A 71,755-nucleotide genomic window follows, 5' to 3' on the forward strand; every position below is an offset into this window, starting at 1 on the left:
TACACTCCAAAGTCTTTGCCAGAGTGGGACACTCCATCCAGCTGTGGCCCACTGGTGTTTTGTAACCTGAGAGAGAGAAGACGGTGGGAGGGTGAGCTGTGAGGAGGATACAGAGATGCTTGGGTGTGATTTGGACAGGCTGAGTGAGTGGGCAAATACCTGGCAGATGCTGTGTGATGTGAGCTTATCCACTTTGGCAGCAAAAAGAGGAAGACATTATTATCTGAACGGCGATAAACTGAGAGGGGGGAATGTGCAATGAGACCCGAGTGTCCTTGTACACTGGTCGCTGAAGGTAAGCCTGCAGGCACAGCAGGCAGTAAAGAAGGCAGATGTTGGCCTTCATAGCGAGAGGATTTGAGTACAGGAGCAGCGATGTCTTGATGCAGGAAATTTGACATGTCAGCTCCGACTCTCACCAACCTTTACAGATGCACCATAGAAAGCATCCTTTCTGGTTGTATCACAGCTTGGTCTGGGCTCCTGCTCTGCCCAAGACCGCAAGGAACTACAAAAGGTTGTGAATGTAGCCCAATCCATCACGCAAACCAGCTTCCCATCCATTGACTTTGTCTACACTTCCTGCTGCCTCGGCAAAGCAGCCAGCATAATCATGGACCCCACGCACCCCAAACATTGTCTCTTCCACCTTCTTCCGTCGGGAAAAAGATTTTAAAAGTCTGAGGTCACGTACCAACTGAGTCAAGAACAGCTTCTTCCCTGCTGCTGTCAGACTTTTGAATGGACCTACCTCGCATTAAGTTGATCTTTCTCTACACCCTAGCTATGACTGTAACACTACATTCTGCACTCTCTCCTTTCCTTCTCTATGAACGGTATGCTTTGTCTGTATAGCGCGCAAGAAACAATACTTTTCACTGTATACTAATACATGTGACAATAATAAATCAAATCAAATCAATTATACAGGGCCTTGGTGAGGCAACACCTGGTATATTGTGCGCAGTTCGCTCTCCTTATCTGAGGAAGGATGTTCTTGCTATAGAAGGAGTGCAGAGAAGGTTTACCAGACTGATTCCTGGTATGTGGGTCTGATGTATGAGGAGAGATTGAGTCAGTTTGGATTGCATTCGCTGGAGTTTAGAAGAATGAGGGGGGGAATCTCATAGAAACTTATAAAATTCTAACAGGACTAGACAAGGAAGATGCAGGAAAAATGTTCCCAATGGTGGGGGTGTCCAGAACCAGGGGTCATTGTCTAAAGATATGGGGTAAACCCTTTAGGACTGATCTGAGAAGATATTTCTTCACCCAGAGAGTGGTCAGCCTGTATAGTTCACCAGCACAGAAAGCTGGTGAGGCCAAAACATTGTACGTTTTCAAGAATGGTATCGCAAGGGGCTTTGAGTACAGGAGCTGCAATTGTACAGAGCTTTGGTGAGGTCTCACCTGGAGCATTGCGGACAGCTTTGGTCCCCTTATCTAAGGAAGGAGTTTTCAAGGAGTTTGATACAGTTCTTATGGGAAAGGGGATCAAAAGCTACAGGGGGAAGGCGAGATCAGTGCACTGAGTTGGATGATCAGCCAATATCACACAGAATGGTGAAACAGGCTCCAAGGGCCGAATGGCCTCCTCCTGCTCCTGTTTTCTCTGTTTCTTTATGTTGCCCACACAAGCTCTGTGCAAATTCCTATTTCTGTTCGCAAAGACTCCCAATTCTTTTCCTCCTGTTGTTCAGTTAGTAGCAGTCTCGCCTTTAGCATCACAAGAGTGGACGTCAAGCCCCTCTCCACCAGCAACCTCCCCAACCCCCCAACCCCCCAATGCCAAAGACTAGATGATTTGGAGTTGGGGATCAAGTGTAGTGTGTCAAAATTCAGCAGATGACACTGAGATGAGTGGAAGAGCAAAGTGTGCAGAGGACACTGAAAGTCTGCAAAGGGATTTGGATAGACTAAGTGAGTGGGCGAGGGTCTGGCAGATGGAGTACAATGTTGGTAAATGTGAGGTCATCCATTTTGGTAAAAATGACAGCAGAATGGACTATTATTTAAATGGTAAAAGATTGCAGCATGCTGCTGTGCAGAGGGACCTGGGTGTCCTTGTGCAAGAAACTCAAGGAGTTGGTTTGCAGGTGCAGCAGGTAATTAAGAAGGCAAATGGAATTTTATCCTTCATTGCTGGAGGATGGAGTTTAAAAACAGCGAGGTTATGTTACAGCTGTATAAGGTGCTGGTGAGGCCACACCTGGAGTACGGTTTTGGTCTCCTTACTTGAGAAAGGATGTACTGGCACTGGAGGGGGTGCAGAGGAGATTCACTAGGTTGATTCCGGAGTTGAGAGGGTTGGCTTATGAGGAGAGACTGAGTAGACTGGGGCTACACTCATTGGAATTCAGAAGAATGAGGGGGTCTTATAGAAACATATAAAATTATGAAGGGAATAGATAAGATAGAAGCAAGGAAGTTGTTTCCACTGGCGGGTGAAACTGGAACTAGGGGGCATGGCCTCAAAATAAGGGGAAGCAGATTTAGGACTGAGTTGAGGAGGAACTTCTTCACACAAAGGGTTGTGAATCTGTGGAATTCCCTGCCCAGTTGAGGCTCCCTCATTGAATGTTTTTAAGGCGAGGATGGATAGATTTTTGAACAGTGAAGGAATTAAGGGTTATGGTGAGCGGGCGGGTAAGTGGAGCTGAGTCCATGAAAAGATCAGCCATGATCTTATTGAATGGCGGAGCAGGCTCGAGGGGCCAGATGGCCGACAGCTGCTCCTAGTTCTTATGTTCTTATGTAACACAGAATCCAGACTCAGCACCTCCATTGCCGAGGGACTGCCGTCTTCCTCAGTCACTCCCTCTGTGAGTCTCGCTGTTGATAATTCCGTCCACTTTCTCCTCTGAGGTTCTCCCTCGTTCTTTATCCTTTTTCTCCTCTCCCCGCTCTCCGTCACTCCGTGGTTGTAAGATGCCCTGTCCTCAATCCCCGATCCCTTTCGCTCCTCACCACCCGAAGCCCTCCAGCGTCCTCCTCCTCATCGATTTCCTCTCGCCGGTCGCCCACCCTCCGCCATCCCGACACTGTCCTTCCCTCCACCACAGCCTCACCCTCACCAATCTCCATCCGTCCCCTCAATCTTCCATCAGTCTCTTCATGGTGAGACCAGACACTGTCTTCACCACAGCATCATGTGGAACTCTGTGAAATCTGCTAACAAACAGCAAACACGACGGCGCAGAGTCGCTGAGCAGAAACTGATAGCCACGTTCCGCACACATGAGGACGGCCTCAACCGGGATCTTGGGTTCATGTCACACTCTCTGTAACCCCCACGACTTGCCTGGACTTAGAAAATCTCACTAACTGTCCTGTCTGGAGACAATACACATCTCTTTAACCTGTGCTTAACCCTCTCTCCTCTCACATTGTCTGTACCTTTAAGACTTGATTAGCTGTAAAGACTCTCATTCCAATCATTATTCATTATTCTGTAAATTGAGTTTGTGTCTTTATATGCCCTGTTTGCTGTTTATGAGCAGATCTCCCACTCACCTGACGAAGGAGCAGCGCTCCAAAAGCGAGTGGCGTTTGCTACCAAATAAACCTGTTGGACTTTAACCTGGTGTTGTTAAAACTCTTACTGTGTTTACCCCAGTCCAACGCCGGCATCTCCACATCATAACTCTGTGAAAATCATTGCCGGCCACCACGTGAAGCAGAGGCAGCTGCAGTTCTTTGCCTTGTAAGAGTTTTAACAACACCAGGTTAAAGTCTAACAGGTTTATTTGGCAGCAAATGCCATTAGCTTTCGGAGCGCTGCTCCTTCGTCAGATGGAGTGGAAATCTGCTCTCAAACAGGGGACAGAGACACAAAATCAAGTTCTTTGCCTTGGCCAGTAGAGGGGAGTGTTGTCCAACATGAGCCAAGTTCTCCTGAATGTCGCTCTCTGCAGCTCCTATCAGCTGTGCCGACAACAATGATGTGGAGATGCCGGCGTTGGACTGGGGTAAACACAGTAAGACGTCTCACAACACCATGGGAACAACACTGTCCAGGGGAAGGCGGGTGGCGCAGTCATATTGTCACTGGACTAGAAATCCAGGATAATTCCATGGGGATCCGGGTTCGATGGAGATGGTAAAATTTAAATTCAAATTAAAAAACTCAGAAATGAGATAAGCGTGAAATGTTGGTGCAGGGATAGGTTCATGGGATCAGGATATGAGGACATCCTGGTTATACTTCAACAAGATTCCGGACATCATTCACAAACTAGAAAGGGCCTCACAGACACCCAAACAGTTAGTAATTCCAACAATGTGGCAAAACCCCATCCTTCAGCACTCCCTCAGTACTGACCCTCTGACAGTGCGGCACTCCCTCAGTACTGACCCTCTGACAGTGCGGCACTCCCTCAGTACTGACCCTCTGACAGTGCGGCACTCCCTCAGCACTGACCCTCTGACAGTGCGGCACTCCCTCAGCACTGACCCTCTGACAGTGCGGCACTCCCTCAGCACTACCCTCTGACAGTGCGGCACTCCCTCAGCACTGACCCTCTGACAGTGCGGCACTCCCTCAGCACTGACCCTCTGACAGTGCGGCACTCCCTCAGCACTGACCCTCTGACAGTGCGGCACTCCCTCAGCACTGACCCTCTGACAGTGCAGCACTCCCTCAGTACTGACACTCTGACAGTGCAGCACTCCCTCAGCACTGACCCTCTGACAGTGCGGCACTCCCTCAGTACTGAACCTCTGACAGCGCAGCACTCCCTCAGTACTGACCCTCTGACAGTGCAGCACTTCCTCAGTACTGACCCTCTGACAGCGCAGCACTCCCTCAGTACTGACCCTCTGACAGCGCGGCACTCCCTCAGTACTGACCCTCTGACAGTGTGGCACTCCCTCAGTACTGACCCTCTGACAGTGCGGCACTCCCTCAGCACTGACCCTCTGACAGTGCAGCACTCCCTCAGTACTGACCCTCTGACAGTGCGGCACTCCCTCAGTACTGACCCTCTGACAGTGCAGCACTCCCTCAGCACTGACTCTCTGACAGTGCGGCACTCCCTCAGTACTGACCCTCTGACAGTGCAGCACTCCCTCAGTACTGACCCTCTGACAGTGCAGCACTCCCTCAGCACTGACCCTCTGACAGTGCAGCACTCCCTCAGCACTGACCCTCTGACAGTGCAGCACTCCCTCAGTACTGACCCTCTGACAGTGCAGCACTCCCTCAGTACTGACCCTCTGACAGTGCAGCACTCCCTCAGTACTGACCCTCTGACAGTGCAGCACTCCCTCAGTACTGACCCTCTGACAGTGCAGCACTCCCTCAGTACTGACCCTCTGACAGTGCAGCACTCCCTCAGTACTGACCCTCTGACAGTGCAGCACTCCCTCAGTACTGACCCTCTGACAGTGCAGCACTCCCTCAGTACTGACCCTCTGACAGTGCGGCACTCCCTCAGTACTGACCCTCTGACAGTGCGGCACTCCCTCAGTACTGACCCTCTGACAGAGCGGCACTCCCTCAGTACTGACCCTCTGACAGAGCGGCACTCCCTCAGTACTGACCCTCTGACAGTGCAGCACTCCCTCAGTACTGACCCTCTGACAGTGCAGCACTCCCTCAGTACTGACCCTCTGACAGTGCAGCACTCCCTCAGTACTGACCCTCTGACAGTGCGGCACTCCCTCAGTACTGACCCTCTGACAGTGCAGCACTCCCTCAGCACTGACCCTCTGACAGTGCAGCACTCCCTCAGTACTGACCCTCTGACAGTGAAGCACTCCCTCAGTACTGACCCTCTGACAGTGCAGCACTCCCTCAGTACTGACCCTCTGACAGTGCGGCACTCCCTCAGTACTGACCCTCTGACAGTGCAGCACTCCCTCAGCACTGACCCTCTGACAGTGCAACACTCCCTCAGTACTGACCCTCTGACAGTGCAGCACTCCCTCAGTACTGACCCTCTGACAGTGCAGCACTCCCTCAGTACTGACCCTCTGACAGTGCGGCACTCCCTCAGTACTGACCCTCTGACAGTGCGGCACTCCCTCAGTACTGACCCTCTGACAGAGCGGCACTCCCTCAGTACTGACCCTCTGACAGAGCGGCACTCCCTCAGTACTGACCCTCTGACAGTGCAGCACTCCCTCAGTACTGACCCTCTGACAGTGCAGCACTCCCTCAGTACTGACCCTCTGACAGTGCGGCACTCCCTCAGTACTGACCCTCTGACAGTGCAGCACTCCCTCAGCACTGACCCTCTGACAGTGCAGCACTCCCTCAGTACTGACCCTCTGACAGTGCAGCACTCCCTCAGTACTGACCCTCTGACAGTGCAGCACTCCCTCAGTACTGACCCTCTGACAGTGCAGCACTCCCTCAGTACTGACCCTCTGACAGTGCAGCACTCCCTCAGTACTGACCCTCTGACAGTGCAGCACTCCCTCAGTACTGACCCTCTGACAGTGCGGCACTCCCTCAGTACTGACCCTCTGACAGTGCAGCACTCCCTCAGCACTGACCCTCTGACAGTGCAGCACTCCCTCAGTACTGACCCTCTGACAGTGCAGCACTCCCTCAGTACTGACCCTCTGACAGTGCAGCACTCCCTCAGTACTGACCCTCTGACAGTGCAGCACTCCCTCAGTACTGACCCTCTGACAGTGCAGTGTCACACATTTGATTTCCATCGGATGTCTTGCTTCTCATCTCGCCGACTTTAATTCTGATATCTACAGCTGTCTCTTTAACTCAGAGCACTTTCTTTACTTGTTCAAGTTCTTGTTCCTTGTCTATATAACTTACCTGTCCCCCTGAGACATTCATTATGTCCCCAGTCCCTGGTTGCTGGATTCCTTTTCTTCTTTTGGGGAATCCGCTTTCTGCTGTTCCCTGCTCCTGTCCACTTTCTCCTGGGTCTGGCTGAAAACTAACTGCCAAGTTCTTTCTGTCCACGGGTGGCCCCTGGTTACTAAGCAACAATCTACTTTTCCTCTGGGACTATTTTGCTATCGCATCGTTAACCCTCATCACCAATGCATGCATCGAAACCAAATTGAAGTAATTCAGCCTTTCAAGTACAGACATGTAAAATTGAAATAACTTTAAGCTATTCCTTGTTCCTAATATCCACTAAATATGATTAACTTTTTTAAAACTCACTTTTTCCTGACACCTGTAGTCTGGTGAAATGTACAGACTCGTGGCAGAATAACTTCAAGATGTGGAGATGCCGGTGTTGGACTGGGGTAAAAACAGTAAGAAGTTTAACAACACCAGGTTAAAGTTCAACAGGTTTATTTGGCAGCAAAAGCCACAAGCTTTCGGAGCCTTAAGCCCCTTCTTCAGGTGAAGGAGAATAGCTTCAACACAGCAATATGATAAACTGATCCATTTTGGATGTTAGACTGGGGACAGGCAATAGAAATTAAATGATCAAACTTTAAACTGGGTGCATGGTGCAGAGGAAGCTGTGATTAAATTTCTGTGCTGCTTCCTAACTCTTAAAGAAGCGGAGGGGTGTTTGTTATCCATCTTTAGAAGACAATCCACACTGACACCAGTGCGTGTGTGTGTGTCTCTCTGTGTATGTGTACGTGTGTGTGTGTGTCTGGATGCCTGGGCTTGTATGTTTTTGCATGCATGTTTGTGTGTCTGAGTGTGGTCATGCGTGTCTGTATGTGCGTGTTTCTGCTTGTTTCCTCTCTTGGAACCTCCACATACATTAGTTCCCCAGTTTCATTTGGTTCATGGTGGTCATTTTCTCACCAAATCCCTGGATAATCACAGCAAGACTTCCTTACTTTAGCACACCAATCCCCTTGTAATAAATGACAACACATCATTTGTCCGCACCAGCATGTTAACGTCCTGTGATTTCTGTAAAAGGACACCGAAATCTCACTGGATAACAATGTTTAATAACTCCCACTATTCCGGAACAGTTGTATAAATCCATGAACATCAGTCAACCATTTAGGTTAGTTTAAGATAACCATGCATGTGAGCACAGTCCTGGCAATCTTATTACAGAGACTGACTGCTCAATAATGTAATCTTAGTGTTCAGAAAGACACAGGTATGGAGACAATGAGACAGACAGGTGTGAAGCATACACTTGAGAATGTATTTGGAGGCATTTGAAAAGTTACAAGGATGCTCTCAGATGAGGGTCTTCAGTTACGGAGATAGATGGAGAAACCTGTGATTTTGTGAGAGCGTGTGTGTTAGAATATGTGTGTGTGCGTGTATCTGTGAGTGTTTATATGTGTGTGTGTGTGTGGGAGAGAGAAAGGTGTGTGTGTGTATGTTCAATGAGAGTGTGTCTAAGAGTGTCTGAGTGTGTATAAGAGTGAGTGAGTGTGTGTGTGAGACTGATGGTGCATGTGACTGTGCTTGCAACAGTGTGAGATTGTGAAGATGAGTGTGTGTTTGTGCAAGTGTGATTCTGAGAGTGATTGTGTGAGTGAGTGTGAGTGTGAAAGAGGGTGCGTGAGTGTGTGTGTGTGAAAGAGGGTGTGTGAGTGTGTGTGTGTGTGAAAGAGGCTGTGTGAGTGTGAAAGAGGGTGTGTGAGTGTGAAAGAGTGTGTGTGAGTGTGAAAGAGGGTGTGTGAGTGTGTGTGAGTGTGAAAGGTGTGTGAGTGTGTGTGTGAAAGAGGGTGTGTGAGTGTGTGTGTGTGAAAGAGGGTGTGTGAGTGTGTGTGTGTGAAAGAGGTTGTGTGAGTGTGAAAGAGGGTGTGTGAGTGTGAAAGAGTGTGTGTGAGTGTGAAAGAGGGTGTGTGAGTGTGTGTGAGTGTGAAAGAGGGTGTGTGAGTGTGTGAAAGAGGGTGTGTGAGAGTGTGTGAGTGTGAAAGAGGGTGTGTGAGTGTGTGTGAGTGTGAAAGAGGGTGTGTGAGTGTGTGAAAGAGGGTGTGTGAGTGAGTGTGAGTGTGAAAGAGGGTGTGTGAGTGTGTGTGAGTGTGAAAGAGGGTGTGTGAGTGTGTGTGAAAGAGGGTGCGTGAGTGTGAAAGAGGGTGTGTGTGTGTGTGAGTGTGAAAGAGGGTGTGTGAGTGTCTGTGAGTGTGAAAGAGGGTGTGTGTGTGTGTGAGTGTGAAAGAGGGTGTGTGAGTGTGTGTGAGTGTGAAAGAGGGTGTGTGAGTGAGTGTGAGTATGAAAGAGGGTGTGTGAGTGTGAAAGAGTGTGAAAGAGGGTGCGTGTGTGTGAAAGAGGGTGTGTGAGTGAGTGTGAAAGAGGGTGTGTGTGAGTGTGTGTGTGTGTGTGTGTGTGAAAGAGGGAGTGTGAGTTTGAAAAAGGGTGTGTGAGTGTGTGTGAGTGTGAAAGAGGGAGTGTGAGTGTGAAAGAGGGCGTGTGAGTGTGAAAGAGGGCGTGTGAGTGTGAAAGAGGGTGTGTGAGTGAGTGTGAGTGTGGAAAGAGGGTGAGTGAGTGTGAAAGAGTGTGAAAGAGGGTGAGTGTGAAAGTAGAGAACTCGACGTGTCTCAATAAGGTCGGCTCCCATTCCTGAAACCTCCATTGAGGAAAGGTACTGATTGATGGAAGTTGGTGCAGGAGTTGGGGGCTGCTCTGCGCTGCCCTCGAGCCACAGCTCCAGTCTTTACACACGAACAACATGCCTTCCAGATGATTCTGCTGAGAGAGGACTCCACCCTCCGGGGTGATCACTCACTCTCATTTCCCATTGGGCCCTCATGTCAGTTCTACTGTACTGTCTTAAAGAGACAGGTACCACAAACACAACATCCCTCCCCCTCAGCTTTCTGACAATGGACTTACCCAGCCCACACTGTAAACATTATACACACAAGTTAGGCATCAGTGGAGTGATCTTGAGGCTTGCTTTTAACATAACACCTCCCCTGGAAAGCTTCCGCTCTGCACAGTTCCAAATATAGCTGTGGAAGGGATTCTTCCTTCCCGGCTTGCTGCTTTCCGAGTTCTGGCCTGGACTGGGCGCTGACCGTGAACGTTACTCTGGGGACAGTATCACTCTCCAATCCGCCGTTAACCCTTTACTCTGTCAAGCTCCTTACTCTACAATGCCGACAGGGATCGTCATCGCAGTACTACACAGTCTGAAGTCTTCACACTTCCTGCACAATCTTGGTTTGTCACTTGTGAAGGAAATGGTATTCTTCTGGTACTTGGACCATAGAATCCTTACAATGCAGAAGGAGGCCATTCAGCCCATCAAGTCTGCACCAACCACCCAGGCCCTATCCCCATAACTTCATATATTTACCCTAGCTAGTGCCCCTGACACTAAGGGGCAATTTAGCATGGCCAATCCACCTAACCTCCACGTCTTTGGACACGAAGGGGCAATTTAGCATGGCCAATCCACCTAACCTGCACATCTTTGGACACGAAGGGGCAATTTAGCATGGCCAATCCACCTAACCTGCACATCTTTGGACACGAAGGGGCAATTTAGCATGGCCAATCCACCTAACCTGCACATCTTTGGACACTAAGGGGCAATTTCGCATGGCCAATCCACCTAACCTGCACATCTTTGGACACTAAGGGGCAATTTACCGCGGCCAATCCACCTAACCTGCACATCTTTGGACACGAAGGGGCAATTTAGCATGGCCAATCCACCTAACCTGCACGTCTTTAGACTGTGGGAGGAAACCGGAGCACCCGGAGGAAACCCACGCAGACACGGGGAGAACGTGCAGACTCCGCACAGACGGTGACCCAAGCCGGGAATCAAACCTGGGTCCCTGGCGCTGTGAGGCAGCAGTGCTAACCACTGTGCTACCGTGCTGCCCCTGTGATAAAATTTATTCTCTTCCTCGTGTTTCAATCCGGCATTATTTTCATCATTTTATCACATTGATTCTTCTGCCTTTCTATTAGTGTGACCGTTTCAGCAGCCTTGTCCTACATGCAAGGACAGAGGGCCGGGGGGGGGGGCTGTGGAAGTAGCACATTCCCCTCAGGTACTAGGAGCAATCGTCTGTACCCACGTCAGCAAAAGGGCATCAAACCTCCTTCCACCCACTGAATGAGCAAGTGGTGCGTGGGCACCACTGAGGTGTTCCTGCATGGATGCACACAGTATCCCGGGAGTTAGCAGTTGCCTCAGTGACTTGACACACACAGGTCATGGTTGGCCACCTGGGAGGTATTGAAGGTGGGGTGGGCGGGGAGGGGGGGGGAAATACCCCTTCACTTGATGACCTGCCTTTAGGGATGGTGCCACAGCCATTATTGTGACTCGCAAGGTCTTGGCGTCTTGAAGATGTGCTTCCAGTGTCTTCACCATTGTGGGTGCGCTCTACAGTATCCCACAGTAAGGGTGTCCGGAATTGTCATGGTGTGTGTGTTGCTTGCGCCCACAATATGATGCCACAGAGGGCTCTACACCCAGACGGGATGAGTAGGGGCAGGAGCCAGTGCTATATTGTTATAATTCTGATATCTGAGGAAGGCGAGGAAGAGGATGCTCCTCCTGTCCAGTGTCATGGAGGTGATTAAATGGTGAGGGGAGGCAGTGGTGCAGCGGCATTGTCACTGGACTAGCAATCCAGAGACCCAGGGCAAGATCTGGGGACCCGGGTTCAAATCCCGCCATGGTGAATTTTGAATTCCATAAAAAACCTGGAATTTAAAACAAAAGTCGAAAGATGACCATTGTCGGAAAAACCCATCTGGTTCACTAAAGTTCTTGAGGGAAGGAAATCTGCTGTCCTTAGCCTGGTCTGGCCTACATGTGACTCCAGACAATGTGGTTGACTCTCAGCTGCCCTCTGAATTGGAGGGCAGTTAGAGATGGACATTCCCGAATTGAATTGAAAGAAACATCAGGAAGATGGTGGTGATGGGAGACCAGCTGAGGGGCAGGTCCATGTTTGCTATGACAGGAAAGGGTTATTACCATTCACTCGGAATAGGTTCTCCAAGGCTCCTGTTGCCTGTCAGGTCAGTCAGACCCGGTGAGCAACTTCCACAAAAGTTGCCGTTAGTACGGAAGCGACATCTCCTCAGGGAAGAGCCCAGTCCCGACAAGAGAGGGAAAACCGACAGCACAACCTCTGTGTCAGCAACCTGGCTGAAACCATCACTGTCAGAAGCCTTGGTCTCGAGGTAGCTCGGCACAACATCGTGGGCCGAAGGGCCTGTTCTGTGCTGTACTGTTCTATGTTCTATGTAGTGCACAGATAAACCTTGCGAAGACCTTGGCAATCTCGATAAGCTGGTGAAGGAGAGCTCAGAATGAAGAGGGAAAGAGAGACCCGCTGCCTTGGGAAAGCAGCCAGCAGAATCATGGACCCCACGCACCCCGGACATTCTCTCTTCCACCTTCTTCCGTCGGGAAAAAGATACAAAAGCCTGAGGTCACGTACCAACCGACTCAAGAACAGCTTCTTCCCTGCTGCTGTCAGACTTTTGAATGGACCTATCTTGCATTAAGTTGATTTTTCTCTACACCCTAGCTATGACTGTAACACTACATTCTGCACTCTCTCCTTTCCTTCTCTATGAACGGTATGCTTTGTCTGTATAACTGCAACAAACAATTCTTTTCACTGTATCCCAATACATGTGACAATAATAAATCCAAATAGATAGTGGTGCTGGAAGAAAGGCAATGGATGAAGAGAAGGAAGGAAGAAAGAGAGAGAGACAAAAGGAGATGCAGACAGATTGGAGGGAATGAGGAAAAGCAGGGAGGAAGAAGGGGAGAGAGGGAGACAGTGACAGGGAAAAGCAGAAAGAGAGGAGGGAGAAAGAGAGAGAAGGAGGAAGACAGGGAAGGGAGTGAGGGAGAGGAAAGAGGGAACAAAGAGAAAGGAAGAGTTGAAGAGGAGAGAGGATGGGATAGAGTGGTGGAACTATAAAGAGAGGAAGTTAAAAGAGGGATAGAGAGAACGGGAGAGGGAAGGGGAGAACGAGAGAGAAGGTGGAAAAAGACTTTGTCTGTTGGTGATGTTCAAAAGTAATTAACACTATTCTCCACTGGCCTCATCCAGAGTGGAACACTGTCCTTAGTAACCTGGGAAACAGCACGGTTTACAATCTTTAATAAAAAATAATTTGCTTGGGTCTCTCTGAACTCACCTTCAAACCACCCAAGGTCACACCCACCACCCAGGTACACCTCTGTACCCCACTCCCATCAGTCCACACCCCACCGAGAAGCATCCGTGTCAGACAGTCGTGTGGCTTGCTGGCCGATCCTCCTCCTCTGCCAAGGATAGCACTTCAACAAAGGGGGGCCTCATCGCCCCTCTCTGCCGGCTTTCCCGTTTATAATGGACATAAACATTGATGGGATGGATGTAGGTCAGGGCTATCAGGACGATGAATCCAATGTTCAGCTGTGGACAGAGAAAGACGAATAGAGAGAGTTAGCATTCAGGGGGATGATGTGGTCGTGGTATTGTCATTGTCAATCCAGGGACCAAGCAGAATGCCCTGGGGACCCAGGTTCGAATCCCACCACGGCAGGTGGTAGAATTTGAATTCAATAAAAAATTGCTGGAATTAAGAATCTACTGATGACCATGAAACCATTGTCGGAAAAACCCATCTGGTTCCTTTAGGGAAGGAAATCTGCCGTCCTTACCAGGTCTGGCCTACATGTGACTCCAGACTGCCCTCTGAAATGGGCAAGTCAGCCACTCAGTTCAAGGGCAATTAGGGATGGGCAATAAATGCGGGGCCCAGCCAGTGACACCCATATCCTGTGAATGAATGTAAAAACCCATCTTCTGTGATGGACCTAGGAGCGTTCCTCAGCTTTCAACCCCAATCCCAAACAGGGACATCCCCAATCCTCCCTGGTGTCGCTTTCTCCATTCTCTCCATCTCTCTCTCTCTCTCTCCCCATCTATTGCTTCTCTGTGACTCTGTGACACACAGGGATCCCTGAACCTCCCAATATGCACTAATACTCACGTACAGGGGGTCACCTTGCAGGGGTCCATGGACCAGGGCGAAGCAAGGATACTGGAGTAGAGCAAACACGGCTGACAGAGTTAGTCCCAGACCACAGACCTTCCCAAAGTGGCAGGCTGGGAACCTACAGGGACCAAGAAGATACAGAAAGAGTGAGGCTCAGAGAATTACATTGAGTCTGCAACACAGGAAGAGGCCAATTTTCCATTCTGGTGTTTACACTCCACACAAAATTCACCCCCCCCGCCCCCCCCCCGACCCCCACATGCTGACTCATCATCCCCCATTCACCTCATCCCATTAATATATCTATCCCATGTATCTTTATAGCTTCCTTATAAATCTATTCCATCTACCTGATTCATTCCTTGTTCTCAATAGCTGAACAGATGGCTGACCCCTATGATTGACAGCCCAGCCATCCGTCCAGGCCACTTAAAAAGCTTTAATGTATTCGGCTCTGGAGACTTTGTTGGCACAGTTGCACCACAAAATTTGATTATGAATACTTTTCTGAGCTCCAAAATCACTTAATGGATAAAGCAGGGGTTAGTGACACAACTGTCAAGGAGACTTTTTTTTTGTTCATTCATGGGACATGAGCACCACTGGCTAGGCCAGCATTTATTACCCATCCCTAGTTACTCTTGAGAAGGTGGTGGTGAGCTGCCTTCTTGAATCGCTGCAGTCCATGTTCTGTGGTGGTCATTAGAGAGGGAACTCCAGGTTTTTGATCCAGCGACTATGAAGGAACGGCGATATATTTCCAAGTCAGGATGGTGAGTGGCTTGAAGGGGAACTTGCAGGTGGTGGTGTTCCCAGGTATCTGCTGCCCTTGTCCTTCTAGATGGAAGTGGTCGTGGGTTTGGAAGGTGCTGTCTAAGGATCTTTGGTGAATTGCTGCAGTGCATCTTGTAGTTAGTACACACTGCTGCTACTGAGCGTCGGTGCTGGAGGGATTGAATGTTTGTAGATGTGGTGCCAATCAAGCGGGCTGCTTTGTCCTGGATGGTGTCAAGCTTCTTGAGTGTTGTTGGAGCTGGACCAATCCAGGCAAGTGGGGAGTATTCCACCAGACTCCTGACTTGTGCCTTGTCGATGGTGGATAGGTTTGGGGAGTCAGGAGGTGAGTTACTCGCCGCAGTATTTCTAGTCTCTGACCTGCTCTTGGAGCCACCGTGTTTATGCGGTGAGTCCAGTTGAGTTTCTGGTCAATGGTAACCCCAAGGATGTTGACAGTGGGGGATTCGGTGATGGTAACACCATTGAATGTCAAGGGGCGATGTTTACAGTGTCTCTTATTGGTGATGGTCACTGCCTGGCATTTGTGTGGCACGAATGGTACTTGCCACTTGTCAACCCAAACCTGGATATTGTCCAGATCTTGTTGCGTTTGAACATGGACAATTCAGTATCTGAGGAGTCGTGAATCATGCTGAACATTGTGCAATCATCGGCGAACATCCCCACTTCTGACATTATGATGGAGGGAAGGTCATTGATGAAGCAGCTGAAGATTGTTGGGCCTCGGACACTAACCCTGAGGGACTCCTGCAGAGATGTCCTGGAGCTGAGATGACTGACCCTCCACAACCACAACCATCTTCCTATGTACCAGGTATGACTCCAACCAGCGGAGAGTTTGCCCCCTGATACCCATTGATTCCAGTTTTGCTAGGGGCTCCTTGAGGCCACACTCGGTCAAATGCGGCCTTGATGTCAAGGGCTGTCACTCTCACCTCACCTCTGGAATTCAGCTCTTTTGTCCATGTTTGAACCAAGCCTGTAATGAGGTCAGGAGCTGAGTGACCCTGGCACAACCCAAACTGGGCGTCACTGAGCAGGTTATTGCTGAGCAGGTGCTGCTTGATAGCACTGTTGATAACCCCTTCCATCACTTTACTGATGATCGAGAGTAGACTGATTGGGCGATAATTGGTTGGGTTGGATTTTTCTTGCTTTTTGTGTACAGGACATACCTGGGCAGTTTTCCACATTGTTGGGTAGATGCCAGTGTTGTAACTGTCCTGGAAGAGCTTGGCTCGGGGAGCGGCAAGTTCGAGAGCATAAGTCGTCAGTACTATTGCCGGAATGTTATCAGGGCCCTTTGCAGTACCCAGTGCCTCCGACCGTTTCTTGACATCATGTGGAGTGAATCGAATTGGCTGGAGACTGGCATCTGAGATGTTGGGGACCACAGGAGGAGGCCGAGATGGATCATCCACTCTGGCTGAAGATTGCTGTGAATGTTTCAGTCTTATCCTTTGCACTGATGTGCTGGGCTCCTCCATCATTGAGGATGGGGATATTTGTGGCGTCTCCTCATCCAGTGAGTTGTTTAATTGTCCACCACCATTCTCGACTGGAAGGACTGCAGGGGATAGATCTGATCCGCTGGTTGTGGGATCGCTTAGCTCTGTCTATCACTTGCTGTTTATGCTGTTTGGCAGGGAAGTTGTCCTATGTGCTTTCTTTGATTGTCAGTTTTATGAGGAAAATGGGTGCAAGCTCCATATTCCCAACACTTGCTGAGTACAGAGAATACTCCTGAATTCCCATTGGGAACTATTACTGGATTATTGGGTGCCCTTCTTCTCATCTTTCTCATCTACACGTTGCCAAGTTGAGTAGAATGTTAACATTTGGTGTTTGTAAAATTATTTTAAAAATGTAAAACTCTCAGGAGTGAAAGCATTGCATGATCCCTTTCAAAGGTCGTGTTTGATCTGTGCTTAGAAATTTTTTTTAAATGCAGGTGCATTTGGAGCCAGTACACAGAGTGAAACATTGCATCAAAGACCGAACAATAGTGTTGCCAAGACAACGGGCTGTTTTTGAATTTTAGCCAATCAGTTTAAAATTAGGCACTTCGATACCAAGCACCTGTTAGATTTGAAATTGATGTTTTGGTAACTTGAGAACCAATCATATTGTGGGAAATATTGATATGTCATCAGGGGTATAAGAGATGGGACAGTGGCACAAACTGGGAGAGCACCTGTCACCGCTCACAGCTCCGAGAGAGAGAGAACTGAACAAAGAACAAAGAACAATACAGCACAGGAACAGGCCCTTCGGCCCTCCAAGCCCGCGCCGCTCCCCGGTCCAGGATTGAATCCTGAATCCAGGATCCCCGCCCAATTTTCCAGCCTATCTACATACCAATATCCTATCCACCGAGCTGTCCCTCACAGCTACGATGCTTTGTTCATTACAACCTATTAACTTACCCCCACCCCCCCATTCCAGACCATGTGATCTCCAGGGAGAGGCGAAAACCCAGAGTGAAAAACCCCAGGGCCAATATGGGGAAAAAAAAATCTGGGAAATTCCTCTCCGACCCCCTGAGGCGATCGAAACGAGTCCAGGAGATCACAATGGCCCCGATCGGAAAATGCTTCCCAACCCTAGTAATTTCCACTTCCACGAACACCATATGAATTCCCTGCCCCCGAGACAGGTTCCCAACTATCCGCAGTCTCACTCTGTACTGGCACCAGCAAGATGATCGTAGAATGAAGCCTTGAAACGAGAAACCAGGAACAATTAGCCCGCGCCGCTCCCTGGTCCAAACTAGACCACTCTTTTGTATCCCTCCATTCCCACTCCGTTCATATAGCTGTCTAGATAAGTCTTAAACGTTCCCAGTGTGTCCGCCTCCACCACCTTGCCCGGCAACACATTCCAGGCCCCCACGACCCTCTGTGTGAAATATGTCCTTCTGATATCTGTGTTAAACCTCCCCCCCTTCACCTTGAACCTATGACCCCTCGTGAACGTCACCACCGACCCGGGGAAAAGCTTCCCACCGTTCACCCTATCTATGCCTTTCATAATTTTATACACCTCTATTAAGTCTCCCCTCATCCTCCGTCTTTCCAAGGAGAACAACCCCAGTTTACCCAATCTCTCCTCATAACCAAGCCCCTCCATACCAGGCAACATCCTGGTAAACCTCCTCTGTACTCTCTCCAAAGCCTCCACGTCCTTCTGGTAGTGTGGCGACCAGAACTGGACGCAGTATTCCAAATGCGGCCGAACCAACGTTCTATACATCTGCAACATCAGACCCCAACTTTTATACTCTATGCCCCGTCCTATAAAGGCAAGCATGCCATATGCCTTCTTCACCACCTTCTCCACCTGTGACGTCACCTTCAAAGATCTGTGGACTTGCACACCCAGGTCCCTCTGCGTCTCTACACCCTTTATGGTTCTTCCATTTATCGTGTAGCTCCTCCCTACATTATTCCCACCAAAATGCATCACTTCGCATTTATCAGGATTGAACTCCATCTGCCATTTCCTTGCCCAAATTTCCAGCCTATCTATATCCTTCTGTAGCCTCTGACAATGTTCCTCACTATCTGCAAGTCCTGCCAGTTTTGTGTCGTCCGCAAACTTACTGATCACCCCAGTTACTCCTTCTTCCAGATCATTTATATAAATCACAAACAGCAGAGGTCCCAATACAGAGCCCTGCGGTACACCACTAGTCACAGGCCTCCAGCCGGAAAAAGACCCTTCCACTACCACCCTCTGTCTTCTATGACCAAGCCAGTTCTCCACCCATCTAGCCACCTCCCCCTTTATCCCATGGGATCCAACCTTTTTCACTAGCCTACCATGAGGGACTTTGTCAAATGCTTTACTAAAGTCCATATAGACAACATCCACGGCCCTTCCTTCGTCAACCATTTTGGTCACTTCTTCAAAAAACACCACCAGGTTCGTGAGGCATGACCTCCCTCTCACAAAACCATGTTGACTATCGTTAATGAGTTTATTCCTTTCTAAATGCGCATACATCCTATCTTTAAGGGGCATCGGGAGAATGACACGTGGGTCACAGTTAGGAGGAGTAAAGGGCAGAAGGGTAAAGTACAAGGGAGGTCTCCAGAGGTGTCTCAAAATAGGAAGGGCTTGGTGACAGGTGTGAGAGGGGAGGGGAGTGGACAGTTAGAAGAAGGGTCACCTGTGGTTGTCCCACTCCAAAACAGGTATATTGTTTTAGATAGTGTGGAGGAGTGTGCCTCTCCAGGGGTAAGACACAGTGACCAGGTCACTGGCACACAGTCAGGCTCTGTGGCCCGGAAAGGGAAGAGAGGGGTTAGGAGAGCGATAGTGGTGGGGGATGCGTCAGTTAGAGGGACAGACAGGCGATTCTGTGGGGGCGAACGGGACTCCAGGATGGTAGTCTGCCTACCTGGTGCTGGGGTCACGGATGTCTCCGAGCGGATAGGAGGCATTTTAAAAGGGGAAATAAAGAAACGGATGTCATTATACACATTGGTGGAAATGACGTAGATAGGAAGAGTAGGGGGGTCCTAAGGGAGCAATTCAGGGAGTTGGGAAATAGGTTAAAAAGTAGGGTCACTAGGGTGGCCATCTCTGGGCTGCTCCCAATGCCTCGTGCCAGTGAGGATAAGAATAGGGAGTTGGTTCAAATGAATGCCTGGCTAAAGGACTGGTCCAGGAGGGAGGGCTTTATTTTCATAGACCAATGGGAGGTTTTCAGGAGAGGATGGCACCTGTACAAGAGGGAGGGGTCACAACTAAGTTGGAAGGGCACAAATATCCTGGCTGGGAGCTTTGCTAATGCAGTTCAGGGGGGTTTAAACTAGTATGGCAGGGGGGTGGGGATCAAACTATTAGGTCTATAAGTGTGGTGGCTGGGGACGAGCTTGGGGCTGGGACAAGGCTGGCAAAGAAGAAGAGCACTCTGGGGGAGGACGACCTCACTGAGCCTGGGGGTCTGGAGAGCTTATACTTCAATGCAAGGAGCGTAGCAGGTAAAACAGACGAACTTGGGGCCTTAATGCGCACGAGGAATTTGGATGTGGTTGCGGTGACGGAGACTTGGTTGAAAGAGGGACAGGACTGGCAGCTGAATATTCCAGGGTACAAGTGTTTTAGGCGAGACAGAGGAGGGGCCAAAAGAGGTGGGGGAGTAGCGGTATTGGTTGGAGAGCATATTACAGCGGTGCAGAGGGAGGACAATTCGGAGGAGTCGTGTAGCGAGTCACTCTGGGTGGAGCTTAGAAACAGGAAAGGCACACTCACTATGTTGGGGGTGTACTACAGGCCCCCCAACAGCCCAAGGGAAGTGGAAGAATGGATATGTCAGGAGATACTGGATAGGTGCAGGAAATATAGGGTTGTTGTAGTGGGAGACTTCAATTTCCCTGGTATAGACTGGAAATCGCTGAGGGCAGGGACTCTGGATGGTGAGGCATTTGTAAAATGTGTACAGGAGGGTTCGTTGGAACAATATGTGGACAGCCCAACTAGAGAGGGGGCTATACTGGACCTGGTGCTGGGGAATGAGCCCGGTCAGGTCTTCAAAGTTTTGGTCGGGGAACATGTGGCAAATAGTGACCACAATTCTGTTAGCTTTAGGATAGTGATGGAACAGGATGAGTGGTGTCCCAAGGGTAAGGTGTTGGATTGGGGGAAGGCTAACTTTATTGGGATCAGGCAGAAATTGGCAGCTCTTGATTGGGAGAGGCTGTTTGAGGGTAAATCCACATCTGGTATGTGGCAGTCTTTTAAGGAACGGTTGTTAGGGCTACAGGACAAGCATGTGCCTGTAAAAAAGAAGGATAGGAAGGGTAGGATTAGAGAACCGTGGATAACCAGGGAAATTGAGGGACTGGTCAAAAGGAAAAGAGAGGCGTATGTTAGGTCCAAGCAGCTAAAAACGGAGGGAGCTCTGGAGGAGTATAATGAAAGTAGGAAAATACTCAAACGGGGAATTAGAAGAGCAAAAAGGGGTCACGAAATGTTCTTGGCAGACAGGATTAAGGAGAATCCCAAGGCATTTTATTCATACGTTAGGAACAAAAGGGTTGTAAGGGAAAAAATCGGACCTCTCAGGGACAAAAGTGGGGACTTATGCTTGGAGCCCAAAGAGGTAGGAGAGATCCTAAATGAATACTTTGCGTCGGTATTCACTAAGGAGAGGGATGTGTTGACTGGGAGTGTCTCGGAGGGGAGTGTTGAACCGTTGGAGAAAATCTCCATTACAAAGGAGGGAGTGTTAGGTTTGTTAGAGAATATAAAGACTGACAAATCCCCAGGGCCTGATGGAATCTATCCAAGGCTGCTCAGGGAGACGAGAGGTGAAATAGTTGGGCCTCTGACGCAAATCTTTGTCTCGTCACTGGACACAGGTGAGGTCCCAGAGGATTGGAGGATAGCCAATGTGGTCCCGTTATTTAAGAAGGGTAGGAAGGATAACCCGGGTAATTATAGGCCGGTGAGCTTGACGTCCGTGGTGGGGAAGAACTGCTGGCTCTCATAGCTGAATTTATGTCTTAAAAGAAAGCCTCATCTCAATAGTGAAGATTGCAAAGAAGAAAGAAAACAGAATATTCTGGAAGACGCCAAACCTGGTTGTAATTTTGAGAGTGACTAAAAATTCTATTTTTTGTTAATAAATGGGAATTGTATTTATCTAACCAGCATTCCATTAGAATCTTGTTTTATTTGGTTTGTTAATAGTTTAATTAACCTGTTCGTTGGATAAGTAAAGTGTTACTTGTTGCTTTTACAGAGAGAGTCTCAGGTTGGTATTTTGATTTTCAAAGTTTTTTAAAGCTTATTTATTAGTCACAGATAGGCTTACATTAACACTGCAATGAAATTACTGTGAAATTCCCCTAGTCGCTACACTTGGGCACCTGTTCGGGTCAATGACCCTAACCAGCACGTCTTTTGGACTGTGGGAGGAAACCGGAGCACCCGGAGGAAACCCACACAGACACAGGGAGAACGTGGAAACTCCACACAGACAGTGACCCAAGCCGGGAATCGAACCCGGGTCCCTGGCGCTGTGAGGCAGCAGTGCTAACCACTGTGCCACCGTGCCGAAGTTCTATTTCTCACACACATTTAACAGACTATGAGGTGAGGTACTCCTCTTTGAGTGGTTAGGTATTAGTTCTCAGGGAGGGGATCGATCTCCCCCTTCATAACAGATTGGGGGTCTGGGTCCTGGAGTTGAACAGTCTTAGATCTTTCAATAAACCTCAAGTGAGAAATGGAAGATCTGCTCACTGACAGCAAGTTGGTTAAATAAAAAGTGGGAAAATGGCTCTGAACATTACGAAAAGAGGCTCTGGGGATTGAAGATGCTTCCCAAATTTGCCAAGAAAGTTTCGAAAGACAGAAAAAGACATCACTTGTAAAATTGGGCAGAAATGTGGAATTGAAAGATAAAGTTTCAAAAAAACTCAGTATCCACAAGACAAAATATTCAACTATTGAAACGGAGTTATTGTGTTTGTAATGGCGTTACAACATTTTAATATTTACATTACAATGTATCAGAGACGATTGTGTCGACCAATCACAATCCTTTGACATTTCTGGAAGGATTTAAGGACAAGATTATTTTGGTGGAGTCTCATGTTGCAAGCACTTAATTTACAGTATGTCTATGTTGTAATGTTATCGCCAATATTTCATCGCAAGTTTAAAAGAGAGAAAAACAAAGCCATCTTTTCATGATGATCGTTCATTTTTGCCTAAAGCGGGGAGGTTAGATCCCATAAATGAATAAGAAACGGTGGCACAGAGGTCAGCACTGCTGTCTCACAGCGCCAGGGACCCGGGTTCAATCCCCGGCTTGGGTTTCTGTCGGTGTGGAGTTTGCACGTTCTCCCCGTGTCAGCGTGGGTTTCCTCCGGTTTCCTCCCACACTCCAAAGATGTGCAGGTTAGGTTGATTGGCCAAGCTAAATTGTTCCTCATTGTTAGGGGGACTAGCTAGGATAAATACATGGGGTTACAGGAATAGGGCCTGGGTGGGATGGTGGTTGGCGCAGACTCGATGGGGCCGAATGGCCTCCTTCTGCACTGTAGGGGTTCTATTAAAAAATCGCAAATTTAACTCCTGGCCTCGTGATCCCAGATCTGACAGTGTAACGGGAGTTTGAAGACACTCTGAATCCAGGATTTATCATTGGGTCACTTACGCGATGGTGGTAAACGCCAAGTAACATCCATAGAGGAAGACATTGTTGATCACCTGCAGGACAAAGGTCAGGTACTGAACCCCCAGCACAGGGATAGCAGCACAGATCGAGAATAGGATGGACTGCGAGACAGTGAGTGCGAGAGAGAGTACCACCGACTGCAAATCAGCCAATCGATCAGAGGCAGCACAATCTGAAAGGGAACAAGAGACGAGAGAATAAATACTCATAAACTAGAACTCCACATTCTCAGAGTCATCGAGATACACTGCCCGGAAACAGGCCCTTCGGCCCAACTCCTCCATGCTGACCAGGTATCCGAAACTGAACTGGTTCCACTTGCCTGCGTTTGGCCCATATCCCTCTAACCTTTCCCATCCATGAACCTGTCCAAATGTTTTTTAAATGTTGTAGTATCCGCCTCTACCACCTCCTCTGGCAGCTCATTCCAGACACGCACCACCCCCTGTATGAAAAGGTTGCCCCTCAGGTCCCTTTTAAATCTTTCCCCTCTCACCTTTAACCTTTGCCCTCTAGTTTTGGACTCCAGTACTCTGGGGAAAAGACCTTGGCTATTCACCTTATCCACGCTCCTCATGAGTTTATTAACCTCTATAAGGTCACCCCTCATCTTCCTACGCTCCAGGGAAAAAAGTCCCAGCCTATCCAGTCAAGAAGGCATACGGCATGCTTGCCTTCATCGGCTGGGGTATTGAGTTTACAAATTGCGGCTTTATAGACCCTTAGTTAGGCCGCACTTGGAATATAGTGTTCAATTCTGGTCGCCACACCGCCAGAAGGATGTGGAGGCTTTGGAGAGAGTACAGAAAAGATTTACCAGGATGTTGCCTGGTACGGAGGGCATTAGCTATGAGGAGAGGTTGGAGAAGCTTGGTTTGTTGTCATTGGAGCGACGGAAGTTGAGGGAAGACCTGATAGAAGTCTATAAGATTATGAGAGGTCTTTGTTCTTTATCCAGCCTCTCGTTTTAAGTCAAACCTCCCAGGTAACATCCTCGTAACTCTTTCCAGTTTAATAACAATTTCCTATAACAGGGTGACCAGAATTGTACAGAGTACTCCAAATGCGGTCACACCAATGTTTTGTACAAAGACCAAAGAACAAAGAAAATTACAGCACAGGAACAGGCCCTTCGGCCCTCCAAGCCTGCACCGACCATGCTGCCCGACTGAACTAAAACCCCCAAGCTTCTGGGGACCCATATCCCTCTATTCCCATCTCATTCATGTACTTGTCAAGACGCCCCTTAAAAGTCACTATCGTATCCGCTTCCACTCCCTCCCCCGGCAACGAGTTCCAGGCACCCACCACCCTCTGTGTAAAAAATCTGCCTTGTACATCTCTTTTAAAACTTGCCCCTCACACCTTAAACCTGTGCCCCCTAGTAATTGACTCTTCCACCCTGGGAAAAAGCTTCTGACTATCCACTCTGTCCATGCCCCTCATAATCTTGTAGACTTCTATCAGGTCTCCCCTCAACCTCTGTTGTTCCAGTCGGAACAAATCAGGTTTCTCCAACCTCTCCTCATCGCTAATGCCCTCCATACCAGGCAACATCCTGGTAAATCTTTTCCGTGCCCTCTCCAAAGCCTCCACATCCTTCTGGTAGTGTGGCGACCAGAATTGAACATTATATTCCAAGTGCGGCCTCACTAAGGTTCCATAAAGCATCAACATGACTTGCCAATTTTTAAACTCAGTGCCCCGGCCGATGAAGGCAAGCATGCCGTATGCCTTCTTGACTACCTTCTCCACCTGCGTTGCCACTTTCAGTGACCTGTGTACCTGTACACCCAGATCCCTCTGCCTATCAATACTCTTAAGGGTTCTGCCATTTACTGTATATTTCCTATCTGTATTAGACCTTCCAAAATGCATTACCTCACATTTGTCCGGATTAAACTCCATCTGCCATCTCTCCGCCCAAGTCTCCAACTGATCTATACCCTGGTGGTATGTATCCTCTGATGGTCCTCATCACTATCCGCAAATCCACCAACCTTTGTGTCATCCGTAGACGTACTAATCAAACCAGTTACATTTTCCTCCAAATCATTTATATATATTACAAACAGCAAAGGTCCCAGCACTGATCCCCGAGGAACACCACTTGTCACAGCCCTCCATTCAGAAACACACCCTTCCACTGCTATCCTCTGTCTTCTTTGACTGAGCCAGTTCTGTATCCACCTTGCCAGCTCACCTCTGATCCCATGCGACTTCACCTTCTGCACCAGTCTGCCATGAGGGACCTTGTCAAAGGCCTTACTGAAGTCCATGCAGACAACATCCATTGTCCTACCTTCATCAATCATCTTTGTCACTTCCTCAAAAAACTCGATGAAGTTCGTGAGACACAACCTCCCCTTCACAAAACCATGTTGCCTCTCACTGATCTGTCCATTTATTTCCAAGTGGGAATAAATCCTGTCTCGAAGAATCCTCTCCAATAATTTCCCTACCACTGATGTAAGGCTCACCGGCCTGTAATTACCTGGATTATTCTTGTTACCCTTCTTAAACCAAGGAACAACATTGGATATTCTCCAATCCTCTGGGACCTCCCCTGTAGCCAGTGAGGATACAAAGATTTCTCTCAAGGCCCCAGCAATTTCCTCCCTTGCCTCTCTCTCAGTATTCTGGGGTATATCCCATCAGGCCCTGGGGACCTGTCTACCTTAATGTTTCTCAAGAACCCCAATACCTCCTCCTTTTTGATCTCAACATGACTCAAACTATCTACACATCCTTTCCCAGACTCATCACCCACCAAGTCCTTCTCTTTGGTGAATACTGACGCAAAGTACTCATTTAATACCTCGCCCATTTCCTCTGGCTCCACGCACAGATTCCCTCCGTTGTCCTTGAGTGGGCCAACCCTCTCCCTGGCTACCCTCTTGCTCTTTATATATGTGTAAAAAGCCTTGGGATTTTCCTTAATCCTGCTGGCCAATGCTTTTTCATGACCCCTTTTAGCTCTTCTTACTCCTTGCTTAAGTGTACAGTAACATAACGTCCCAACTCTGTACCAATGAAGGCAATTCTGCCAAACACCTCCTTCACCACGCTGTCTACCTGTGACGCCACTTTCAAGGAACTATGTACCTGCCCCCCTCGGTCTTCTGTTTGACAACACACCCCAGGGCCCTGTCATTAACTGGGGGAGTCCTGCCCTGGTTTGTCTTACCAAAATTCAACACCTTTATCTGAATTAAACTCCATCTGGCGTACCTCGGCCCACTGGCCCAGTTGATCAAGATCCCGTTGCCGTCTGAGATAAACTTCTTCATTGTCCACTACACCTCCAATTTTGGCTTCATCCATAAACTTACTGACCGTGCCTCCTATATTCCTAAAACGATCAGGATTTCCAAACAACCACAGGGGCAGGGAGCTGAGTGTCCACACCTGGATTACCCGAGACTAGGAGCTGAGTGTCCACACCTGGATTACCCGAGACTAGGAGCTGTGTGTTCACACCTGGATTACCCGAGACTGGGAGCTGAGTGTCCACACCTGGATTACATGAGTGTTCACACCTGGATTACATGAGACTGGGAGCTGAGTGTTCACATCTGGATTACCTGAGACTGGGAGCTGAGTGTTCACACCTGGATTACCCGAGACTGGGAGCTGAGTGTTCACACCTGGATTCCCTGAGACTGGGAGCTGAGTGTTCACACCTGGATTACCCGAGACTGGGAGAGAGCTGTGTTCACACCTGGATTACCCGAGACTGGGAGAGAGCTGTGTTCACACCTGGATTACCCGAGACTGGGAGCTGAGTGTTCACACCTGGATTACCCGAGACTGGGAGCTGAGTGTTCACACCTGGATTACCCGAGACTGGGAGCTGAGTGTTCACACCTGGATTCCCTGAGACTGGGAGCTGAGTGTTCACACCTGGATTCCCTGAGACTGGGAGCTGAGTGTTCACACCTGGATTCCCTGAGACTGGGAGCTGAGTGTTCACACCTGGATTACCCGAGACTGGGAGGGAGCTGTGTTCAGACGTGGATTACCTGATGGTTTAGTTCTGCGTTTATGACGGTCGAGGATCAGCCCGTTCAAAGGTGCGAGGATTATGCCAAAGAACTGTGTTATTGCGAAGGCATTCAGCATCTTACTGGCTGAGGGAGACAATGTGAAGGCAAACAGAGAGAGAGAGAGATGGAGGGAGAATGGAAGAGAGAGAACAGAGTTGAATGAGACATTACTCTGTAAAACCTTATTGCTAATCCCATCCTGATATGGCCATGAGAAGCACCATTCGGATTTAAATATTGTCACGATATAGTCTTGGCTCTCTCTCACACTATCCCTCTGTGGTCCCATGTTTCCTAAAACTTTCTCTCTCCCCCCTCTCTTTCCCCATTTCTCACTCTCTCTCTCTCTCCTTCGTTCTTTCCACCCTCTGTTGTTTTTCTCACTTTCGATTCCTCTCACGCTCTGTCTCTCAATCACACACTAACCTTTTCACCCATAACCACTCTTCCTCATTCCCCATTCCTCCCCGTGCTCTCTCCCTCACTCCCCTCCCCCTCACTCCCCTTCCCCTCACTCCTCTCTCCCTCACTCCCCTCCCGCTCACTCCCCTCCCGCTCACTCCTCTCCCCCTCACTCCCCTCCCCCTCACTCCCCTCCCCCTCCCCTTCACTCCCCTCCCCTTCACTCCCCTCCCCCTCACTCCCCTCCCCCTCATTCCCCTCCCCCTCACTCGTCTCCCCCTCACTACCCTCCTCCTCACTCCTCTCCCCCTCACTCACTCTCCTCCCACCCCTCTTTCTTGTCTCCCCTCTGCGTCTCTCATCCCACCTTGCCTTCTCCCCCACTCCTTCATTCTTTCTCCTGCCCCGCTTACATCACAGTCTCTACCTCTCTTCTATAATTTCCTCTCTCTCACGCTCTCTCTCCTATCTCACCCCTTCCTCTCTCTCTCATTCTCCGCCGATCTCTTTCCCTGCCTCTCCCTCTCCCTCTCTTACTCTCTCACGCCATCTCTCAGTCCTCCATCACTCTCTTCTTCCCTGTCTTCCTCACTCGCGGGGAACCATAGAAGTTACTGCCCAGAAAGAGGCCATTCAGCCCATCATATTTGCACAGGCTGAAAATAAGTTCGCCATCCAACCTAATCCCACATTCCTGCCCTCGCTACGTAACCTTGCAAAACACTGGGCAGCACGGTGGCACAGTGGTTAGCATTGCTGCCTCACAACACTGGGGACCCGGGTTCGATTCCCGGCTTGGGTCGCTGTCTGTGTGGAGTTTGCACATTCTCCTCGTGTCTGCGTGGGTTTCCTCCGGGTGCTCCGATTTCCTCCCACAGCCCGAAGATGTGCGGGTTAGGTGGATTGGCCATGATAAATTGCCCCTTAGTGTCAGGGGGACTAGCTGGGGTAAATGCATGGAGTTATGGGGATGGGGCCTGGGTGGGATTGTGGTCGATGGGCTAAATGGCCTCCTTCTGCACAGTAGGATTTTATGATTCTTTTCTCTGCCCGGACACCAGTGGAATATTGTACACAGTGAAGATGGAGAGAGCAGTTAATCAAATATATAGTATTCTGTGCTTTATTAATAGGAACAGGGTCCAAGAGCGAGGAGGTGATGCTGAATTTATACAAGATGTTAGTTAGACCTCAGCTAGAATATTGTGTACAGTTCTGGGCACTGCACTGGAGCAAGGATGTGAACACATTGGAGAGAGTACGGAAGAGTTAAAGTTAAGGTTTATTTATTAGTCACAAGTGGGCTTACATTAACACTGCAATGAAGTTACTGTGAAAATCTCCTAGTCGCCACACTCAGGCACCTGTTCGGGTACACTGAGGGAGAACTTAGCATGGCCAATACACCTAACCAGCGCGTCTTTCGGACTGTGGGAGGAAACCGGAGCAGACACGGGGAGAACGTACAGACAGTGACCTGAGTCGGGAATCGAACCTGGGTCCCTGGCGCGGTGAAGCAGTGGTCCTCGGGATGAGAAACTTCAGTTATGAGGATAGATTGGAGAAGTTGGGACTGTTCTCCTTGGGGGGAAGAAGGCTGAGAGGAGATTTGATAGAGATGTTCAAAATCATGGACAGAGTAGTGAGGGAGAAACTGTTCCCACTCACAACAGCATTAGATTTAAAGATGTTTTGCACAGCGAGTGAGCATTTTAAAAATTTGATCATGGGCTGTGTGTGTCGCTGGCTGGTCAGTATTTATTGTAAGAATTTTAACAACACCAGGTTAAAGTCCAACAGATTTATTTGATAGCAAATGCCATTAGCTTTCGGAGCGCGGCCCCTTCGTCAGATGGAGTGGAAATCTGCTCTCAAACAGGGCACAGAGACACAAAATCAAGTTACAGAATACTGATTAGAATGCGAATCTCTACAACCAACAAGGTCTTAAAGATACAGACAATGTGAGTGAAGGGAGCATTAAGCACAGGTTAAAGAGATGTGTATTGTCTCCAGACAGGACAGCCAGTGAGATTCTGCAAGTCCAGGAGGCAAGCTGTGGGGGTTACTGATAATGTGACATAAATCCAACATCCCGGTTGAGGCCGTCCTCATGTGTGCGGAACTTGGCTGTCAGTTTCTGCTCAGTGACTCTGCGCTGTCATGTGTCGTGAAGGCCGCCTTGGAGAACGCTTACCTGAAGATCAGAGGCCGAATGCCCGTGACCGTTGAAGTGCTCCCCCACAGGAAGAGAACAGTCTTGCCTGGTGATTGTCGAGCGGTGTTCATTCATCCGTTGTCGTAGCGTCTGCATGGTTTCCCCAATGTACCATGCCTCGGGACATCCTTTCCTGCAGCGTATCAGGTAGACAACGTTGGCCGAGTTGCAAGAGTATGTACCGTGTACCTGGTGGATGGTGTTCTCACGTGAGATGATGGCATCCGTGTCGATGATCCGGCACGTCTTGCAGAGGTTGCTGTGGCAGGGTTGTGTGGTGTCGTGGTCACTGTTCTCCTGAAGGCTGGGTAGTTTGCTGCGGACAATGGTCTGTTTGAGGTTGTGCGGTTGTTTGAAGGCAAGAAGTGGGGGTGTGGAGATGGCCTTGGTGAGATGTTCGTCTTCATCAATGACATGTTGAAGGCTCCGGAGGAGATGCCGTAGCTTCTCCGCTCCGGGGAAGTACTGGACGACAAAGGGTACTCTGTCCACTGTGTCCCGTGTTTGTCTTCTGAGGAGGTCGGTGCGGTTTTTCACTGTGGCGCGTCGGAACTGTCGATCGATGAGTCGAGCGCCATATCCTGTTCTTATGAGGGCATCTTTCAGCGTCTGGAGGTGTCTGTTGCGATCCTCCTCATCCGAGCAGATCCTGTGGATACGGAGGGCTTGTCCGTAGGGGATGGCTTCTTTAACGTGTTTAGGGTGGAAGCTGGAGAAGTGGAGCATCGTGAGGTTATCCGTGGGCTTGCGGTACAGACGTGCCGGATCATCGACACGGATGCCATCATCTCACGTGAGAACACCATCTACCAGGTACACGGTACATACTCTTGCAACTCGGCCAACATTGTCTACCTGATACGCTGCAGGAAAGGATGTCCCGAGGCATGGTACATTGGGGAAACCATGCAGACGCTACGACAACGGATGAATGAACACCGCTCGACAATCACCAGGCAAGACTGTTCTCTTCCTGTGGGGGAGCACTTCAGCGGTCACGGGCATTCAGCCTCTGATATTCGGGTAAGCGCTCTCCCAGGCGGCCTTCACGACACACGATAGCGCAGAGTCGCTGAGCAGAAACTGATAGCCAAGTTCCGCACACATGAGGACGGCCTAAACCGGGATGTTGGGTTTATGTCACACTATCTGTAACCCCCACAGCTTGCCTCCTGGACTTGCAGAATCTCACCAGCTGTCCTGTCTGGAGACAATACACATCTCTTTAACCTGTGCTGAATGCTCCCTCCACTCACATTGTATCTTTAAGACCTGGTTGGTTGTAGAGATTTGCATTCTAATCAGTATTCTGTAACTTGATTTTGTGTCTCTGTGCCCTGTTTGAGAGCAGATTTCCCCGCATCTGACGAAGGAGCAGCGCTCCGAATGCTAATGGCATTTGCTACCAAATAAACCTGTTGGACTTTTCAACCTGGTGTTGTTAAAACTCTTACTGTGTTTAACCCAGTCCAACACCGGCATCTCCACATCAGTATTTATTGCCCATTCCTAGTTGCCCGATGCCATTTGAGAGTCAACCACATTGCTGTGGCTCTGGAGTCACATGTAGACCAGACCAGATAAGGACAGCAGATTTCCTTCCCCAAAGGAACCAGGTGGGTTTTTCCCGACAATGGTTTCATGGTCATCAATAGATTCTTAATTCCAGATTTTTATTGAATTCAAATTCCACCATCAGCTGTGATGGGATTCGAACCCGGATCCCCAGAACATTACCCTGAGTCTCTGGATTACTAGCCCTGTGACAATGCACTCTGCCACTGCCTCCCCCAGTTGGAGCTTGGGATCCACTGTCTGGAAGTGTGGTGGAGGAAGGTTCAATCGAGACATTCAGGAGGGCATTAGATGATTATTTGAACAGAAACAATATGCAGGGGAATGATAAAAGGCAGGGATTGGCACTAAGTCAGCAGGCTCCTTTGGCGAGCCGGTATCGACATGATGGGCCAAATGGCCTCCTTCTGCGCCGTAACAAAGTAAAGTTTATTTATTTATTAGTCACAAGTGGGCTTACATTAACACTGCAATGAAGTTAGTGTGAAAATCCCCTAGTCTCCTCACTCCGGTGCCTGTTTGGGTACACTGAGGGAGAATTTAGCATGGCCAATTCACCTAACCAGCGTGTCTTTCTGACTGTGGGAGGAAACCGGAGCACCCGGAGGAAACCCACGCAGACACGGAGAGAATGTGCAGACAGTGACCTAAGTGGGGACTCGAACCCGGGTCCCTGGTGCTGTGAGGCAGCAGTGCTAACCACTGTGCGGGCCATAGGACTTTAGGTATATATTCATACAAACATGTGAATTAGGAGCAGGAGTAGGCAACTCAGCCCCTCGAGCTCTGCTTCCACTGCCTTTTGGGGAAGAATGTTCCAGAGACTCACCCCCTCTGAGAGAAAGAAATTCCCCTCCAGTGGGCGCCCCCTTATTTTTAAACAGTGACCCCGAGTTCTAGATTCTTCCACAAGAGGAAACATCCTCTCCACATCCACCCTGTCAATAAATACCCCCTCAGGATCTGAAAGGTTTCGATCAAGTCACCTCTTACTCTTCTAAACTCCAGTGGATACAATCCTAACCTCTCCAACCTTTCCTCATAAGACAACCTATCCATTCCTGGGGTGGCACGGTGGCACAGTGGTTAGCACTGCTGCCTCACAGCGCCAGGGACCTGGGTTCGATTCCCGGCTTGGGTCACTGTCTGTGTGCAGTCTGCACGTTCTCCCCGTGTCTGCGTGGGTTCCCTCCGGGTGCTCCGGTTTCCTCCCACAGTCTGAAAGACACGCTGGTTAGGCCATGCTAAATTCTCTTAACTTAAACTTTTATGAGTCTGGTAAACCTTCTCTGAAATGCTTCTAACACATTTACATCCTTCCTTAACTAAGGAGACCAACGCTGATGGTGACTTAAAAGTTTAAGTTTCAAGTTTATTTATTATTGTCACAAGTAGGCTTATGTTAACACTGCAATGAAGTTACTGTGAAAATCCCGTAGTTGCCACACTCCAGCACGTCTTTTGGACTGTGGGAGGAAACCGGAGCACCCGGAGGAAACCCACGCAGACACAGGGAGAATGTGCAGACTCCCCACAGGCAGTGACACGAGCCAGGAATCGAACCCAGGTCCCTGGTGCTGTGAGGCAGCAGTGCCAACCACTGTGCCACCGTGCTGCCATAGCTAATCCACTAACCTACATGCTGGGGGCAATTGAGCATGGCCAATCCAACTAACCTCTCACTTTCTCCCCCATTCTCGCTCCAGTGTTCCCCTCCCCTGCCCCACACCCACAATAATGAGTGACTCCCACCCTCCCTGCCCACCGTACCTTGTCCAGTGCGATCCACAGCCAGACGGGTGAGCATGGGGTTCAGGGTGCCGATGAAGAGGTTGTGTCGGAGCCTCAGAATGGAGAGCCAGACCAGGTTGGTAAGGAAGAGCTTGGAGAAGACAGAGCTCCTGAAGGAGGGAATCTCCTCCTCATTCCCTTCGAAGTCTGCAGCGGGAAGGGGAAAGTGTGGGGATCGACCAAGAGGGAGAAGAACACTGTCAGGGTATTCGGACACACTTAGCTGCCGGTCTCTTCTCACTCTTTGCCTTGTTTACTTTGAGCTACTTTGTCTCTGGATGCTCTAGAAGTGGGTGTGAGGCTGAGGGTGAGGAATGGAGAGAGCGAGGGAGTGGAGGGGAAAGCAGAGGGAAGATGTGGGGAGTAAGGAGGAGAGGCGGCAGGGAAGTATGGAGAGAAACGCGGAAGTTTATTTTCTATTCATTAACGGGCTGTGGGCATCACTGTCCGTCACTAATTGCCCCTCAGAAAGGTGATGGTGAGCTGCCTTCTTGAACCCGCTGCAGTCCATGGGGTGTAGGTACACCCACAATGCTGTTAGGGAGGGAAGTCCAAGATTTTAACCCAGCTACCGTGAAGGATCGGCCGATATATTTCCAAGTCAGGATGGAGAGTGACTTAAAAGTTTAAGTTTAAAGTTTATTTGTTAGTGTCACAAGTAGGCTTACATTAACACTGTAATGAAGTTACTATGAAAATCCCCTAGTCGCCTGTTCGGGTACACTGAGGGAGAATTTAGCATGGCCAATGCACCTAACCAGTGTGTCTTTTGGAGTGTGGGAGGAAACCGGAGCACCCGGAGGAAACCCATGCAGACATGGGGAGAACGTGCAAACTCCACACAGACAGTGATCCAAGCCGGGAATCGAACCTGGGTCTCTGGTGCTGTGAGGCAGCAGTGCTAACCACTGTGCCACTGTGGTGGCGTTTTGGGGAGGGATGCAGAAATGGTAGTAGAGAAATAAGAGGGAGAGGGAATAGTGCAGAGGGACAGAGGGACAGAGGGGCAGAGGGGCAGAGGGGCAGAGGGACAGAGGGACAGAGGGGCAGAGGGAGTGGGAGTTGGGCAGGGAAATGTGCAAAGAGGAAGTAGAGGGCGCAGAGAAACAGTGAAGGGGAAGGCAGTAGGGGTAAGCGATGGGGAGAGGGAGGGATGATAGGAGAGTGAGATGATGATGGAGGGAAGAGGACAGAAGAGGTACAGGATGAGAGAGGTGAGGGAATGAGTACAGAGAATGAGGGAAGGAGGGAGAGGATGAGGGAGAAGAGGGAATGAGTACAGAGAATGAGGGAAGGAGGGAGAGGATGAGGGAGAAGAGGGAATGAGTACAGAGAATGAGGGAAGGAGGGAGAGGATGAGGGAGAAGAGGGAATGAGTACAGAGAATGAGGGAAGGAGGGAGAGGATGAGGGAGAAGAGGGAATGAGTACAGAGAATGAGGGAAGGAGGGAGAGGATGAGGGAGAAGAGGGAATGAGTACAGAGAATGAGGGGAGAAGGAGAGAGGATGAGAGAGGAGAGGTAATTAGTGCAGAGGAGAAAGACGGAAGAGGGAGAGGGAAGATATCGAGGGACGGGGAAGAGAGCAGGCAAGAGAGGGGAGGCGAGAGTGAGCGAGTAGGAGGGAAGGAGAGGAACAAGAAGGTAGGAGAGTGTAAGAGTGAGATAACAGAGAGCGGACAGGGAAGAATATGGAATGAAGGAAGGACAGGTTGGTGAGAGTGGGATAGAAATAGAAGCAAGGACAGGACAGAAGGAGAGGGAAGGAGTGGAGGGAGACAGAGAGGAGAGTGGAAGAAGTAGGGAGTGGAGAGGAACAGGGAAGAGTGAAAGGGGTTAGAGGAGTTAGAGGAGGGGATGGAGCAGAAAGGGGGAGAAGCAGAAATGTGAGACTCGGGGGAACGATTTGGAGGGCAAAGAGGGAGATTTCCTCACCTTCGGCCCTCTTGGGCTGAGATTCCGCACTAATAATTGCCTCAGTCTCTTTCTCTCTCTCTCCCGTGTCTCCTTCTGTTTCTTCCTGACCCTCTCTCCTGTCTCCTTCCCTCTCTTCTTGTCTCTCTCCCTCCATCTTATCTCCTCCGTGCTGAGGCTGCCTCTCTCTTGATAACATCAATCCCAGCTTTGCACAACTGAACCTAACCAAATAAGACACAAATATTCTTATAAAAAGCCCAATTGTAACAATAAAAACTGTTTTGTTAGAACACAGAGTTTACAGGGAGAGCTGATGAGGTTTTAAACTTTTCAGAATGGGACAATATAGACAGTAACAGAGATTCCAGAGATTGAAATGCTTTAAAACAATCTGCAGAGTATTTCATTGTAACATCTTCTAATTACAGCCTCGAACACATTACCAGTGATTTGCTATTCTATCTACAAATCGTCCGTTCCCCTGGATTATGTTCCAGTCTGTAACTCACTCCCGGGTATTTGCTATTCTAAATATAAACCACCCAAACTCCTCGATTAGATTCCAGTCTGTAATTGATTCCCGGGTATCTGTTATTCTTTATAAAAGGGGAGACGAGATTGTTTTGGCACATAAGGCAAAGGAGAATCCAAAGAGCTTCTACAAATACAGGGCAAAAGAGTAACAAGGGAGAGAGTAGGGCCTCTTAAGGATCAACAAGGTTATCTATGTGTGGATCCACAAGAGATGGGTGAGATCCTAAATGAATATTTCTCATCAGTATTTACTGTTGAGAAAAGCATGGATGTTAGGGAACTTGGGGAAATAAATAGTGATGTCTTGAGGAGTGTACATATTACAGAGAAGGAGGTGCTGGACGTCTTAAAGCACATCAAGGGAGATAAATCCCCGGGATCTGATAAAGTGTATCCCAGGATGTTGTGGGAGGCTAGGAAGGAAATTGCAGGTCCCCTAGCCGAGATATTTGAATCATCGATAGTCACGGGTGAGGTGCCCTGAAGATTGGAGAGTGGCAAATGTTGTGCCTTTGTTTCAAAAGGGCTGCAGGGAAAAGCCTGGGAACTACAGGCCGGTGAGCCTCACATCTGTGGGGGGTAAATTGTTGGAAGGTATTTTGGGAGACAGGATCTACAGGCATTTAGAGACGCAAGGACTGATTAGGGACAGTCAGCATGGCTTTGTGAGTGGAAAATCATGTCTCACAAATTTGATTGAGTTTTTGAAGGGGTAACCAAGAAGGTAGATGATGGAGTGCAGTTGATGTTGTCTACATGGACTTTAGCAAGGCCTTTGACAAGGTACCGCATGGTAGGTTGTTGCATAAGGTTAAATCTCACAGGATCCAGGGTGAGGTATCTAAATGGATACAAAATTGGCTCCTTGACAGAATAAGAAGTTTAACAACACCAGGTTAAAGTCCAACAGGTTTATTTGGTAGCAAAAGCCACACAAGCTTTCGGAGCTCTAAGCCCCTTCTTCAGGTGAGTGGGAATTCTGTTCACAAACAGAGCTTACATGAATAATGGTTGGAATGCGAATACTTACCACTAATCAAGTCTTTAAGAAACAAAACAATGTGAGTGGAGAGAGCATCAAGACAGGCTAAAAAGATGTGTATTGTCTCCAGACAAGACAGCCAGTGAAACTCTGCAGGTCCACGCAACTGTGGGAGTTACAAATAGTGTGACATGAACCCAATATCCCGGTTTAGGCCGTCCTCGTGTGTGCAGAACTTGGCTATCGGTTTCTGCTCAGCGACTCTGCGCTGTCGTATGTTGCGAAGGCCGCCTTGGAGAACGCTTACCCGAATATCAGAGGCCGAATGCCCGTGACCGCTGAAGTGCTCCCCAACAGGAAGAGAACAGTCTTGCCTGGTGATTGTCGAGCGGTGTTCATTCATCCGTTGTCGCAGCGTCTGCATAGTTTCCCCAATGTACCATGCCTCGGGACATCCTTTCTTGCTGCGTATCAGGTAGACAACGTTGGCTGAGTTGCAAGAGTATGTACCGTGTACCTGGTGGATGGTGTTCTCACGTGAGATGATGGCATCTGTGTCGATGATCCGGCACGTCTTGCAGAGGTTGCTGTGGCAGGGTTGTGTGGTGTCGTGGTCACTGTTCTCCTGAAGGCTGGGTAGTTTGCTGCGGACAATGGTCTGTTTGAGGTTGTGCGGTTGTTTGAAGGCAAGAAGTGGGGGTGTGGGGATGGCCTTGGCGAGATGTTCATCTTCATCAATGACATGTTGAAGGCTCCGGAGGAGATGCCGTAGCTTCTCCGCTCTGGTGTTGTTAAACTTCTTACTGTGTTTACCCCAGTCCAACGCCGGCATCTCCACATCATTCTTGACAGAAGCCAGAGGGTGGTTGTAGAGAGTTGTTTTTCAAACTGGAGGCCTGTGACCAGTGGTGTGCCTCAGGGATCAGTGCTGGATCCACTGTTATTTGTCATTTATATTAATGATTTGGATGAGAATATAGGAGGCATGGTTAGTAAGTTTGCGGATGACACTAAGATTGGTGGCATAGTGGGCAGTGAAGAAGGTTATCTCCAATTGCAACAGGGTCTTGATCAACTCGGCCAGTGGGCTGTCAAATGGCAGATAGAGTTTAATTTAGACAAATGCGAGGTGATGCATTTTGGTAGGTTGAACCAGGGCAGGACTTACTCAGTTAATGGTAGGGCGTTGGGGAGAGTTACAGAACAAAGAGATCTAGGGGTACATGTTCATAGCTCCTTGAAAGTGGAGTCACGGGTGGACAGAGTGGTGAAGAAGGCATTCGGCATGCTTAGTTTCATCGGTCAGAACATTGAGTACTGGAGTTGGGACGTCTTGTTGAAGTTGTCCAAGACATTGGTAAGGCCACCTTGGAATACTGTGTATAGTTCTGGTCACCCTATTATAGAAAGGATATTATTAAACTAGAAAGAGTGCAGAAAATATTTACTAGGATGCTACTGGGACTTGATGGATTGAGTTATAAGGAGAGGCTGGATAGACTGGGACTTTTTTCTTTGGAGCGTAGGAGGCTGAGGGGAGATCTTATAGAGGTCTATAAAATAATGAGGGGCATAGATCAGCTAGATAATCAATATCTTTTCCCAAAGGTAGGAGAGTCTAAAACTAGAGCGCAGAGATACAGAAGTGTCCAGAGGGGCAATTTTTTCACACAGAGGGTGGTGACTGTCTGGAACAAGCTGCCAGAGGTAGTAGTAGAGGCGGGTACAATTTTGTCTTTTAAAAAGTATTTATACAGTTACATGGGTACGATGGGTATAGAGGGATATAGCCAAATGCGGGCAATTGGGACTAGCTTCGGGGTTTTTTAAAAAAAAGGGTGGCATGGACAAGTTGGGCCGAAGGGCCTGTTTCCATGCTGTAAACCTCTATGACTCTATGTATAAACCACCCGAACCCCTCGATTAGATTCCAGTCTGTAACTCACTTATGGGTAAGTGTCATTCTATAGATAAACCATCCAAACCCCTCTATTAGATTCCAGTCTCTAACTCACTCCCCGGTATCTGTTATTCTATATATAAACCACCTTAATCCCTTGATTAGATTCCAGTCTGTAACTCACTCCCCGGTATCTGTTATTCTATATATAAACCACCTTAATCCCTCGATTAGATTCCAGTCTGTATCTCACTCCCGGGTATCTGTTATTCTATATGCAAACTCCTGAACCCCTCGATTAGATTCCAGTCTGTAACTCACTCGCAGGTATCTGTTATTCTATATATAAATCACCCCGAACACCTCAATTAGATTCCAGACTGTAACTCACTCCCGGGTATCTGTTATTCTATATATAAATCACCCCAAACACCTCAATTAGATTCCAGACTGTAACTCACCCCCGGGTATCTGTTATTCTATATATAAATCACCCAAACCCCTCGATTAGATTCCAGTCTGTAAATCACTCCCGGGTATCTGTTATTCTATATATAAACCACCCCGAACCCCTCGATTAGATTCCAGTCTGTAACTCACTTCTGGGTATCTGTTATTCTATATAAAAACCACACAAACCCCTCGATTAGATTCCAGTCTGTAACTCACTCACGGGTATCTGTTATTCTATATATAAACCACTCAAACATCTCAATTAGATTCCAGTTTGTAACTCACTCCCGGGTATCTGTTATTCTATATATAAACCATCCCGAACCCCTCGATTAGATTCCAGTCTGTAACTCACCCCTGGGTATCTGTCTTTCTATAAATAAACCACCCAAATGCCCCGATTAAATTACAGTCTGTAACTCACTCCCAGTATCTGTCATTCTATATATAAGCCACCTAAACCCCTCAATTAGATTCCAGTCTGTAGCTCACTTCTGGGTATCTGTTATTCTATATATAAACCACTCAAACCCCTCAATTAGATTCCAGTCTGTAACTCACTCCTGGGTATCTGTTATTCTATATATAAACCACCCTGAACCCCTCGATTAGATTCCAGTCTGTAACTCACTCCCGGGTATCTGTTATTCTATATATGAACCACCCTGAACCCCTCGATTAGATTACAGTCTATAACTCACTCCCGGGTATCTGTTATTCTATATATAAATCACCCAAACCCCTCGATTAGATTCCAGTCTGTAACTCACTCCCGGGTATCTGTTATTCTATATATAAACCACCCTGAACCCCTCGATTAGATTCCAGTCTGTAACTCACTCCCGGGTATCTGTTATTCTATATATAAACCATCCCGAACCTCTCGATTAGATTCCAGTCTGTAACTCACTCTCCGATATCTGTTATTCTATATATAAACCATCCCGAACCCCTCGATTAGATTCCAGTCTGTAACTCACTCCCAGGTATCTGTCTTTCTATATATAAATCACCCAAACCCCTCGATTAGATTCCAGTCTGTAACTCACTCCCGGGTATCTGTTATTCTATATATAAATCATTCAAACCCCTCGATTAGATTCCAGTCTGTAACTCACTCCTGGGTATCTGTTATTTTCTATATAAACCATCCCGATCCCCTCGATTAGATTCCAGTCTGTAACTCACTCCCAGGTAATGTCTTTCCATATATAAACCACACAAACCCCTCGATTAGATTCCAGTCTGCCATGCATCTGTTAATTTACATATTTCACCCCTGAATACTTGACTTTCTTTCCCTCCTGTAATTCTTGCTTCAGTTCTTGTGATCTCATATATAAATGCACAAACCCGTTCTCTTGTGGATGTCTGTTACTTTATATATAAACTCTCCAATCCCCTGAATTAGATTGCAGTCTGTAACTGACTGCATTCTTCCTTACCCGTAGGTGTACCCCTCCGGTATTCGATATGGAATGTATGTTCTGGGAAGCAGGAAGATGGTGCGCAGGATGTGAATGGGGCTCAGGCAGCTGATGAACAGAAACATGGACTTCACGGATAGACCAGCCTCGTACAAAACCTACAGGGAGACGGGGAATGGGGTAGTGGGTGAAATAAAATAAGTGAGAAATGATCTTGGCTCAGAAGATGTGGAATTAGAATATAAAATAGGGTAGAGAGAGAGGTGGATACTCAGCGAGACCTTGGTGTCCTCACGCATCAGTAGCTGAAAGTAAGCGTGCTGGTACAGCAGGCAGTAAAGAAGGCAAATGGTATAGAAACATAGAAAATAGGTGCAGGAGGAGGCCATTCAGCCCTTCGAACCTGCACCACCATTCAATATGATCATGGCTGATCATGCACTTTCAATATCCCACTCCCGCTTTCCTCCAGACCCCTTGATCCCTTTAGCCACAAGGGCCACGTCCAGCTCCCTCTTGAACATATCTAACGAACTGGTCCCAACAGCTTCCTGTGGTAGAGAATTCCACAGGTTCACAAGTCTCTGAGTGAAGAAGCTCTTCTTCATCTCAGTCCTGAATAGCAAATAAATTAGTTAATTAGGACAATGTCAAGAAATAATGAGATTTGTTAGAAAGCTACTACAATAAATATGGAATATCTTAATTTTCATATAGACTGAACAACCCAGGTTGGCAACAGTCGCCTGGTTCAGAGTTTATTCGGGGTAGGTTCTCAGATCGATACCTACTGTAACGTGTTATTTTAGACCTGCTAATATGTAACGAGGCATATTTAATTAATAACTTCATAATGAAGGATTCTCAAGCCAGGAATGATAATAGCATGATAGAACTTGACGTGGAATTTGAGGGTGAGAAATCTGGGTCTGGAACTAGTGTCCCACATTTAAAGTATCCAATTACAAGGGCATGAAGACAGAGTTGTCTCATGTGGATTATGAAATTAGATTCAAAGAGAAGCCAACGAAGAAGCAGTGGCAAACATTTAAGGAACCGATTTGTTACTTTCTGCGAAGATATAAGGATGAGGCTGGTGATATACCAGCAGAGGGTTTCCTTTCCCATGTTTGACCTGATGGGGACTTCATGGGTTCCAGAGTCCATGTGGCAGACTCCCAGAGTCACTCCCCTGCTCTGTATATCACCGTGCCACCATCTCTGGTGGGTCAGCCATGGTGACGGTGGTTCCTGGGGCATTGTATGATGTATAATGTGGATAAATATGAGGTTATCCACTTTGGTAGCAATATTAGGAAGGCAGATTGCTATTTGAATGGGTGTAAATTGAGAGAAGTGGGTGATGCACAGCGAGAGGATTCGAGTGGAGGGATAGGGATGTTTTGCTGCAATTGTATAGGGCGTTGGTGAGGCCACACTTGGTGTATTGTGTGCAGTTTTGGTCTCTTTATCTGAGCTAATCATCTGAAGTTGTTGAACTTGAGACCAAAAGGCTGTGACTATCCCACCTCGACCCCTTTGTTTTCATTTTATTTAATTTTTAACTGTTCTCTACCATTTATTCCTTCATTGTCTTTATTTTTCTTTCCCCCACCAATCTTTCCCCCTATTATATCAACCCTTTCCTTACCTCTCTCCCTCCTTCACTGAGCCTCCGCACTCAGTCTCACCAAGACCACCAGTCTCTCCCCCATGGAGTTTCCTTCTCTCAGCCCTCTGCTTCACAATTCACACACTCCCGCCGCCACCCTCTAACTTTCGCCCCCTCAGTGTCTTTTCCTCCCGTGCCCCTGTGGTTTCTTTAACTCCATTTCTCACTCACTCAGGCACTCCTCAACTTCCCCTTACTCTTTCCCTCCACATCCCCCCCGACTCAGTGAGGAAGCTTCTCACCGACACCTCTCACCTTGATCAACAGAAAGGCAATCGGTGCCGAGGCGAAAGCTCCAGTATACCAGGTGATAACTGTGGATCGTTTCTGCTCAAATAAGTTTCCAACCTGGGAACAGATGCAATGGAAACAGTCAGTGCAGCTCTGTGTCTTTGTACAAGCAACTGAAGGTATTTGCTCTCAGCTCTGTGCACCCCAGCAAACGCCCCAACTCAAAACCTGCTCGATGTACTGAGCTAATACACCCTCAGTCTCTGTCTCTCATGTATGGCCCCACTGTATCTCTCTGTCTCTCTCTGTCTCTCTGTCTCTGTCTCTCTGTCTCTCTCTGTCTCTCTCTCTGTCTCCCTCTCTGTCTCTCTCTCTGTCTCTCTGTCTCTCTCTGTCTCTCTGTCTCTCTCTCTGTCTCTCTCTCTGTCTCTCTCTCTCTGTCTCTGTCTCTCTGTCTCTGTCTCTCTGTCTCTCTCTCTCTCTCTCTCTGTCTCTCTGTCTCTCTCTGTCTCTCTCTCTCTCTCTGTCTCTCTCTCTCTCTCTCTGTCTCTCTGTCTCTCTCTTTCTCTCTCTCTCTCTGTCTCTGTCTCCACCTGCTCTGCCCAAGACCGCAAGAAACTACAAAAGGTCATGAATGTAGCCCAGTCCATCACTCAAACCAGCCTCCCATCCATTGACTCTGTCTACACTTCCCGCTGCCTCATCAAAGCAGCCAGCATAATTAAGGACCCCACGCACCCCCGACATTCTCTCCTCCACCTTCTTCCGTCGGGGATAAAGATACAAAAGTCTGAGGTCACGTACCAACCGACTCAAGAACAGCTTCTTTCCTGCTGCTGTCAGACTTTTGAATGGACTTACCTTATATTAAGTTGATCTTTCTCTACACCCTAGCTATGACTGTAACACTACATTCTGCACTCTCTCCTTTCCTTCTCCCCTCTGCACATCCAGTGCGGTACTGATCCTGCACAGGCACAATGAGGAAAGGTTCAGCCTTCAATCGGGGCTGAGTGCCAATCTCCAATCACACCCCATGTACAATTACTGCACACACACAGACAGGCAAGGCCTACACGACAGGCTACAAGATGAATGTGTGTAAAATCACCGGCACCAACGCACCGCTCCCTGATGAGCTCAACGCATTCTATGCCCGTTTTGAGCAAGAGGTCAGCGAGAGCCTGTCCCCCACCCTGGATGTCTTGGATGAACCTGTATCTGGAGTCACCATTACAGATGTCAGTGCAGCTTTCTCGAAAGCAACTGACCTGGATAGGGTACCCGGACGAGCTCTGAGATCCTGCACGAATCAGCTGGCGGGGGTATTTGCAGATATCTTCAACCTCTCGATCTTCAACCAACAATCTGAGGTCCCTGTCTGCTCAAGAAAACGACCATCATCCCGGTACCAAAGAAACGCCAAGCAGCGTGCCTTAATGACTATCGGCCGGTGGCTCTGACATCTATCATTATGAAGTGCTTCGAAAGGTTAGTCACGACACGAATCAATTCCAGCCTCCCGGACTGCCTGGATCCACTACAGTTTGCCTCCCGCCACAACAGGTCCACAGTAGGTGCCATCTCCTGGGCCCTGCACTCAACCCTGGAACACCGAGGTAACAAATACACCTATGTCAGACTCCTATTTATTGACTATAGCTCAGCCTTCAATGCCATTATTCCTAGAAAACTAATTTCCAAACTCCGTGGCCTGGGCCTCGGCTCCTCCCTCTGCGACTGCATCCTGAACTTCCGAACCCACAGACCACAATCAGTAATCATAGGCAACAACACCTCCTCCACGATCATCCTCAATATCGGTGCCCCACAAGGCTGTGTTCTCAGCCCCCTACTATACTCCTTATACACCTATGACTGTGCGGCCAAATTCCCCTCCAATTCGATTTTCAAGTTTGCTGACGACACCACCGTAGTGGGTCGGATCTCAAACAATGACGAGACAGAGTACAGGAATGAGATAGAGAATCTGGTGAACTGGTGCAGCAACAATAATCTCTCCCTCAACAAAATGAAGGAGATTGTCATCGACTTCAGGAAGCGTAAAGGAGAACATGCCCCTGTCTACATCAAGGGAGACAAAGTAGAAAGGGTCGAGAGCTTCAGTTTTCTAGGTGTCCAAATCACCAACAACCTGTCCTGGTCCCCTCATGCTGACGCGATCGTTAAGAAAGCCCACCAACGCCTCTACTTTCTCAGAAGGCTAAGGAAGTTTGACTACAACTTTCACCAATGTTTACAGATGCACCATAGAAAGCATTCTTTCTGGTTGTATCACAGCTTGGTACGGCTCCTGCTCTGCCCAAGACCGCAAGGAACTACAAAGGATTGTGAATGTAGCCCAGTCCATCACGCAAACCAGCCTCCCATCCATTGACTCTGTCGACACTTCCCGCTGCCTCGGCAAAGCAGCCGGCATAATTAAGGACCCCACGCACCCCGGACATTCTCTCTTCCACCTTCTTCCCTCGGGAAAAAGATACAAAAGTCTGAGGTCACGAACCAACCGACTCAAGAACAGCTTCTTCCCTGCTGCTGTCAGACTTTTGAAGGGACCAGCCTTATATGAAGCTGATCTTCCCTACACCTTAGCTATGACTGTAGCAATACATTCTGCACTCTCTCCTTTCCTTCTCTATGAACAGTATGCTTTGTCTGTATAGCGCGCAAGAAACAATACTTTTCACTGTATTTCAATAATGTGACAATAATAAATGAAATCAAAGATACACAGACACAGGGTTCCCTGAGACAAGAATGAAACACAGGTCCCTGACACTGCGGGGCAGCAGTGTGAACCACTGTGCCATGTCCTGCCCATCAAAAAGCTCCTGTTTTATAACATCAGAGAGACCAATGTTGAACTGGGGGCAATCACATAGCAAAATTATATCAGGAAGAGGCACCATTTAAGCAGCATCTTTCACAGTGTCTGAATGTCCCTGAGCATTTTCCAGCAAATTAAATACATAATGTGTGGATCCTGCTGAACTCGGTAAAACACAGCAGCTTCACTGAGAACAGCAACTTCTCACAAAACCCCATCCAACTCCATGTTCCTCACAGAACATATCAGTCCGACATTTTCCTGAGAAACTGACAGTGCAGCACTCCCTCAGTACTGACTCTCTGACAGTGCAGCACTCCCTCAGCACTGACCCTCTGACAGTGCAGCACTCCCTCAGTACTGACCCTCTGACAGTGCGGCACTCCCTCAGTACTGACCCTCTGACAGTGCAGCACTCCCTCAGTACTGACCCTCTGACAGTGCAGCACTCCCTCAGTACTGACCCTCTGACAGTGTGGCACTCCCTCAGTACTGACCCTCTGACAGTGCAGCGCTCCCTCAGTACTGACCCTCTGACAGTGCAGCACGCCCTCAGTACTGACCCTCTGACAGTGCAGCACCCTCTCAGTACTGACCCTCTGACAGCGCAGCACTCCCTCAGCACTGACCCTGCAACAGTGCAGCACTCCCTCAGCACTGACCCTCTGACAGTGCGGCACTCCCTCAGTACTGACCCTCTGACAGAGCAGCTGTCCCTCAGTACTGACCCTCTGACAGTGCAGCACTCCCTCAGCACTGACCCTCTGACAGTGCAGCACTCCCTCAGAACTGACCCTCTGACAGTGCAGCACTCCCTCAGTACTGACCCTCCGACAGTGCAGCACTCCCTCAGTACTGACCCTCTGACAGTGCAGCACACCCTCAGTACTGACCCTCTGACAGTGCGGCACACCCTCAGTACTGACCCTCTGACAGTGCAGCACTCCCTCAGTACTGACCCTCTGACAGTGCGGCACTCCCTAGGCACTGACCCTCTGACAGTGCAGCACTCCCTCAGCACTGACCCTCTGACAGTGCAGCGCTCCCTCAGCACTGACCCTCTGATAGTGCGGCACTCCCTCAGTACTGACCCTCTGACAGTGCGGCACTCCCTCAGTACTGACCCTCTGACAGTGCGGCACTCCCTCAGCACTCTCCCTCTGACAGTGCAGCACTCCCTCAATACTGACCCTCTGACAGTGCAGCACTCCTCCAATACTGACCCTCTGACAGTGCAGCAGTCCCTCAGTACTGACCCTCTGACGGTGCAGCACTCCCTCAGTACTGACCCTCTGACTGTGCAGCACTCCCTCAGTACTGACCCTCTGACAGTGCAGCACTCCCTCAGTACTGACCCTCTGACAGTGCGGCACTCCCTCAGTACTGACCCTCTGACAGTGCAGCACTCCCTCAGTACTGACCCTCTGACAGTGCAGCACTCCCTCAGTACTGACCCTCTGACAGTGCAGCACTCCCTCAGCACTGACCCTCTGACAGTGCAGCACTCCCTCAGCACTGACCCTCTGACAGTGCGGCACTCCCTCAGCACTGACCCTCTGACAGTGCAGCACTCCCTCAGCACTGACCCTCTGACAGTGCAGCCCTCCCTCAGTACTGACCCTCTGACAGTGCAGCACTCCCTCAGCACTGACCCTCTGACAGTGCAGCACCCCCTCAGCACTGACCCTCTGACAGTGCAGCACTCCCTCAGCTCTGACCCTCTGACAGTGCAGCACTCCCTCAGCACTGACCCTCTGACAGTGCAGCACTCCCTCAGTACTGACCCTCTGACAGTGCAGCACTCCCTCAGCACTGACCCTCTGACAGTGCAGCACTCCCTCAGCACTGACCCTCTGACAGTGCGGCACTCCCTCAGTACTGACCCTCTGACAGTGCAGCACTCCCTCAGTACTGACCCTCTGACAGTGCAGCACTCCCCCAATACTGACCCTCTGACTGTACAGTGCTCCCTCATCACCGACCCTGTGAGAGTGCAGCGCTCCTTCAGTACTGACCCTCTGACAGTGCAGCACTCCCTCAGTACTGACCCACTGACAGTGCAGCACTCCCTCAGTACTGACCCTCTAACAGTGCGGCACTCCCTCAGAACTGATCCTCTGACAGTGCAGCACTCCCTCAGTACTGACCCTCTAACAGTGCGGCACTCCCTCAGAACTGATCCTCTGACAGTGCAGCACTCCCTCAGTACTGACCCTCTGACAGTGCAGCACTCCCTCAGTCCTGACCCTCTGACAGTGCGGCACTCCCTCAGCACTGACCCTCTGATAGTGCAACACTCCCTCAGCACTGACCCTCTGACAGTGCGGCACTCCCTCAGCACTGACCCTCTGACAGTGCAGCACTCCCTCAGTACTGACCCTCTGACAGTGCAGCACTCCCTCAGCACTGACCCTCTGACAGTGCAGCACTCCCTCAGCACTGACCCTCTGACAGTGCAGCACTCCCTCAGCACTGACCCTCTGACAGTGCAGCACTCCCTCAGCACTGACCCTCTGACAGTGCAGCACTCCCTCAGCACTGACCCTCTGACAGTGCAGCACTCCCTCAGCACTGACCCTCTGACAGTGCGGCACTCCCTCAGTACTGACTGTTACACAGGTCAATGCTCCTGGAGCACTTTTAATCATCAATTAAACATGCACCTACCTGAATATTTGTTAAGAGGAAGATAGCTCCTCCTATTGACAAGAGGCACATTGCAGGGAACAGCAATGCTGCAGTGGCTGCAACAGAGGGAGCAGTGTAAGTGAGAAAGAACATGCTTATTAATACATCATATTCTTCTCAACCATCTGTAATCATTGGATTTACTTGTCCCAAATTAAATGTGGCAGCAATTTTGCACACGGCAAGATCCACATTTTATTCATGTCATTGTGTATCAGATGGTTTGATGTTAGGTTTTTTAGGGAGTGTTCGCTGCAGGAATTGGATCCTTGAGTTTTAGTGTGGGGTTTATGAGAAATAATTGTAATGACTTTCACAAGGCTCGCAATGTGGACCTCTTAGAATACGACCTGCCTGATTTTTATTTTTAATTCATGGGACACGGGCGTCGCTGGCTGGGCCAGCATTTATTGCCCATCCCTAGTTGCCCGAGGACAGTTGAGAGTCACCCACATGGCTGTGGCTCTGGAGTCACATGTAGGCCAGACCGGGGTAAGGACGGCAGATTTCCTTCCCTAAAGGAACCAGATGGGTTTTTCCGACAATCGACAATGGTTTCATGGTCATCAGTAGACATTTAATTCGAATTTTTTAACAATTGAATTCAAATTTCAAATCCCACTCGGCCAATGCCTCTCCATGGCAGTAATGGTTTGTTCAATCAGGGAGCCCTCAATGTGTACATAATGTGGAGTTTCAGGATTACTTGCACCCCTGGTTTATCCTCTGTACAAGGAAGCAACTCTCAGAGTGTTACTAAATATGTAAATAAATTAAATTTGTTGAAGGGACACCAGCCTCAGAGGAGTTAAAGTAAAATTTATTTCTTCGTGTCAGAAGTAGGCTTAAATTAACACTGCAATGAAGTTACTGTGAAAATCCCCTAGTCGCCACACTCCGGCGCCTGTTCGGGTACACTGAGGGAGAATTTAACACGGCCAATGCACCTAACCAGCACATCTTTCAGACTGTGGGAGGAAACCGGAGCACCTGGAGGAAACCCACGCAGACACGGGGAGAACGTGCAAACTCCACACAGGCAGTGACCCAAACTGGGAATCGAACCGGTTATTGGATAGGCACATGGAGCACACCAGGATGATAGGGAGTGGGATAGCTTGATCTTGGTTTCAGATAAAGCTCGGCACAACATCGTGGGCCGAAGGGCCTGTTCTGTGCTGTACTGTTCTATGTTCTATGTTCTAACCCGGGTTCCTGGCGCTGTGAGGCAGCAGTGCTAACCACTGTGCCACCGTTATTTCAATAACTAATCTTTTTCCTTCTTGAAATCTGACTCAAATTGCAGGCAATTGCAAGGTAGAAATTTAAACATTTCTGAAGCCTAAGGAAAGGCGACGTCCTCATGGTATTATTGCTCGACTATTAATCCAGAAACTCAACTAATGTTCTGGGGACCTGGGTTCGAATCCCGCTACGGCAGATGGTGGAATTTGAATTCAATAAAATAATATCTGGAATTAAGAATCTACTGATGACCATGAAATCGTTGTCGATTGTCGGAAAAACCCACCTGGTTCACTAATGTCCTTTAGGGAAGGAAATCTGCCCGTCCTTACCCGGTCTGGCCTACATGTGACTCCAGAGCCACAGCAATGTGTGGTTGACTCTCGACTGCCCTTGGGCAACCAGGGTAATAAATGCTGGTCCAGCCAGTGATGCCCATGTCCCATGAGTGAATAGAAGTGAGGAGGTCTGCAAGTGGGGCCAGCCAGGGGAGTTAGTCACTGGTGAAGACTGGTTTCTGAAGTGCTCGCTGCAGAGGATGGATATGAGGGATTTAGGGGAACTGGGAGTTTCGAGAGGTTCTCCATTGTTGGTGATAGCCGGGTATAGGCCCAACACACCAGAGCCATCCATTTTCCGGGCTACCTGATTCAGGTTGATTTGCTGATTGCTGATTTGATAACTATGAGGTCATGAACTAATCCCTGCTCATTTCACAACAACAAATCCGAAATGGCCTTCACCCCTGGTTGGTTCCACAACATATTCCTCCAAAAAAAATCTCCAATACATTCAATAACCTCTCCTCGAAGCTACCCTTGCCAATTGGAGTAATTCAGACTTATATTGGGGCGACACGGTGGCACAGTGATTAGCACTGCTGCCTCACAGCACCAGGGACCCGGATTCGATTCCCGGCTTGGGTCACTGTCGTTGGAACATAAGAACATAAGAAATAGGAGCAGGAGTAGGCCATCTAGCCCCTCGAGCCTGCCCCGCCATTCAATAAGATCATGGCTGATCTGAAGTGGATCAGTTCCACTTACCCGCCTGATCCCTATAACCCCTAATTCCCTTACCGATCAGGAATCCATCTATCCGTGATTTAAACATATTCAATGAGGTAGCCTCCACCACTTCAGTGGGCAGAGAATTCCAGAGATTCACCACCCTCTGAGAGAAGAAGTTCCTCCTCAACTCTGTCCTAAACTGACCCCCCTTTATTTTGAGGCTGTGCCCTCTAGTTCTAGTTTCCTTTCTAAGTGGAAAGAATCTCTCCACCTCTACCCTATCCAGCCCCTTCATTATCTTATAGGTCTCTATAAAATCCCCCCTCAGCCTTCTAAATTCCAACGAATACAAACCCAATCTGCTCAGTCTCTCCTCATAATCAACACCCCTCATCTCTGGTATCAACCTGGTGAACCTTCTCTGCACTCCCTCCAAGGCCAATATATCCTTCCGCAAATAAGTCTGCATGGAGTCTGCATGTTCTCCCCGTGTCTGCGTGGGTTTCCTCCGGGTGCTCCGGTTTCCTCCCACAGATAAAGATATTCGGGTTAGGTGCATTGGCCGTGCTAAATTGCCCCTTAGTGTCCAAGGATGTGTGGGTTAAGTGGATTGGCCATGCTAATTGCCCCATGAGCGGAGTACTGCTCTCTCCCAGACACACATAGTGTCCCACCCTATCCCAGTCACCGGGATCTGAGAAGGAGCTGCACTCACCGGCAGTGGAGAAGGCGATCATCAGGGTTGCTGTGGTGTACATGAATCTGTGAAAAGTCCAAAGAGAACTGATTTCAAACCTGACCTTGGCGGTCCCTGCACCTTCTCCCCCTTGCCCTTTGACAGGAGTGGGCCTCTCAACAAACCCACAATTTTCACTACCTCGGGACAGCCAGGGGTAATTCACACACGCTGGAGGGAACTGACAAAGGAAGAGGCAAGATTATCTCTGTGTCGCTGCCGCGACTGGCAGCGAGGAAGATAGAGCACTCACTCACCTTCCAACACACTGAAAAACATTTATTTGTGGCGGTTCACATCACAAGCAGAGACCTCCCCACCAACAGCAACAGATTCCATCTGTTAGGGTTGACAGGGGCACAGCCTAATACTGACCACTGCTGGACAATTCATCCTCCTCCCCCTCATCCGCCCCTCCCCCCCTCACCTCCCCCTCCTCCCCCTCACCTCCTCCTCCTCCCCCTCACTCTCCTCCTCCCCCTCATCTCCCCTCCCCCCCTCACCTCCTCCTCCTCCCCCTCACCTCCTCCTCCTCCCCCTCACCTCCTCCTCCTCCCCCTCACCTCCTCCTCCTCCCCCTCACCTCCTCCTCCTCCCCCTCACCTCCTCCTCCTCCCCCTCACCTCCTCCTCCTCCCCTCACCTCCCCCTCCTCCCCTCACCTCCTCCTCCCCCTCACCTCCTCCTCCTCCCCCTCACCTCCTCCTCCTCCCCTCACCTCCCCCTCCTCCCCCTCACCTCCCCCTCCTCCCCCTCACCTCCTCCTCCTCCCCCTCACCTCCTCCTCCTCCCCCTCACCTCCTCCTCCTCCCCCTCACCTCCTCCTCCTCCCCCTCACCTCCTCCTCCCCCTCACCTCCTCCTCCTCCCCCTCACCTCCTCCTCCTCCCCCTCACCTCCCCCCCTCCCCCTCACCTCCTCCTCCTCCCCCTCACCTCCCCCTCCTCCCCCTCACCTCCTCCTCCTCCCCCTCACCTCCTCCTCCTCCCCCTCACCTCCTCCTCCTCCCCCTCACCTCCTCCTCCTCCCCTCACCTCCCCCTCCTCCCCCTCACCTCCTCCTCCCCCTCACCTCCTCCTCCCCCTCACCTCCTCCTCCTCCCCCTCACCTCCTCCTCCTCCCCCTCACCTCCTCCTCCTCCCCTCCCCTCCCCCTCCTCCCCCTCACCTCCTCCTCCGCCTCACCTCCTCCTCCCCCTCACCTCCTCCTCCTCCCCTCACCTCCCCCTCCTCCCCCTCACCTCCCCCTCCTCCCCCTCACCTCCTCCTCCTCCCCCTCACCTCCTCCTCCTCCCCCTCACCTCCCCCCCTCCCCCTCACCTCCTCCTCCTCCCCCTCACCTCCCCCTCCTCCCCCTCACCTCCCCCTCCTCCCCCTCCTCCCCCTCACCTCCTCCTCCTCCCCCTCACCCCTCTCTTCCTCATCATTTCCTCCTCCTCCTCCATTCCACCCTCTTTGCCTCCCTCTATCTCGTCTGCACCCCCAACCATCTTCTCCCTCACTCACTCTCTCCCCACTCTCCTATCTCTCCCTCTCCCTCTCCCCTACTCAATCGCTCCCCATCCTCCTATCTCTCCCTCTCCCTCACTCACTCTCTCCTCATTCTCCTATCTCTCCCTCTCCCTCACTCACCCTCCCCCATCCTCCTGCCCCTCCTGCACTCTGTCTCCCTCTGTCTCTCCACATTTCTCGCTGGGCCTCGTCTGTCCCACTCCCTCCTTCCCTGTCTCTCGATCATTCGCATACTCCTCTCCCTCTCTATCTCTCCCCCCTCTCTCTGCCTCCCCCCCTCTCTCTCTGTCTCCCCCCTCTGACTCCCCCTCTCTCTGTCTCCCCTCTCTCTCTCCCCCCCTCTCTCTGTCTCCCCCTCTCTCCCTTCCCCCCTCTCTCTCCCCCCCTCTCTCTGACTTCCCCTCTCTCTCTCTCAGTCTCTCTCTCCTCTCCCAGTCTTCCTCTCTCTCTCTGCCTCCCCCCGTCTCTCTGTCTCCCCTCTCTCTCTGTCTCCCCCTCTCTCTCTCTGCCTCCCCCCTCTCTCTGTCTCGCCCCCTCTCTGTCTCCCCCCTCTCTGTCTCCCCTCTCTCTGTCTCCCCTCTCTCTGTCTCCCCCCTCTCTGTCTCCCTCCTCTCTATCTCTCCCCTCTCTCTATGTCTCCCTCCCTTCTCTCTCACTCCCCCTCTCTCTGTCTCCCTCCTCTCTCTTTCTCCCCTCTCTCTGTCTCCCCTCTCTCTGTCTCCCCCCTCTCTGTCTCCCTCCTCTCTATCTCTCCCCTCTCTCTGTCTCCCTCCCTTCTCTCTCACTCCCCTCTCTCTGTCTCCCCCCTCTCTCTGTCTCCCTCCTCTCTCTGTCTCCCTCCTCTCTCTGTCTCCCTCCTCTCTCTGTCTCCCTCCTCTCTCTGTCTCCCTCCTCTCTCTGTCTCCCCTCTCTCTTTCTCCCCTCTCTCTGTCTCCTTCCTCTCTCTGTCTCCCTCCTCTCTCTGTCTCCCTCCTCTCTCTGTCTCCCTCCTCTCTCTGTCTCCCCTCTCTCTTTCTCCCCTCTCTCTGTCTCCCTCCTCTCTCTGTCTCTCCCCTCTCTCTATCTCCCCCCTCTCTCTGTCTCCCTCCTCTCTCTGTCTCCCCTCTCTCTTTCTCCCTCCCTCTCTCTGTCTCCCCCCTCTCTCTGTCTCCCTCCTCTCTCTGTCTCCCTCCTCTCTCTGTCTCCCCCCTCTCTCTGTCTCCCTCCTCTCTCTGCCTCCCCTCTCTCTTTCTCCCCTCTCTCTGTCTCCCCTCTCTCTTTCTCCCCTCTCTCTGTCTCCCTCCTCTCTCTGTCTCCCTCCTCTCTCTGTCTCCCCCCTCTCTCTGTCTCCCTCCTCTCTCTGTCTCCCCTCTCTCTTTCTCCCCTCTCTCTGTCTCCCCTCTCTCTTTCTCCCCTCTCTCTGTCTCCCTCCTCTCTCTGTCTCCCTCCTCTCTCTGTCTCCCTCCTCTCTCTGTCTCCCCTCTCTCTGTCTCCCTCCTCTCTCTGTCTCCCTCCTCTCTCTGTCTCCCCTCTCTCTGTCTCCCTCCACTCTCTGTCTCCCCCCTCTCTCTGTCTCCCCCCTCTCTCTGTCTCCCTCCTCTCTCTGTCTCCCTCCTCTCTCTTTCTCCCCTCTCTCTGTCTCCCCTCTCTCTTTCTCCCCTCTCTCTGTCTCCCCTCTCTCTGTCTCCCCTCTCTCTGTCTCCCTCCTCTCTCTGTCTCCCCCCTCTCTCTGTCTCCCCCCTCTCTCTGTCTCCCTCCTCTCTCTGTCTCCCTCCTCTCTCTTTCTCCCCTCTCTCTGTCTCCCCTCTCTCTGTCTCCCTCCTCTCTCTGTCTCCCCTCTCTCTGTCTCCCTCCTCTCTCTGTCTCCCCCCTCTCTCTGTCTCCCCCCTCTCTCTGTCTCCCTCCTCTCTCTGTCTCCCTCCTCTCTCTTTCTCCCCTCTCTCTGTCTCCCTCTCTCTTTCTCCCCTCTCTCTGTCTCCCCCCTCTCTCTGTCTCCCTCCTCTCTCTGTCTCCCCCCTCTCTCTGTCTCCCTCCTCTCTCTGTCTCCCCCCTCTCTCTGTCTCCCTCCTCTCTCTTTCTCCCCTCTCTCTGTCTCCCTCCTCTCTCTGTCTCCCCCCTCTCTCTGTCTCCCCTCTCTCTGTCTCCCCTCTCTCTGTCTCCCTCCTCTCTCTTTCTCCCCTCTCTCTCTGTCTCCCTCCTCTCTCTGTCTCCCCCCTCTCTCTGTCTCCCTCCTCTCTCTGTCTCCCCTTTCTCTGTCTCCCTCCACTCTCTGTCTCCCCCCTCTCTCTGTCTCCCCCCTCTCTCTGTCTCCCTCCTCTCTCTGTCTCCCTCCTCTCTCTTTCTCCCCTCTCTCTGTCTCCCCTCTCTCTTTCTCCCCTCTCTCTGTCTCCCCTCTCTCTGTCTCCCCTCTCTCTGTCTCCCTCCTCTCTCTGTCTCCCCCCTCTCTCTGTCTCCCCCCTCTCTCTGTCTCCCTCCTCTCTCTGTCTCCCTCCTCTCTCTTTCTCCCCTCTCTCTGTCTCCCCTCTCTCTGTCTCCCTCCTCTCTCTGTCTCCCCTCTCTCTGTCTCCCTCCTCTCTCTGTCTCCCCCCTCTCTCTGTCTCCCCCCTCTCTCTGTCTCCCTCCTCTCTCTGTCTCCCTCCTCTCTCTTTCTCCCCTCTCTCTGTCTCCCTCTCTCTTTCTCCCCTCTCTCTGTCTCCCCCCTCTCTCTGTCTCCCTCCTCTCTCTGTCTCCCCCCTCTCTCTGTCTCCCTCCTCTCTCTGTCTCCCCCCTCTCTCTGTCTCCCTCCTCTCTCTTTCTCCCCTCTCTCTGTCTCCCTCCTCTCTCTGTCTCCCCCCTCTCTCTGTCTCCCCTCTCTCTGTCTCCCCTCTCTCTGTCTCCCTCCTCTCTCTTTCTCCCCTCTCTCTCTGTCTCCCTCCTCTCTCTGTCTCCCCCCTCTCTCTGTCTCCCTCCTCTCTCTGTCTCCCCTTTCTCTGTCTCCCTCCTCTCTCTGTCTCCCCCTCTCTCTGTCTCCCTCCTCTCTCTGTCTCCCCCCTCTCTCTGTCTCCCTCCTCTCTCTGTCTCCCCTCTCTCTGTCTCCCCTCTCTCTGTCTCCCCTCTCTCTGTCTCCCTCCTCTCTCTGTCTCCCCCCTCTCTGTCTCCCTCCTCTCTCTGTCTCCCTCCTCTCTCTGTCTCCCCCCTCTCTCTATCTCTCCCCTCTCTCTATGTCTCCCTCCCTTCTCTCTCACTCCCCCTCTCTCTGTCTCCCTCCTCTCTCTTTCTCCCCTCTCTCTGTCTCCCCCCTCTCTCTGTCTCCCCTCTCTCTGTCTCCCCTCTCTCTGTCTCCCTCCTCTCTCTGTCTCCCTCCTCTCTCTGTCTCCCCTCTCTCTTTCTCCCCTCTCTCTGTCTCCCCCCTCTCTCTGTCTCCCTCTCTCTGTCTCCCCCTCTCTCTGTCTCCCCGCCTCTTTTTGTCTCCCTCTCTCTGTCTCCCCCACTCTCTGTCTCCCTCTCTCTGCCTCCCCTTCTCTCTGTCTCCCCCCTCTCTCTGTCTCCCCCCTCTCTGACTCCCCCCCGCCTGTCTCTCTCCCCCCCCCTCTCTCTCTGCCCCTCTCTCTGACTTCCCCTCTCTCTCTCTCTCTGTCTCCCCCTCTCTCTCTGTCTCCCCCTCTCTGTCTCCCCCCCTCTCTCTCCGTCTCCCCCCCCCTCTCTCTGACCCCCCCTCTCTCTGTCTCCCTCCTCTCTCAGTCTCCTCCTCTCTCTCTGCTCCTCACCCAACCCAGCCTCTGCCCTCTGTCTGTCTGTCCGTACCTCCCACTCTCTCTGCCCCTTCCCTCACCCTCTTATTCCTCTGTCTCTCTCTCTATCTCTCTCTCCCTCATTCCCTCCTCCCCCTCCACTGTTGCCATCGAACTCCATCCCACAGTGTAGGTCGGGGACTCACATGCCGATGAGACGGGTTACCATGGTGCCGAGCTGGTCGAACAGGAAGCCAATGAGGAAAGCCGGGAAGGCATCAGTGAAGGTGGCGATGGTGAAAATGAGGTGGAAACGATCAAACTGAGGATAGCAATTATCTGAGAGAGAGAGAGAAACCGTGAGAGAGAGAGCGAGAGAGGGAGCTCCCAATGAGACAAAACTTCTCACCAACTCAACACGTCTCAATAAGCAAGGACTAGACTGACAGCACTGACCCTCTGACAGTGCGGCACTTCCTCAGTACTGACCCTCTGACAGTGCGGCACTCCCTCAGTACTGACCCTCTGACAGTGCGGCACTCCCTCAGTACTGACCCTCTGACAGTGCAGCACTCCCTCAGCACTGACCCTCTGACAGTGCTGCACTCCCTCAGTACTGACCCTCTGACAGTGCAGCACTCCCTCAGTACTGACCCTCTGACAGTGCAGCACTCCCTCAGTACTGACCCTCTGACAGTGCAGCACTCCCTCAGCACTGACCCTCTGACAGTGCAGCACTCCCTGAGTACTGACCAACTGACAGTGCAGCACTCCCTCAGCACTGACCCTCTGACAGTGCAGCACTCCCTCAGTACTGACCCTCTGACAGTACACCACTCCCTCAGAATTGACCCTCTGACAGTGCAGCACTCCCTCAGCACTGACCCTCTGACAGTGCGGCGCTCCCTCAGTACTGACCCTCTGACAGTGCAGCACTCCCTCAGTACTGACCCTCTGACAGTGCAGCACTCCCTCAGCACTGACCCTCTGACAGTGCAGCACTCCCTCAGTACTGACCCTCTGACAGTGCAGCACTCCCTCAGCACTGACCCTCTGACAGTGCAGCACTCCCTCAGCACTGACCCTCTGACAGTGCAGCACTCCCTCAGTACTGACCCTCTGACAGTGCAGCACTCCCTCAGCACTGACCCTCTGACAGTGCGGCACTCCCTCAGTACTGACCCTCTGACAGTGCAGCACTCCCTGAGTACTGACCAACTGACAGTGCAGCACTCCCTCAGCACTGACCCTCTGACAGTGCAGCACTCCCTCAGCACTGACCCTCTGACAGTGCGGCACTCCCTCACTACCGACCCTCTGACAGTGCAGCACTCCCTCACTACCGACCCTCTGACAGTGCGGCACTGCCTCAGTACTGACCCTCTGACAGTGCAGCACTCCCTCAGCACTGATCCTCTGACAGTGCAGCACTCCCTCAGCACTGACCCTCTGACAGTGCAGCACTCCCTCAGTACTGACCCTCTGACAGTGCAGCACTCCCTCAGCACTGACCCTCTGACAGTGCAGCACTCCTTCAGGACTAGCCCTGAGTGCGTCACTGAGGCTCACGTTAGTGTAAAGGGGCTGGAACATGCTACATGGATCAAATATCAAATGGTTCTCTGCGTGTGCTCTGGAAACCCAGAGGCTTTGCTTGATGGAACAACAGCACCCCACCTCCTGAGTTCCCAGTCTTTCTCTCCTCTCTCTCCATTTCAATGCTTCCTGGGGCAAGTTGACACCCCCCCGCTTGTTTCCCTCTCCATCTGTCAGACCCCCCCTTCCTCTCTCTCCCACACACACACACACACACACACACACTTACACACGCTAACTTGCTGTTGACTGGTGTTGTTCAGCAGCTGACAGAGTTCGAAGAAGTATCCCTCCTCCTCGAGTACGAAAACAAGTGAGGCCCAGCCGTAGATCACTCCCGCAAAGCCCACGCACTCCAACAGGCCGGAGGCGAAGGTCAGATACCGCTTGATCCTCTCACCCAGTGGCTGCATTCGCTCCGACTCTGGGAGAATCCACCCCAATATCCCGAGATCTCCCCGTCCCTGGGTGTGAGAGAGAGAATTTCCGTTTGGTTTTGGGATGAATGCCCCCCCTCCCCTCCCCCCCACCCCCGCCTCCCTCCAGTCTGCCTCTCTCTGTTTGATCTGATTGGTGTGGTAAATGCAGGCTTGGGGCCTATCGCCTTGTGACAGCCCCACCTGGGAGATAATCGGGGCAGGATTTTACACATCCCGTACCAGGCGTCCCCACCTGACCCAGGAAACCTGTAAAATAGAACATGATACCATTCGGCCCGTATCCCGATGTCATCCCCCACACCGGCTGATATTTCGGTTGGCGGGTTGGCAGTGCGCCCTCTGACAGTTACTGAGCCAATTGAGAGGATCATCTGCCCCATTGCCCGGAATATTATTGAAATGTCCCAAACTGCTTCCGACTAGACTCCTCCCCCCACACCCCTTATCGCTCAGCCTGACCTCTAACCCCACCCTGACCTCTAACTCCCCACCCTGACCTCTATCCCCCACCAGCCCAACCTCTAACCCCACCCTGACCTCTAACTCCCCACCCTGACCTCTAACCCCCCAGCCTGACCTCTAACCCCCCAGCCCGACCTCTCCTGCCCCACCCTGACCTCTACCGCTAAGATTTTGATGGGTATAGATAGAGTGAATGCAAGCAGGCTTTTTCCGCTGAGGCGAGGGGAGAAAAAAACCAGAGGGCATGGGTTAAGGGTGAAAGGAGAAAAGTTTAAAGGGAATATTAGGGGGGGCTTCTTCACGCAGAGAGTGGTGGGAGTGTGGAATGAGCTGCTGGATAAAGTGGTAAATGCGGGGTCACTTTTAACATTTAAGAAAAACTTGGACGGGTTCATGGATGAGAGGGGTGTGGAGGGATATGGTCCAAGTGCAGGTCAGTGGGACTCGGCAAAAAATAGTTCGGCACAGACAAGAAGGGCCAAAAGGCCTGTTTCTGAGCTGTAATTTTCTATGGTTCTGTGGTACCGACCCAACCCTGACCTCTACACATCCCACCCCGACCTCTACCCCCACCCTGACCTCTACCGACCCAACCCTGACCTCTACACATCCCACCCCGACCTCTACCCCCACCCTGACCTCTACCGACCCAACCCTGACCTCTACACATCCCACCCCGACCTCTACCCCCACCCTGACCTCTACCGACCCAACCCTGACCTCTACACATCCCACCCCGACCTCTACCCCCACCCTGACCTCTACCGACCCAACACTGACCTCTATCCCCCACCCCAACCTCTACCCCCATCCCGACCTCTATCTACCCCACCCTGACCTCTACCCATCCCACCCCAACCTCTACCCCTGCAGCCCGACCTCTACCCCCCCATCCTGCTCCCTACCCATCCCACCCCAACCTCTACCCCTGCAGCCCGACCTCTACCCACCCATCCTGCTCCCTACCCATCCCACCCCAACCTCTACCCCACTACTCCGACCTGACTGCCCCTCCCAATCTGACCTGACTATATCCCGCCAACCACACGACAGCTCACCTTACCCAACCCTTCCGACATTGACCGGTGACCCCTGACCCTATCTGACTACCGCCACGCTCCAACCATCTCCCACCGATCACCCGACGACTCCCCAATCCTGCCAGGCTACTGCCCCTCCTGCCCCCCCAATCCTACCCGATTCCCACACCTTATCCCTCCCAACCAGGTGCTACCCCCAACCCTACCTAGTGACACCTGACCCTACCCAGTTACTCCCAGCCTGACCCTTGGAACTTGAGCACAGCCAGTGCTCTGTAAAGGGAGTGTGTCCTGTGGCCCTTTGATGGAGTTCCCTGAGGAACAGTGCGCTGAGACTTTCCTTGAAAGTTAGCTGGAAAGATCCCAGGTCAAATGCACAGGAGTGTCGGGACTCCGAGGGCAGATGCCATCCATTGCCTCTTGTTTTGCCATTGGCACCATTCTTGGCGTCAATCCGCGCCATTGACCATGTACTTTTCTGCTTTCCTGCCCATCAATAGCGAGATAGAATAAATCAAATGGGCCAATCAGAGAAATGCCTCTTGGATCACTGGATACCGATAGGCTGGCCAGTCCAAGGCGCCAAGAGGCCTTGCTCTGATTGGCCTATTCCATGGCGGTAATTATGTTTGAAATTGGTCTGTTTCCCCTTCTGAACTGTCGTTCGCAGGTCAGCTCCGCGGAACCCCTGGAGACACGTCACGGAATCCCGGGGGTCCGTGGACCCCTATTTGGGAACGAACCCCTGTACTAGTCTATGGATGGGGAGAGATGGTGGAAAAAGTTATTCCAGACTGTGATTGCAATCCAGTGAGATTGTCAGCGAGCATGGGTGACAGATGAATCTGTAGCAGAACAAGAACAAAATGACCACCATTGAAGGTGAGAGAAGTCAGGTGCGTTAGTCACGTCCTGACAGTGGAAGGAACCTCGCCCTGATCCTGATAATGTGGCAGCTGCAATAGGCACCACAACCAACAGACGGCCTCTCAATCATTTCTCACATTCGTGAAGTACCTCACCAATTTCTTGCACCAACCTCTACACAAACTCACTGCTAAGGATGTTCAGTGGTTTCGGGGCACAGAACAAGAAGGAACTTTCACTCACACCAAACAACTCGTGATGAAGCCAGTATTGAGGTACTGTGATGTCAACGATGAGGTCACATTGCTGTGAGATGTCAGCGAAAGAAGACTTGGTAACTCTCCTAACCTACTCCTGGAGGTGATCCGATCAGCAACAACCTCATAGAGTCATAGAATCATAGAGGTTTACAGCCTGGAAACAGGCCCTTCGGCCCAACTTGCCCATGCCGCCCTTTTTTTTAAACCCATAAGTTAATCCCAATTGCCCGCATTTGGCCCATATCCCTCTATACCCATCGTACCCATGTAACTATCTAAATGCTTTTTAAAAGACAAAATTGTACCCGCCTCTATTACAACCTCTACTACAAGCAGCTTGTTCCAGACACTCACCATCCTCTGTGTGAAAAAATTACCCCTCTGGACGCTTTTGTATCTCTCCCCTCTCACCTTACACCCTATGCCCTCTAGTTTTAGACTCCCCTACCTTTGGGGAAAGATATGGACTATCTAACTTGTCGATGCCCCTCATTATTTTATAGATCTCTATAAGGTCATCCCTCAGCCTCCTACGCTCCAGAGAAAAATGTCCCAGGCTATCCAGCCTCTCCTTATAACTCAAACCATCAAGTCCCAGTAGCATCCTAGTAAATCTTTTCCGCACTCTTTCTAGTTTAATAATATCCTTTCTATAATAGGGTGACCAGAACTGTACACAGTATTCCAAGTGTGGCCTTATCAATGTCTTGTACAACTTCAACAAGACGTCCCAACTCCTGTATTCAATGTTCTGACCAATGAAACCAAGCATGCTGAATGCCTTCTTCACCACTCTGTCCATCAGTGACTCCATTTTCAAGGAGCTATGAACATGTATCCCTAGATCTCTTTGTTCTGTTACTCTCCCCAGTGCCCTACCATTAACTGAGTAAGTCCTGCCCTGGTTCAATCTACCAAAATGCATCTATTCTGGTTCTTTCACGCTGATGCTATAGTTAATAAAGCCCAGCAACATCTATACTTTCTCAGGAGGCGATGGAAATTTGGCATGTCTGCTCTGACTCTCACCAATCTTTACAGATCAACCATAGAAAGCATTCTTTCTGGTTGTATCACAGCTTGGTATGGCTCCTGCTCTGCCCAAGACTGCAAGAAACTACAAAGGGTCATGAATGCAGCCCAATCCATCACGCAAACCAGCCTCCCATCCGTTGACTCAGTCTACACTTCCCGCTGCCTCAGCAAAGCAGCCAGCATAATTAAGGACCCCACGCACACTGGACATTCTCTCTTCCATCTTCTTCCATTGGGAAAAAGATACAAAAGTCTGGGGTCATGTACCAACCGACTCAAGAACAGCTTCTTCCCTGCTGCTGTCAGACTTTTGAATGGAGCTACCATATATTAAGTTGATCTTTCTCTACACCCTAGCTATGACTGTAACACTACATTCTGCACCCTCTACTTTCCTTCTCCCCAACATACTCTATGAACAGTGTGCTTTGTCTGTATAGTGTGCAAGAAACAATACTTTTCACCGTATCCCAATACATGTGACAATAATCAGTTCAAATCAAAGTATAGACAGCCAGTTGGTGTTTACATCCAGAGTGTTTCACATCCACTGAAGGACGCTACACACTGATTGAGCAAGAGAGTTTCTGACTATTATCTTTGTCTGTGAGCATTTCAACCAGTGCTTGTGCGGGACGGAGAATGATGGAGAGTCTGGCCACATGCCACTCCGAAGCGTCTTTCTCAAACCACTTCTATCTGCTCCCCAGTAACCACAGAAGACGTTATGTCTGTCGAGGTATCATTTGAGTGTGAATTACAAGCAGAAGGAGCCGTACACTGCCTTCACGCTTGATGCACTATCAATCAAGCAAAAAAAGACTAGTTTGTATGCTAGAACAAATAGGCTTTTATTCGCAAAAGACTTGGAGCAGACCCATGCTGATGAACTGGTCCAGAGACTGAGGCAGGGGGGTGGGGAGCAGTCACCTTTATACCTGGACCGGGGGGAGAGGAGTCTCAGGCAGAACCGGCAGGGGCATGCCCAGGCATGTCTCACACACACGCACACACACACACACACACACACACACACACAGGCAATAACAGTGGTTTACCACATTCACCCCCTGCTTTTTAAAAAAGAGTCCGGCGGGGTGAGGTGGGTGGAACGATATTTACAGAATTACAAATTTACAAATTCAGTCTCTCTGGGGGCTTGATCTGCCGCTGCGACCGCCGGAGTGCCGGTTGTGGTGTCGGTACCGGTGGCTGCGGTGTTGGTTCAGGCGCCAGGCTCGAGTCGTCTGTAGTTCCTTCCGATTGTCGGGTGCGTGGTGGCGGCTCCTGGGCTCAGGCGTGCTGTATACGGGGGTTGGGGGTGTGGGGTTGTGGGTCGTCGTGGTCCCTGGGGCACCTGCGGGTGCCAGGTCTCGAATGGAGACTGTGTCCTCCCGCCCGTCGGGGTACGCCACATAGGCGTATTGGGGGTTGGCGTGGAGGAGCTGGACCCTTTCGACCAGGGGGTCCGACTTATGGGTCCTCACGTGCTTCCGGAGCAGGACAGGGCCTGGGGACGTCAGCCACGACGGTAGTGAGGTCCCCGAGGAGGACTTCCTGGGGAAAAACAAACATTCTTTCGTGAGGGGTAGCATTGGTAGCTGTGCAAAGGAGTGATCTAATCGAGTGTAGTGCGTGAGGGAGGACCTCTTGCCAGCGGGTGACTGGAAGACCTTTAGACCTCAGAGCTAGAAAAACATCCTTCCAGACTGTCGCGTTCTCCCTCTCTACCTGCCCGTTCCCCCCTGGGGTTGTAGCTGGTGGTCCTACTCGAGGCTATGCCTTTGGAGAGCAGGTCCTGTCACAGCTCATCACTCATAAAGGAGGATCCCCGGTCGCTATGGATATAGCTAGGGAAACCGAACAGGGTGAAGAGGCTGTGCAGGGCCCTGACGACCGTGGCCAAGGTCATATCGGGGCAGGGAATAGCGAAGGGGAAACGTGAATATTCGTCAATGACGTTGAGGAAGTATATGTTGCGGTCAGAAGAGGGGAGGGGGCCTTTGAAGTCGACGCTTAGGCATTCGAAAGGGCGGGTGGCCTTTATGGGGTGTGCTCTGTCTGGCCGATAGAAGTGCGGCTTGCACTCTGCGCAGACCTGGCAGTGTCTGGTTATAGACCTGACTTCCTCAATGGAGTAGGGCAGGTTACGGGCTTTAATGAAGTGAAAAAACCTGGTGACCCCCGGGTGGCAGAGGTCGTTGTGGAGAGTCTGCAATTGGTCTATTTGTGCACTGGCACATATTCCCCGGGACAGGACGTCTGGGGCTCATTGAGCTTCCCGGGCCGGTAGAAGATGTTGTAATTGTAGGTGGAAAGCTCGATTCTCCACCTCAATATTTTATCATTTTTGATCTTGCCCCACTGCGTGTTATTAAGCATGAATGCAACTGACCATTGGTCCGTGAGTAGGGTGAATCGTTTACCAGCTAAATAGTGGCGCCAGTGCCGTACAGCTTCCACGATGGCTTGGGCCTCCTTCTCAACAAAGGAGTGTCGAATTTCAGGGCCTTGGAGGGTTCGTGAGAAGAAGGCCACGGGTCTGCCCGCCTGGTTAAGGGTGGCAGCTAGGGCGAAGTCAGACGCATCACTCTCCACCTGGAACGGGATGGATTCGTCTACAGCGTGCATCGTGGCCATCGCGATGTCTGCTTTGATGCGGTCGAAGGCCAGACGGGCCTCTGCCGTCAGGGGAAAAGAGGTGGATTTGGTGAGCGGACGGGCTTCATCCGCAAAATTGGGGACCCACTGGGCGTAATACGAGAAGAAGCCCAGGCATCTCCTCAGTGCTTTGAGGCTGGTGGGGACGGGAAGTTCCAGGAGGGGGCGCATGCGGTCGGGATCGGGACCGATGACCCTGTTTTCCACAACACAACCAAGGATGGCGCGGCGGCGTGTGCGGAATACGCACTTCTCCTTATTATAGGTCAGGTTAAGGAGTGCCGCAGTGTGGAGGAATTTGTGGAGGTTGGCGTCGTGGTCCTGCTGATCATGGCCACAGATGGTGACGTTATCCAGGTACGGGAAGGTGGCCCGCAGCCCATTCTGGTCTACCATTCGGTCCATCTCACGCTGGAAAACCGAGACCCTGTTGGTGACGCCGAAGGGGACCCTAAGGAAGTGATAGAGGCGGCCACCCACCTCAAAGGCAGTATATTGGCGGTCCTCCGGGCGGATAGGGAGCTGGTGGTATGCAGATTTTAAGTCGATGGTGGAGAACACCTGATATTGCGCAATCTGATTAACCATGTCAGATATGGGGGGAAGGGGGTACGCGTCCAGCTGCGTGTAGCGGTTAATGGTCTGACTGTAGTCAATGACCATGCGATGTTTCTCCCCAGTCTTAACAACTACTACTTGGGCTCTCCAGGGGCTGGTACTGGCCTCAATGATCCCCTCCCCTAGGAGCCGTTGTACTTTGGACCTGATAAAAGCCCTGTCTCCAGCACTGTACCGTCTGCTCTTGGTGGCGATGGGCTTGCAGTCGGGGGTGAGATTTTCAAACAGTGAGGGAGGGGCGACTTTAAGGGTCGAGAGGCTGCAGGTGGTGCGCGGTGGGCAATCTAAGAACTGGTGATTGCAAACAGAGAGTGGGGGAAAAGGCCCATTATACTCCATGGTGACGCTCTTAAGGTGACACAGGAAATCTAGCCCCAGGAGTACGGCAGCGCAGAGTTGTGGCAGCACGAGGAGCCTGAAGTTTTTGTACACTGTGCCCCGTACAGTCAGGGTCACCACGCAGTACCCGAGGACATCCACCAAGTGGGACTTTGAAGCCATGGAGATCGTTTGCTTCACTGGCAGTACTGAAAGGGCGTAGCGACTCACTGTGTTAGGGTGAATAAAGTTCTCCGTACTCCCACAGTCAAATAAACAGTTTGTAGTGCGACCGTTTACCTCGATGTCCATCATGGACCTGGCGAGTTGGTGAGGCCTGGATTGGTCCAGCGTAACCGAAGCCACCGTTGGATTTTGCGACGCGGCTGACGGCCTCCAAGATGGCGGCCCGCACGGCTCACACGTGGCTGAAGGCGTCCAAGATGGCGGCCTGCACGGCTCACACGCGGCTACCGGCGCCCAAGATGGCGGCCCTCGCAGGTCGCACGCGGCGCTACTGGGCTTGGAGGTCGATTTCGCCCTGCATACCTTCACGTAATGGCCCTTCTTTCCACACCCGGAGCAGATCGCATCCTTCGCCGGGCAGCATTGTCGGGGGTGCTTCCCCAGGCCGCAGAAGTAGCACTTTGGGCCTCCAGAGACTGCTGCAGCGGTCGGGTCATTGGTGTGACGTGGCGTCGGCGTGCGGCCCTCCTGAGTACAGAGGTGGCGGCGACTGCAGCATCCACGATGCGCCCCCGTGGTCGGGGGTGTAGGCCTCGAGATTACGGAAGGCCACCTCTAACGAGTCGGCAAGCGCCACAGTCTTTTGTAGGTCCAGCCTACCCTGTTCCAGCAGTCGTTGTCGGATATAGTTTGACCTGATACCCGTGACAGAGGCATCTCTGATTAACTCCTCAGTGTTTTGGGCGCCTGTTACGGCCTTGCAGTTGCAGGCCCTGCCAAGTGCTCGCGACACACGCAGGAATTGATCACCCGATTCTCCTGGCTGTTGTCTGCGAGTAGCCAGAAGATGTCTGGCGTAGATTACATTAGTCTGTTTGTTGTACTGGCCTTTTAAAAGTTCGATCGCATCCTCGTAAGTTTCAGCGTCTCTAATCATCAAGAATACTTGATCGCTTACCCGGGCGTGGAGCACGTGGAGCTTGTCGGTTTCGGTCCGGGAGGCGGAGAGGAAAGTTTCGAAACATCGCAGCCAGTGATCGAAGCTGTTAGAAGCTCCTACAGCTTGAGAATCCAATTCTAATCTATCGGGTTTTAGTATCTGCTCCATCCCAAAACCTTTTGCGAATAAAATTGATGCACTATCAATCAAGCAAAGACTAGTTTGTATGCAAGAACAAATAGGCTTTTATTCGCAAAAGACTTGGAGCAGACCCATGCTGATGAACTGGTCCAGAGACTGAAGCAGGGGGGTGGGGAGCAGTCACCTTTATACCTGGACCGGGGGGGGGGGAGGAGTCTCAGGCAGGGCCGGCAGGGGCATGCCCAGGCATGTCTCACACACACACACACACACACACACACACACACACAGGCAATAAGCTAACAGTGGTTTACCACACTCCTCAAAAAATTCTATCAAATTTGTGAAGCACGACTTGCACATCACAATTCCGTGCTGACTATCCCGGATTAATCCACATCTTTCTAAATGGTCGTAAATCCCATCCCTAAGCACCTTTTCCATCAACTTACCAACCACCGAAGTAAGACTAACCGGTCTATAATTACCAGGGTCATTTCTATTCCCTTTCTTAAACAGAGGAACAACATTCGCCACTCTCCAGTCCTCTGGCACCATCCCCGTGGGCAGCGAGGACCCAAAGATCAAAGCCAAAGGCTCTGCAATCTCATCCCTTGCCTCCCAAAGAATCCTAGGATATATTTCATCAGGCCCAGGGGACTTATTGACCTTCAGTTTATTCGAAACTGCCAGTACATCCTCCCTCCGAACATCTATTTCCTCCAGCCTATTAGCCTGTAACACCTTCTCTTCCTCAAAAACATGGCGGCATGGTAGCACAGTGGTTAGCACTGCTGCTTCACAGCTCCAGGGTTCCGGGTTCGATTCCCGGCTCGGGTCACTGTCTGTGTGGAGTTTGCACATTCTCCTCGTGTCTGCGTGGGTTTCCTCCGGTGCTCCAGTTTCCTCCCACAGTCCAAAGATGTGCGGGTTAGGTTGATTGGCCAGGTTAAAAATTGCCCCTTAGAGTCCTGAGATGCGTACATTAGCAGGTAAAATATGTGGGGGTAGGGCCTGGGTGGGATTGTGGTCGGTGCAGACTCGATGGGCCGAATGGCCTCCTTCTGCACTGTAGGGTTTCTATGATTTCTATGATGGCACCTATCCTTGGTGAACACTGAAGAAAAGTATTCATTCTTCGCCTCTCCTATCTCTTCTGACTCCATACACAAGTTCCCACTACTGTCCTTGACCGGCCCTAACCTCACCCTGGTCATTCTTTTATTCCTCACATAAGAGTAAAAAGCCTTGGGGTTTTCCTTGATCTGACCTGCCAAGGACTTCTCATGCCCCCTCCTAGCTCTCCTAAGCCCCTTTTTCAGCTCATTCCTTGCTAACTTGTAACCCTCAATCGAACCATCTGAACCATGTTTCCTCATCCCTACATAAGATTCCCTCTTCCTTTTCACAAGACATTCCACCTCTTTTGTGAACCATGGTTCCCTCACTCGGCCATTTCCTCCCTGCCTGACAGGGACATACCTATCAAGGACACACAGTATTTGTTCCTTGAAAAAGTTCCACTTTCCCTGACAGTTTCTGTTCCCATCTTATGCCCCCTAATTCTTGCCTAATCGCATCATAATTACCTCTCCCCCAAATATAAACCTTGCCCTGCCGTACGGCCCTATCCCTCTCCATTGCAATAACAAAAGACACCGAATTGTGGTCACTATCTCCAAAGTGCTCTCCCACAACCAAATCTAACACTTGGCCCAGTTCATTTCCCAGTACCAAATCCAATGTTGCCCCACCTCTTGTCGGCCTATCCACATATTGTGTCAGGAAACCCTCCTGCACACACTGCACAAAAACTGCCCCATCCGAACTATTTGACCTACAAAGGTTCCAATCAATATTTGGAAAGTTAAAGTCCCCCATGACAACTACCCTGTGACCTCCACACCTATCCATAATCTGCTTAGCAATTTCTTCCTCCACATCTCTATTACTATTTGGGGGCCTATAGTAAACTCCTAACAACGTGACCGCTCCTTTCCTATTTCTAACCTCAGCCCATATTACCTCAGTGTGCAGATCCCCCTCGAAGTGCCTTTCCGCAGCCGTTAAACTATCCTTGATTAACAATGCTACTCCTCCACCTCTTTTACCAGCTTCCCTGCTCTTACTGAAACATCTATACCCCGGAACGTCCAACAACCATTCCTGTCCTTGTTCTACCCACGTCTCCGTAATGGCCACAACATCGTAGTCCCAAGTACCAATCCACGCCCCAAGTTCATCTACCTTGATCCGGATGCTCCTTGCATTGAAGTAGACACACTTCAACCCACCATCCTGACTACCGGTACCCACCCTTGACCCTGATACCTTCCCCAATACCTCACCACCCTCACTGACTTCCGGACTACAACTCCTTTTCCCACTCCCCTGACAAATTAGTTTAAACCCCCCTGAAGAGCCGTAGCAAATTACCCTCCCAGGATATTGGTGCCCCTCTGGTTCAGGTGCACCCCGTCCTGTTTGTACAGGTCCCACCTTCCCCAGAATGTGTTCCAATTATCCACGTATCTGAAACCCTCCCTCCTACACCATCCCTGCAACCACATGTTTAACTGCACTCTCTCCCTGTTCCTCAACTCGCTATCACGTGGCACCGGCAACGTACCAGAGATGACCACATGTTTTGTCTTGGCTCTCAGCTTCCAGCCCTGCTCCCGAAATTCCTGCTTTAAATCCTCGTCCCTTCTCTTACCTATGTCGTTGGTACCGATGTGTACCACGACTTGTGACTGTGCCCCCTCCCCCTTAATGGGCACACGGAGTTGGGGGTAGTGTGTTAAAGTGGATTGGGGACTGGCTATCTGACAGGAAGCAAAGAGTCGGAATAAATGGGTGTTTTTCCGATTGGAGGAAGGTAACTAGTGGCGTGCCGCAGGGATCGGTACTCGGGCCGCAAATGTTTACCATTTATATAGATTATCTGGAGGAGGGGACGGAGTGTAGGGTAACGAAGTTTGCAGACGACACAAAGATAAGTGGAAAAGTGAATCGTGTGGAGGACGGAGAAGATCTGCAGAGAGATTTGGACAGGCTGAGTGAGTGGGCGAGGATATGGCAAATGGAGTATAACGTTGAGAAATGCGAGGTTATACACTTTGGAGGAAATAATAACAAATGGGATTACTATCTCAATGGAAACAAATTAAAACATGCTACCGTGCAAAGGGACCTGGGGGTCCTTGTGCATGAGATGCAAAAGCCCAGTCTGCAGGTACAACAGGTGATCAAGAAGGCAAATGGGATGTTGGCCTATATTGCGAGGGGGATAGAATATAAAAGCAGGGATGTCTTGATGCACCTGTACAGGGCATTGGTGAGGCCGCAGCTGGAATACCGTGTGCAGTATTGGTCCCCTTATATGAGGAAGGATATATTGGCATGGGAGGGAGTGCAGAGAAGGTTCACCAGGTTGATGCCGGAGATGAGGGGTTTGGATTATGAGGAGAGGCTGAGGAGATTGGGTTTGTACTCGTTGGAGTTTAGAAGGATGAGGGGGGATCTTATGGAGACTTATAAGATAATGCGGGGGCTGGATAGGGTGGAGGCGGAGAGATTCTTTCCACTTAGTAAGGAAGTTAAAACTAGAGGACACAGCCTCAAAATAAAGGGGGGTTGGTTTAAGACAGAGTTGAGGAGGAACTTCTTCTCCCAGAGGGTGGTGAATCTCTGGAATTCTCTGCCCACTGAGGTGGTGGAGGCTACCTCGCTGAATATGTTTAAAGCGCGGATGGATGGATTCCTGATAGGTAAGGGAATTAAGGGTTATGGGGATCAGGCGGGTAAGTGGTACTGATCCACGTCAGATCAGCCATGATCTTATTGAATGGCGGGGCAGGCTCGAGGGGCTAGATGGCCTACTCCTGCTCCTATTTCTTATGTTCTTATGTTCTTAAGAATCCGGAAGACACGGTCCGAGACGTCACGGACCCTGGCACCCGGGAGGCAACATACCATCCTCGAGTCTCTTTTGCTGCCAAAGAACCTCCTATCTATCCCTCTAACTATCCCCCAATAACTATTGCCTTCCTGCTCTGCCCCTTACCCTCCCGAGCCACAGGGACGGACTCAGTGCTGGAGATCCTCTCACTGCGGCTCACCACTGGTATGTCGTCCCCCTCAACCGTATCCAAAGCGGAATACTTGTTGCTAAGGGGAACGACCACTGGGGATCCCTGCACTGACTGCTTCCTCCCAGCCCCTCTCACCGTCACCCATCTATTTTCCTTTCCTGGAGTAACTGTATTCCTAAAGCTTGTGTCTATGGCCACCTCTGCCTCCCTAATGATCCCAAGTTCATCCAACTCCAGCTCCAGTTCCCTAACACGGTTTTGGAGGAGCTGCAGATGGGTGCACTTCCCACAGGTGTAATCAGCAGGGACACTGTCGTCGTCCCTCACCTCAAACATAGTGCAAGAGGGACATAGCACTGCCTGCACACCCATCCCCTCTAGATACCTTGCCAGTACCATGAGCAGATAGAGTTGCTCCAATGGAACAATGAGCTATTTTCCCCCCCTTTTCCTCGGAATCCACACGGACTGAACTTAAGATTTGCAATTGAAGAGACAACAAAACGAATTAAACTTACCCCGCCTCACCCTTTCCGCCTCAGCCCTTAGAGCCAAAGTCCTTACAGCTCTCACTTTGCTATCTTAATTATCCTATTCACGTGCCCTGCCGACTCCAGGGGTCGATGAATAATTACCCAGTATCCTGCCATTCATTAAATACTCCCTTGTCTTCTTTCTTCTTTCAAAGTGCATCACCTCGCACTGATCAGGGTTAAATACCATCTGTCACTGCTCTGCCCATCTGACCAACCCATCTATATCTTCCTGTAACGTCTACAACCATCTTCTTCACTATTAACCACCCTACCAAGCTTGGTGTCATCTGCAAACTTGCTTAACACCGTCCCCACATTTTCATAGAAACATAGAATCCCTACAGTGCAGAAGGAGGCCATTCGGCCCATCGAGCCTGTACCCACCACAATCCCACCCAAGGCCCTATCCCCGTAACCCCATGTATTTATCCTGCTAGTCCACCTGACACTAAGGGGCAATTTAGCCTGGCCAATCCACCTAACCCGCACATCTGTGGACGGTGGGAGGAAACCCACGCAGACATGGGGAGAATGTGCACACAGACAGTGACCCGAGGCTGGAATTGAACCCAGGTCCCTGAAGCTGTGAGGCAGCAGTGCTAACCACTGTGCCACCGTGCCGATTTTCATCGATATTATTTATGTATATAACAAACAATAAGGGTCCCAGTACTGATCCTTGTGGTACACCACTTCACAACAGCCTCCAGTCAGTTGAACAGCCTTCCATCACTACCCTTTGAGTCCGATGACTAAGCTAGTTTCGGATCCACCTTGCTAGGTTTCCCTGAATTCCGTGTGCTTTAACCTTC

At 50.5% G+C, this 71,755-nt stretch overlaps 1 protein-coding gene across 1 annotated transcript; it reads right to left on the reverse strand.

Moving 5' to 3' along the window:
- Nucleotides 1-13,128: 13,128 nt before the first annotated feature.
- On the reverse strand, nt 13,129-57,758 carry LOC144505405 (equilibrative nucleobase transporter 1-like). The gene is made up of 12 exons (XM_078231516.1): nt 57,569-57,758; nt 55,956-56,088; nt 50,531-50,577; nt 47,540-47,616; nt 42,049-42,141; nt 40,140-40,279; nt 34,844-35,046; nt 32,889-33,056; nt 26,900-27,007; nt 22,857-23,049; nt 13,880-14,003; nt 13,129-13,299 (listed from the first exon to the last, which is right to left on the reverse strand). The coding sequence occupies exons 1-12, from the start codon at nt 57,756-57,758 to the stop codon at nt 13,129-13,131; spliced, it is 1,647 nt and encodes a 548-aa protein (XP_078087642.1).
- Between the last annotated feature and the right edge of the window lie 13,997 nt (nt 57,759-71,755).

Source organism: Mustelus asterias, chromosome 16 (assembly GCF_964213995.1).
Source record: "Mustelus asterias chromosome 16, sMusAst1.hap1.1, whole genome shotgun sequence".
NCBI lineage: Eukaryota > Metazoa > Chordata > Chondrichthyes > Carcharhiniformes > Triakidae > Mustelus > Mustelus asterias.

Coding starts and splice junctions, on each gene's coding strand:
- LOC144505405 (XM_078231516.1), bottom strand. CDS start 57,758: ATGCAGCCACTGGGTGAGAGGATCAAGCGGTATCTGACCTTCGCCTCC. Junction 56,089..57,568: donor GCAAGTTAGCGTGTGTAAGT/GTGTGTGTGTGT, acceptor TCTCTCTCTCAG/ATAATTGCTATCCTCAGTTT. Junction 14,004..22,856: donor TTGGCGTTTACCACCATCGC/GTAAGTGACCCA, acceptor TGGTCCCTGTAG/GTTCCCAGCCTGCCACTTTG.